The sequence below is a fragment of the Elephas maximus genome, chromosome 13 (genome assembly GCF_024166365.1).
Source record: "Elephas maximus indicus isolate mEleMax1 chromosome 13, mEleMax1 primary haplotype, whole genome shotgun sequence".
Classification (NCBI taxonomy): Eukaryota; Metazoa; Chordata; class Mammalia; order Proboscidea; family Elephantidae; genus Elephas; species Elephas maximus.
In genome coordinates this window covers 73,543,613-73,599,632 of record NC_064831.1, presented here as the reverse complement: position 1 = coordinate 73,599,632, position 56,020 = coordinate 73,543,613, and the positions used below count along the sequence as shown (strand labels likewise).

The window sequence follows — 56,020 nt, the reverse complement described above, 5'->3', positions numbered from 1 at the left end:
CAATTTGTTTGGTTAAAAAACAAACAATAACAAATGTGATGAACGAACTTGCTTCTCAGTTCAATCAACTACAGGAGACCAAATGGGCAACACCTGCCCAAAATCAAAGAGGAGAAGGCAGGAAGGGACAGGAAAACTGGATGAATGGACATGGGGAACCCGGGGTTTAAAGGGGTAGAGTGCTGACATATTGGGGGAATTGCGGCCAATGTCGCAAAACAATTTGTATATACATTTTGAATGAGAAACTAATTTGGGCTGTAAACCTTCACTTAAGCACAATAAAAAAAAAAACTGGTCAAGAAATGGACGGCAGCAGTAGTTGTTATTTCGGTAGTTTTTGTGACTTGCTGTGACTTGCTTTAAGGCAGCAGCAATAAGACATTCTTAATTTATGTTGTATTATTTCCATAAATTAAAAATAAAAGTTAAACCTCAATTAACTAAAACCACTGTTCCAAAGTGGTGCCTTACATTCAACTTTTAGAAGGGACAAATGACAAAAAAAGGATAACAGATGTTTATTTTTTTCAAAAAAATCCAGGGGATGTCCCACTGTCTGTAAACAGTTCCATTTTTTGTTCACCTTCTATGACTATATTCAGTTACAATCATTGTTGTTCATTACAACATCCTTGAGGCATCTGAAATACCCCAAACATCAAAAAACATAAACTTATCTCCAATAAACCATAGTTAAGGCAGAAGAATTTTCCATAATGGTTACTGCAGAGTGTTTGTGGTGAGTTAATTAATCAGAACCACACATTCCACAGATATTCCAGTTAACTGAGGTTTATGTCCAGAAGGTCACTGGTACCAGAGAGAGAAAATTTTCCCTTTTCTTCAGCAACTTCAAGAGATCTTTGCCACCAACACACCTCGCTCCTTCTTGAAAATATATAATTTAACACTATTTTGGATGAAAACATTTTAAATCCTAATTACTATTATTTAAGAAAAAAATTCTTTTTAAATTGGTACTTAAGAGAATTTTGATTTTTAACTATCTTCCACAACTATCTGATATACCTTCAACTTAATTACACTTAAGTTTTTTTAAAAGATACTCACTTTCAAGGGAAAAAAAAAATGAATGTTATTTCATTTATATAAAATAATTTGCTTTATAAAAAAAATATATAAATGTTAGTCTGCCAGTTACTTCCTATCCCTTCCTGCCCCGGCTGCACCAGTGATGTTAATGATGTCTTAGGTATTAAACATATTTTTCTTCTTAGATAAATCGTGTAGGTGACAGAAAGCATACTTTTCAGCGGGAGTGCTTCTGTTGGATATCTTTAAAATTTCACAAAGTAACTGTCAGAAATATGTTGGTATTTTATTCCACTTCTTTCTGTGTAGATTACCACCACAACGCTGAACTGGTGGTGTCTGTTTACCCAATCATCATCATCTCAGTCTTGGGGAGTTTCAGCAGCATCCCCCCCAGAGACAGACAGGGACAGTGGTGCAGTTTAACGATGAGGAATCCAGTCTTAGTCTATACTTTTAGAGCCTTTGTTTATATCACATTATGGTGAATTTACAAACTCCACTTATAGTTTAAAACATATAACACATTACTCACTATTACAAAATATCCTTTTCTGTAAATGCACTGAAATTTGCCTTAGGTATTTATTATTCCTATGTTTAGTACCTTTCCAAATGCTAACAACTAGGTATTTCTCCACAGTTTCTTGATATTTCAAAACCCCAAATATAAAGTCAAATTTCTTAATTTTCCAAAATTAGCTATTTGTGTTAATAGGAACTCTACAGGAATACCAACCCATCTCATTTCATCTAACCTTCAAAGCAGTTAAAACAAAAAACAAACCAGCTATATATAACAAGAATCTTTCAATTACAAAACTATTGAAAGACCATGAATCAGCTGATCTATGAAATTATACAACAGAAAGGTGAAACAGCGGCTGCTTTTTTTTTTTAAACAAACTTAGCTCTCTTTTCCCCTAAGGTTATAAGAAAATGGAAAATCTGCCTTTAAATCATGCAGAGTAAATCAACATTTTTCTATCTCCTCTAAGAAACGAAAGTGTTTTTTATCTTACAAATATTCGTAACACTCAAACTATTTTTTGTGGCCAGTTATTTATGCCTTTAAGACTAGACTATGTGGTACCATTTAGCCAAGATGTATTATAGTGCTAAATTATGTATAAAATATTATTTCTGGTATTTGTCCATCTTCTATTGATGTGCCATTATTATTGCCAGGAGAACTAAAAAAGAAAAAAACAGTCTTGCTAGCAGTAGGTGTTTCATGCACTACTTTCTTCAATCCTTTTGTGCCATAGTGGGAATCTGGACCCTAAGTGAGAACAAAAGATTCATTAGTAATTTTCATTTAATAAGCAATGTGGTGTTTTAATTACATTAATCTATTTCATTATAGCTCCCGTATAAAATTTTATGCTAAGGTGACTTGATACACCAAAACTCAATGACTCGGTCATTCCATGAAGAATGAAGATTTTGCTAAAAAGCTAAGCTAATTAATGATTACAAAGACTGAAAGTAAAACTTAGCTATTGGAGAACAGTGAAAAGGTTTTAATAATTATTTTATCTTCTGTAAAACATTCAATCTCTACTTAAACAAAAGGCTGCTTCTTCATAAAATTATTTCTTTCAAAACAGAGGTGGGCTAAGAGGCACCTCTCAAAGTAGCAGAATATTTTCCTTTCCAGCTTCCTTTTCTTCCCTCCCTAAAAGACTACTGTCGGTGACTTCTGTAAGAGGACACAATGGGCCCCGTGTGAGTTCCCCATCTGGAACATTCTAAATGACGCTTACTTTGAGTGTTGCACATGCTGTGTAGCACACGTTGGGCAGGATCTCTATAGGTTCTTTGAACATGACCCTGAATGTGTTAGAGGTCCCATCGCAACTAAATCCGGTGTCATTTTGTCCCAAGGTTTGTTTTTTTTCGTATTCAATGATCTGTAATTTTTAAAGAGGAAATGCATACAAGTTAAACCAACTGAAACAAGGTTTGATAGAAAAGAATACGGAGCTAAATCTCTGTGTTGCGGTTTTCCTCTCCTTATCTCTAACCAGCAAGGATGGCTTTAAGCATGCTGTCGGGGAATGGCTGTTTTCCATTCATCACAGTAATGATGGGGAGGACGCCAGGTAACTGGGGCTTGGCTGTAGGAGGAAGAGGAGCATCCATAAAAGACACAGCTTGGACCCTGACAGGGAATGCAACAAAGAATCCCTGATGGAGCAGGAGAACAGTGGGATGCAGATCTCAAATTCTTGTAAAAAGACCAGGCTTAATGGTCTGACTGAGACTAGAGGGACTCTGGAGGTCATGGTCACCAGACCCTCTGTTAGCCCAAGACTGGAACCATTTCCGAAGCCAACACTTCAGACAGGGATTGGACTGGACTGTAAGACAGATAATGATGCTGGTGAGGAGTGAGCTTCTCGGCTCAAGTAGACACAGGAGACTATGTGGGCAGCTCCTGTCTGGAGGTGAGATGACAAGGCGGGGGGGACAGGAGCTGGTTGAATGGACACATACAGAGAGGAGAGGAGGAATGTGCTGTCTCATTAGGGGGAGAGCAGCTAGGAGTACATAACAAGGTGTGTATAACTTTTTATATGGGAGACTGACTTGATTTGTAAACTCTCACTTAAAAGCACAATTAAAAAAAAAGGCAGCTTGGGAACTGGATTTTTAGAATGTGTGGCTTTTAGCTACCTGAGGGAAATGAGCCTTTACTCCTTGCTAGCTTTTGTCTTGTTGCTAGGAGACCCCCTTAGCATGTCCTATGTTTAAATGTTATTTACTGAAATTGAAATGACCTTAAATGCAGTCTTCAGTTATGTGAAGGTTCAAAATGTGAAGATTTTGTCTTTTCAATTTAGTTCCATGATCCAGGCCAGGCATGGTGCAGGGAGGCCCCAGTCACTGGAGAAGACATGTAATCAATGTTGGTTTGGTGCCGCAGAGCACATACAGTAGGGGGTGTGCACAAGACTGGGGACCTCCACAGAGGAAGAACTGATCTTGTCTGCAGGGGGAGGTTTTAAAAGCTAAAGTAAGTGTTTAGGAGGTTACAAGAGGAAGGTCTTCCAGGCTGAGGGAAGGACTCGTGCCTGCGTTTCTGCATACTAATAGTAGTAACAGTAAAAGACGCAAAACCAATCTGTGTGTTAGAAGTCATGACAGTGTCACCTCTGCAGGGACAGTGACTAGAAAAGAGCATGAGGGGGTCTGGGCTGCTGGTCAGGTCCCCCTGTTCCTTCTTCTGGCTGCTGGTTACACAAGTGTGTTCAGTTTGTGAAAATTAAGCTCTATGTACTACTTACAAATATGTGCAATTTTATGATGTATATCTTAGTTCAACAAAAAGTTAAAATTAAAAAAGAATGGCATGATGGTGGCCTGGGATAAAGTTAAGACACAGAATTTGGTTGTGACACTGTGACGTGGAGCAAATCACTTCAGTTCTCCCAGCCTCAGTTTTATTAACTTTTAATTTGGGAAAAATCCTTGTTTGCTTTCCTCCTGAAGGTTGTTGTGAGGATCAAATGAAAAAACTGCAACAACGACCGAACAGACCACGTTCCAAACACTTTACATGTGTCATCTCAGCCAGTCTTCAAACACTGTGAGGAGGTGCAACCATGTCACAGTAGACAAGGACACTGAGGCTTAGAGAGTCCCAGAAGTTGCCCGTGGTCACAGCTTCTAGGTAGTAGGGATCAAAATCAAGCACAGGTCAATCTGAATTTAAAGATCATTCACTTAGAAATTTCATTTTATCTCCAATAAAACATAGATGAAAGTTCCTTAAAAATGCCAACTCATTAAACAACTCTAACGTGGCATCGTTATTATTAAAGGGGCCCTGGTGGCCCAGTGGGTAAGTGCTCAGCTGCTAACAGAAAGGTTGGCAATTCCAACTTACCCATCGCTCTGTGGGAGAAAAGACTCGGTGATCTGCTTCAGTAAAGATTACAGCTTGGAAACCCTCTGTGGCAGCTCTACTCTATCACACAGCGTCGTTGTGAGGTGGAATTGACTCAATGGCAATGGGTTTGGTTTTTTTTTTTTAAAATCATTAACCAGCTTTACAGACTTGCTGTCCCTCAGTATTGCTATTCCATGGGGATATTAGAGAAGCTGAGACAGAATAAGCTCCTTACATAATACAGCCTGTTACAATCATCTTTTGTCTTAGCTCATTTTAGGAGCAGTTTCTCCAGTGATCTCACATTAACAGACCACGGATAAATGGCCACCTGCCCTGACAGAGTAGTTGGAAGAGCCAGCAATTCTCTTATCCTGGTGCAGCCACCAGCCTGCAGCCCTGCTCAAAACTAAACAGCCCAGGCAGCTATTGGTAGTCAATGTGGGTTGACTACTGCTGTCAGAATCTTCCATGCCAGCAACATGCCGTCTCTGCTATGTTATACAGTGCTTTGGAGCTAATACTCTTGAGTTGATCCAAAGCTGTGTTTTCAGAAGTCCATGGCTCTCCTTTGGGTATAGGGTGAAGAAGCTCTCTGCCAGCATATGAAAAGACTAATTTTCACAGCAAAATATCATCTCTATCATGCTCACACCCAGTACTTAAACAGTACAGATTTTTCCTTCTATACTCCGTATCTCTGGATTAAGGCTCCAGGGTGTACATTATGAAAAAGCCCTCAAGGTACTTCTAACATATACTCTTGTTTAAAACATGATGATTTAGAGGAATTGAAAAAAGCATTTTCAGGTTAACACTATTCTCACTTCCTACACCTACCTGTGTCTCTAACAGTTCAGTTGGAACTGCTTTTTCTCAGCAGCCACTATCAGAATAACTTATTTCTCATTCTAACAGTCTCTAGAATGTTCCTGATAGTTTTCAAGATTGAAGGGCATTCTAAGTTATAACAATCCTTAAATGCTCACATAAAACACAAGTATCACCACAGGTACTGGCAGAAAGGAAGGAGGTGAGTGAAGAAAACCTGGGTGTACATAGATGCACAGTAATATAACAAATACTGAGAAGTACATATCAGAAAGGTTTCCTACTCTCTGGCAACTCAAAGTACAACAGAATAAATTTAAGAGTACAGTATAATCAAATAAAACACATAAACAGAGTAAATTATAGGTTGTAATGGAAGGACTGAATCAGAGACCATACCTGCTAGCTGGTGTATATCTGATACTGTGGGAAGTTTCCTGAAGGAACTGGGCCTTTACTGAAGAGTTAAAGCACAGGTTGGAACCTGGTGACCATCGGGACTCAGCTTTAGACTCACTTTGTTTAGACCTCACAGAGCTGGTGTTTCTGAAGATTCTGAATTACTGGTCAACACTTAAAAATGGGAAATGGGGAGATTTCATGCAAAAATCCAGATTTCTGGCTTCTTATGAAAAATAAGAAGCTCTGACATCCATGGGCCCATACTGCCACACTGCAACTAATGACAGGAGCTTAGTCAAATAAATGCCCCTTTAAGTGTTCCACTTCCCACACTCAGCTCCTGCTGCTATCGTCTCCCACACTAGGACCACTTTCCCCGTTTAAAATCACCTGCCCAGTCCCTGGTAGGCATTGGAATTTGCCATCTGTCACAAAGGAATAGATGGTTATTAGTGTATCTGCAGCATGCCTGAGACTAGCCATTGGAGGAAGAAAATGAAAAGAACTTCTGTCTCTATTTTGCTTATAATATTTATATTTCATCACTTTAATATACCTATTAACCCTGATGCCTTCCCTCAGTTTGTACCCAAGGGAGCCTGGTGTCTCATGTAGACATGAAGTATACCGACGAAAGCAGGGTTCCCACAATTCAAAGTGGCTGAGAGTAAGGCTCTTGGTCCCTCCCAGGCCTGCTGATTATATAGTCTGCTTAAGTAGGTTCATGGACTCAACTGGATAGGATCTTCACAATACTTAATAAAGTATATAAAGTGCAGTGGACAGTGATCCCAAAAATCTTTCATACCACTCAGAAGTTTGCTGGGGTTTTTCTGAACTTAAAAACACGGGAACAAAATTTTCTAACCTATTTAAAAACCTTTCAAATAAACAATTTCAGTGGGCTTTGAACTTATTTGTTAAAAATATTAAAAACATAACACTTTCTAATTAGTTTGTAAGAGCAACAAACTAACATGAACAGTGATATAAATTCATCAGCTGAATATGCTGTATGGGGTTAAAAAATGAGCGTGATGATCTCATTAGCATAGCCAGTAATGCAACTCCTCAAGGAGTCTTTGTGATGTAGTACAGGGTCTTCACCGAGCCAGGTCTCTGAACAGTTGTATCACAAAGTATAAAACCACTATTTAGAAAACTAGTGATATATTTCAATCACAAGGTTCATGGAGATTTTTACTATTAAAAATAATATTTTAGAGAATGAAGTTTTTTTCTGTTGGTAAGTAAAAATTTGAAACATTGTCCACTTCCTTTTCCCATTTCTATTTTTGGGGTATGTTTTAATTTGTGCATAATATATAAGCATAGTACTGCATATATACAATTTAAAAATAAAAATGCAATGTAGATGTGCTTTCAAAACTAATTCCATTAATTTAGGTATGCAATCAAGAAGTATGGAGAACACTGGTTTACTGACAGGGAAGGAAAGAGGTATTTACTTTCTTCCAGGCTAGGTAATAGTGCCATATCCAAAACAACTAAGGTGGAACAGATCTAAAGAATGAGGTATGGTCAGACCAATGCAAGTCAGCAGGGCGTCTGTAGTTGTCACAAGAATCATATAGCTTCTAGGACCCTAGAGCTCAAAGGACTAGGAGAAAAAAAAGCAGGTGGTTATTTTAAGACAGTGTACAGCAGGAAGTACCAAGAAGGGGTTTCCTGGACAAAAGAGAGCTCCTTGTAAGCTAATGTGTCTGTCAAGAACCATTTTCTGAAACCTCTGATGGTGAGATAACTATCAGGCTGGAACTGCTCATGTAACACAGAACTCTCTAGGCTTAAAATACTACAACTGGGCTTTCTGGTTCCTTAGACAATTATATTCAAATATGGATTTTGTTGTAAAATTACATGTTTATTATATTTCAAGATGATATATAATGAAGAAAAAAAGTGTACCTGTATATTCACTTGATAATCCGTGGGGCCATGAATAGATCCATATAAGCCAAATCCGACTATAGAAATTCTTCTATTAACTGTGAACCTGAGAAAGAAGCCAAATATAAAATAAGTAATTCGGTAAGCACTCATATTCTGAAGAATTAAATTTTTCAGTGTTACCTAGAACATCTAAGTTTGCTTATTAAAAGGAAAACTCACAAATTAAGGTATCTTTGGAAATGTAAGTCTGTTTGCTTATAAAAACTTCCTTTTAAAGGTAGAGAAACTTAACTGGAATTTAATTAGAATTATTCTGTACTCTACAGTTTTGAGAGTCAAAGGAACTCATTTAGCTTAAATACCCACTTTTGTTATAATAATTTTAGTGATGAACTAGTCCAAGTAGGTTTGCATATCTTCTTCATGAACACAGAAGTTTCAGCCATTAGGCCTGAAGCTCAGCATTCCAAACTGACAATTCATTAGTTCAATAAATACTTTCTGAGGGCCCATCATATTTAGGTACTGGGCTTGGCACTTAGAAAATAATGGTCAAGACAGACATTTTCAATCCCTGTTGAGCCTATAGCTTAGTGGAGGACACTGATAACAAACAAGTAAACAAAAGAACAAATAAATAATCAAATTGTGATAACAGTTATGATGGAAGCAGACTTCTGCAACTGAGAATATTGTAGGGACAGGACCTAATTCATAACAGGTGGGACAGAATGAAGACTTCATACTAGAACATTTGGAAAGTCCACTTTGGCCATAACAGTTAAGATATATTGATTCACTGTAAGGATTTTGTAAATGTACAAAACAGACATTAAGTATGAATGGCACCAAAAGTCTATAAAATCTGAGATAATCTGTAATGTAAAGCAGTGACTGTCAACGTTTTCAACAACTGTGATTATTACTATTAGTACTACCATACCACCACTTAACGAGTACTTCCTTATGTTCCAGGCACTCAGCTTTGGTTCTGTAGATGAATTATTTCCTATAATCAATACAACGGTCCTAGAAACTACGTGACACAGAACTATTTTTATTATTCTGTTTGTGTAGTTGAAGAAATTGAGGCTTAGCGAAATTAAGCAACTTGTCCCTGATCAAAAAAAGTGACAGAGCTGTGATACCGCCCCAGGTCTGCCTGGATCAAAAACCACTAAGGGAAACTGCCAGCAGAGTATGAGGACCACCTTAAAAAGTTTCTATATACATAACGGTAGGTGCTACACATATATTTAGATAGGCAATACAGCACACAAAGGACACAGTCAGGACAACTCCTTAGACATAACTCAGTACCTCGAGGGAAGAAGTTCCTATGCTCAAAGGCGAGGGACCACAGATTTGGGGGTCATTTGCATCAATTGGCACAAAATAGTTCATATAGGTAAAGTTCTCTATCCTACTTTGATGAGTAGCATCTGGGGTCTTAAAAGCTTGTGAGCGGCCATCTAAGATACATCTATTGGTCTCTTACCATCCAGAACAAAGAAGAGTAAAGAAAACCAAAGACTCAAGGGAGCAAATAGTCCAAAGGACTAATAGACCTTATGAACCACAGCCTACACAACCCTGAGACCAGAGGAACTAGATGGTACCCGGCTATTACTACCTATAGCTCTGATTGGGACCACAACAGAGGGTCTCAGACAGAGTGGGAGAAAAATTGTAGAACAAAAAATCAAATTCGCAAAAAAGACCAGACTTACTGGTCTGACAGAGACTGGAGGAACCCCTGAGACTATGGCCCTAAGATACCCTTCTGAACTGGAACTGAAGCCATTCCAAGAGACCACCCTTCAGCCAAACCATGGGCCCATAGAACAAACAAGGAACGTGCTCCTTAGAACAATCAACTGTATGAGATCAAAAGGGCGACATTTGCCAAAAACCAAAGATGAGAATGCAGAAAGGACAGAAAATTAAGACAAAAGGAAAACAGGGAACACAGGACAGAAATGGGGAGAGTGCTGACACACTGTGTGGAGTAACACCAATGATACGAACACTTTATATACAAACTACCAAATAGGAAACTGATTTGCTCTGTAAAGTTTCATCTAATGCACAAAATTTTTTTTAAAAATTCAATATACCATTTATATCTTTTTCTTATTATAAAAAGTAATATATTTTCTGTAAAAAAAAAAATTAGAACACATAGAATAGATAAACAGGAAGAACATTTTAAAGCATCCATAAATCCATCATCCAGAGATAACCTCTGTTAACTCAGTCTGTATTTCCTTTTCAGGCCTCTTCTCTATGAACACATATGTATTATTTAAAAATCATATCAGAATACACATATTTTTGTAGCCTGTTGTTTTCACATAAAAAGGTAGTGAGTTACTACTGATTCACTATATTTAAATAACCCCTTCTTATGGATAATCTAGATTATTTCAGCTTCTATTGTTATAACAATCCCATGATAAACAACCTTATACCTAAATCATTTTACAGAACCTTAATTATTTCCTTAAAATAAATTCCTAAAAGTAGAATTGTGGAGGGAAATGAAAGGCACATTTTTCTTCTTTTTTTTTTATTGTGCTTTAAGTGAAAGTTTACCATTTAAGTTAGTTTCTCATACAAAAACTTATACACACATTGTTATGTGACCCTAATTGCTCTCCCTATCATGTGACAGCACACTCCTCCTCTCCACCCTGTATTTCCTATGTCCATTCAACCAGCTCCGGTCCCCCTCTGCCTTCTCATCTTACTTCTGGACAGGAGCTGCCCACGTAGTCTCATGTGTCTATTTGAGCTAAGAAGCACACTCTTCATTAGTATCATTTTATGTCTTATAGTCCAGTCTAATCTTTGTCTGAAGAATTGGCTTCAGGAATAGTTTTAGTTTTGGGCTAACAGAGAGCCCAGGGGCCATGTCTTCTGGGGTCCCTCCAGTCTTAGTCAGACCATTAAGTCTGGTCTTTTTACTAGAATTTGAGTTTTGCACCTCACTTTACTTCTGCTCCGTCAGGGACTCTCTGTTGTGTTCTCTGTCAGGACAGTCATTGGTGGTAGCTGGGCACTATCTAGATCTTCAGTCTCAGGCTGAGGGAGTCTCTGGTTTATGTGGCCCTTTCTATCTCTTGGGCTCTTATTTTCCTTGTGTCTTTGATGTTCTTCACTCTCTTTTGCTCCAGGTGGGTTGGGACCAATTGATGCATCTTAGATGGCCACTTGCTAGCTTTAAGACCCAAGATGCCATTCATCAAAAAAGACCAGACTTACTGGTCTGACAGAGACTGGAGGAACCCGAGACTACGGCCCTAAGATACCCTTCTGAACTGGAATACTTTCTTAATAAACTTTATTATGCCAGTTGACCTAGATGTCCCCTGAAACCATGGTCCCTAGACTCCCGCCCCTGCTGCTCTGTCCCTCGAAGTGTTTGGCTGTATTCAAGAAACTTCTTAGCTTTTGGTTTAGTCCAGTTGCGCTGACTTCCTCTGTATTGTGCATTGTCCTTCCCTTACCTAAGATAATTCTTGTTTACTTTATCTAGTTAGTAAATACCCTTCTCCTTCCCCACCCTCGTAACCATTAAAGGATGTTTTCTTCTGGAAAGGCACATTTTTAAGGCTTCTAATATTTATTATCAAATTGCTTTCTGGGAAGGTTATTACACTTTACACTCCAAAAGGAATAAGAATGGTTTGTACCTCACTCTCATCAACCACAGGTGTTTTAATTTCTTTTTGTCTTTGTGAAAATGATGGATGAAAAGCAGCATTTTGATTGCATTTGTATTTCTTTGATTACTAATGAGGTGAAACATTTGCTCATGGTGTGCTTACTGCCCCTGCAGTTTCTCTTTAGTGAAATGCCCACTCATGTTCTTTTCCCATCTTTCTCTGCTGGCAAGTTTGTCTTTTTCATGTGGATTTGAAAGTGCATGTTATAGATTTCAGTTATTTATACTGTGTTAATAACATCCATTTTAAAAGGTTTCTCATTTGTCATTTAGGTTTTAAACCTTTAGACTTGTGTCAAGTTTAGCCAGGCCTGCCTCATCCTCATAGCAAATAAACATTCACCTGTTCGAGGACTTTCATGTTTTTTTTGTGTGTGTTAAATTTTTAAAATTTATATGAAGATTATGAGAACAGAAAGGATCTAACTTTATTTCTCAGAAGTTAATCTTTTCCTCAGCTTCATCATATTCTAAATGCCTACCTATGTTCAGGTTGGAAACCCTAGTGGAAAAGTGGTTAAGTGCTACAGCTGCTAACCAAAAGGTCAGTAGTTGGAATCTACCAGGCGCTCCCTGGAAACTCTATGGGGCAGTTCTACTCTGTCCCATAGGGTCACTATGAGTCAGAATCGACTCGACGGCAAATGGGTAAACGGGTCATATTTAGGTTGGTTTCTGAACTCTATAGTCTGCTCCAGACAACACTAACTTACTATAACTTTATAATACTTTTTCATGGTTCACCTTTATCATTCTTTTTAAGAGAAACATTTACTCTTTCAGATGAACTTTGGAATAATTTTGCCAAGCCACTCCCCTCTATATAAAAAAAAGATTTTTGGAAAGACATGCATAAAATACATTTAAAAAGCCCTGTCCTTATTAAAGTTTGATTCCAGCCAAAATTCTCTAGTTCTTCGTAAAGGCACTATACTGTATATTTCTTACTGGGTTTAACCCTAGTATTTTATGCTATTTCTTATCACTGTGAATAGGATCTGCTTTTACTCAATATTGTAACTGCATTCTGATAACAAATAGGAACAGCACTGATTTCTGCATATACATTTTATAAGTGCCCACTATTCCCTCTTATTGCTTCTAACAGATTTTTTTTTTTTTCCCTTTTAAAACTGATTCTGAGGTAACACAGGTAGACTACTTGCTCTCAAAAGGAGTTTACCCTTTAGGATGCATGCTTTGTCATCACAAAGGTTTAGGGGCATACTGGCAGGGAGCTAGGGACACCTGATTTCCTGGGATGCTTATGACCAAAACCAAAACCACACCTGTTGCTGTCATGTCAATTCCGGCTCATAGCAACCTTATGTAGTAGTTATTAGGTGCCGTCGAGTCTGTATCAGTCCACAGCAACCCTATGCACAACAGAGCAAAACAGTGCCCAGTCCTGTGCCATCCTCACAATCGTTGCTATGCCTGAGCCCATTGTTGCAGCCACTGTGTCAGTTCATCTAATTGAGGGTCTTCCTACAGGAAAAAGGTTCCTCATAAGCACAATTAAGTGTTCTGGAATTCCCATTCTTCATGATGTTATCCGTAATTTGTTATGATCCACACAGTCAAATGCCTTTGCATAGTCAATAAAACACAGGTAAACACCCTTCTGGTATTCTCTGCTTTCAGCCAGGATCCATCTGACATCAGCAATGATATCCCTGGTTCCACGTCCTCTTCTGAAACTGGCCTGAATTTCTGGCAGTTCCCTGTTGATATACTGCTGCAGTCATTTTTGAATGATCTTCAGCAGAATTTTGCTTGCGTGTGATATTAATGATATTGTTCTATAATTTCCACATTCGGTTGGATCACCTTTCTTGGGAATAGGCATAAATATGGATCTCTTCCAGTCAGTTGGCCAGGAAGCTGTCTTCCATATTTCTTGGCATAGATGAGTGAGCACCTCCAGTGCTGCATCTGTTTGTGGAAACATCTCAACTGATATTCCATCAATTCCTGTAGCCTTGTTTTCCACCAATGCCTTCAGAGCAGCTTGGACTTCTTCCTTCAGTACCATCAGTTCCCTGATCATATGCCACCTCTTGAAATGGCTGAACATTGACTAATTCTTTTTGGTACAATGACGCTGTGTATTCCTTCCATCTTCTTTTGATGCTTCCTGTGTCGTTTAATATTTTCCCCATGGAATCCTTCACTACTGCAAACTCGAGGCTTGAATTTTTTCTTCAGTTCTTTCAGCTTGAGAAACGCCGAGCGTGTTCTTCCCTTTTGGTTTTCCATCTCCAGCTCTTTGCATGTCATTGTAATACTTTACTTTGTCTTCTTGAGATACCCTTTGAAATCTTCTGTTCAGCTCCAGACCACTTAATTGTGCTCGAGGAGCGTTTACATAGATCAAGAGGCAGTTGTTCAGACAGAACAAGGGGATACTGATTGGTTTACAGTCAGGAAAGGTGTGTGTCTGGGTTGTATTCTTTCACCATACCTATTTAATCTGTATAATGAGCAAAGAATACGAGAAGCTGGACTATATGAAGAAGAACGGGGCATCAGGATTGGAGGAAGACTCATTAACAATCGGAGTTATGCAGATGACACAACCTTGCTTGCTGAAAGTGCAGAGGACTCGAAGCACTTACTAATGAAGATCAAAGACCAAAGCCTTCAGTATGGATTGCATCTCAACATACAGAAAACAAAAATCCTCACAACTGGACCAAGGAGCAACATCATGATAAACGCAGAAAAGACTGAAGCTGTCGATGATTTCATTTTACTTGGATCCACAATCAACAGCCATGGAAGCAGCAGTCAAGAAATCAAAAGATGCACTGCACTGGGTAAATCTGCTGCAAAGGACTTCTTTAAAGTGTTGAAGAGCAAAGATGTCACCTTGAAGACTAAGGTGCGTCTGACCCAAGCCATGGTACTTCCAATCACATCATATGCGTGTGAAAACTGGACAATGAATAAGGAAGACTGAAGAACTGACACCTTTGAATTATGGTGCTGGTGAAGAATATTGAATATACCATGGACTGTCAAAAGAACGAACAAATCTGTCTTAGAAAAAGTGCGGCCAGAATGCTCCTTAGAGGCAAGGATGGCGAGACTGCGTCTTACATACTTCGACCATATTGTCAGGAGGGATCAGTCCCTGGACAAGGACATCATGCTTGGCAGAGTACAGGGTCAGCGGAAAAGAGGAAGACCCTCAACGAGGTGGACTGACACAGTGGCTGCAACAATGAGCTCAAGCGTAACAACGACTCTAAGGATGGCTCGGGACTGGGGAGTGTTTCATTCTGTTGTGCACAGGGTCACTATGAGTCGGAATCAACTCGATGGCACCTAACAACAACAACATAGGAAAGAGGAGAACTAACCATAGAGTTTCCTAGGCTGTAGTCTTTACGGAATCGGACTGCCTTTCAGTTGTCAGCCTAGTGCTTTAACCACTGCGCCACCAAGGCTGCTAGGCTTCTCAAAGTCCCCTACAAAAGAATTCCAAACAATTTTCAAGTGTACTGCCAGAATTCATGTAGGGGAAAAACTTGTTTATAATATGTGCCTTGAATCTAATTCCATTTAAAAAGGCAATTTTTAATTTTTCTAGTACAATTTTAATTTCACTGACTTTTCCAAGAGGCAACTCTTACACAAATAGAAGAAATATTACACATTGTTTTATTTTAGAACTTTACCAAGGGTTATTGACCATTTAAAGAAAAAGACATACTCAACAGCAATGCTGCTCCTGGTATTTGAGACATTACTTGGATACACCTGTAGCTTGCAATTGTAGCTGTCTATCATGTTGATATATATAGGTGCTGCATCTATTTCAGTTTGCCTCCTAATGTAATCCTGCCCAAGCACCTACATACTGAAGTTTCTATTATTTTATTATCAGTTACATTTAGTTCTCCTTTACAACTAGGTTATTATATTTTTAAAAAATAATGCAGAAAGCACATTATCATTAATCTCATTTCATGTCAGTAAACAGGGAATTACAAAATATTATGGAAAAAAAAGGAAAATTAGGCTTAATGGAGTTGAGAATTACTTAAGTAGATAATATCCTCTGCAAATAATGAAAAAGGCCCCTTTCCTTTCCAATATTCACGCTTCTAATTTCTTTATTAATCAGAATTATAAGAGCACTGCTGAAAAACAGCAAGGACAGCAGGGATTGCTATTTTGCGGCTGCCTATCATGTTAAAGAAGTAGTCTTCTAGAACTATTAATAGTTCTATCTGGAATGAAGGTAAAATGATCAAAAGCCTTTTTTGGCGTTTATTAAAAGTTTTTTTTTTTTTCCATTAATCTGCTATTGTGATGAGTTATATTAATACATTCCCTAATACTGCTCATCCAGTATTATTCTTCAAAAGTACTGTAGATTCAAAATGTGAAAACTTAGAATTTCTGCACCTACATAATAAGTGAGGTTGATGCACAATTTTTTTTTTGTCTTGTCAGATTTCTGTATAAGGATTATGCTTTCTTAAATAACTGAGAAGCATGTTCTTCTCTTAATGCTCAAGGAACTCCTTTATTCCCTGTAAGGTTGATAAAACTCACCTGTAAAAACCACCTTGTGAAGGGACAGTTCTTTGATAACCTTTAATCTCTTCCATGGTTATTGGTCTACTCAGGCTTTCTTCTTCAGTCAATTTTGATAATTTACATTTGCCTATAAAATGATCCATTCCATCAAAATGTTCAATTTATTATTACAGAGCAAACCCAGAACTCAAAAAAATTCTCCTCAGCCTATGACTGTACTCCCATTTTTATTTCTAAATGTGAATTTTTTTTTTTTTTATTACTTTTGCCAGAGGCTTGTTTTATTGGTCATCTTAAGTAACCAGCTTATGGAGTTATCAATTTTACTATTTTTGATCAATTAATATCTACATTTACCTATTTTCTTTCTCCTTATGTTTCTTTTGCAATTCATTTTTTAGCTACTTTGTTTGGGTGCAAGCTTAAGTCATTTATTTGTACTCTTAATTTTTTTTACTAAAAGCAGTTAAAGTTGTGTTTTCTTTGGATTCATCCCAATTTTTTTTTTTTTTACTTTCCGTTAAGTTTTTATGCATAGTATTCTCATTATGATTGATTTCTAAATATCCACAAATGCCTTTGCCATTTTAACCCAATATTTAGAAGTCTTACCCCAGAGAAGTTCTATTTTTTTAACAAACTTGTTATTAACTTCTAGTTTTATACTAAAGTGCTATTAATAGAAAATCCGAAAGGCATGTTTTATGAAACTGGCATTTGGATTCTATTTTGATATTTAACCTAAAGAAATACAGTAAAGCAAAGATAAATTCCTCAGTAACATATGCATACATTTTCAAGATTCTTGATTTTTGTCCCACTGAACAGCTTTTATAAATATACACCAAAGTATTTTTCATGCAATATTTATGCAAACAAAAAGCTCACACTAAACATAGTAAGGCTATTTAAGAAATCTTACTGCTAGCCCTGTGAAAACCAGTGTTTGATCAATTACGTTCTAATACTCAGCTGACTGGCAGTGGACATGCACACAGAATTCACTTCACAGAAGGTCTAACCCAACCCTTTCTTCTTTACTCATTTCCTAAGACGTCCTCTCACTCATGAGTCAGTGAGAGACCAGGATGCCTCACTGACTGCTTGACTGTTATATTAACCTGGAAATGTTAAAAAAAAAAAAAAAAAAGTACAAAATAAAATGCTGGTTTATTATCTCCCACAATACGAAGATAAAGGCCAAATACTACTGCTGTCCCTGCCCACCCTGGCCATCTGTCTACACTATGACGGATACCTGATTCGGTCACTCGTTCCGCTGTACCCCCAACGGCTCTCCACTTGCTGGAATCTATTGATGCTGCATTCCTTTCCTCGGAGGCAGCATCTCGGTCGGTCAATGTACTCAACTCGGGGTTTAGGATTGACAGTAAAATGAAGAAAGAGATTAACCACTTCACGATCTGACAAAATTCCAGATTGAGCAGGACCTGTAGAAATAAAAATATAAGCCTCAATTAAAGTAATTTGATTTCAATTCCTAAGATTCTAATACTCTACTTAATAATGTGAACTCAAACCTGGAAGATACAAAGTAAGAATGAGGTAGAAAAATCTCAGCATATATAATTTTAGGCTATAGTTAATTTTAAGGTTTCAGGAAATCCATTTGAGGTTAACAGAATAGAATGCAAGGGTCAGAATCATTAATAAATCAAAGCTTAGATGAAACCCCGAGATAAGAGAAAGATCTCTGGATTTTGATCTTTGGATTTACCTATCTATTTACCCCCTCTGAGTACCACAGGCTTTTGCTCACCAGAGAGGAAAGTCATTCCCTATGGTGGGGAAACACTTATAGCGGCAGCCAGAGTTTGGTGACCCATCCATTCCCCCACTCAGAATCTGTCTGAAGCCATGATTTCGAACTAAGGACTATATTTAGAGGTAGAAGTAGACAGAGGATAGTGCTTTACTTCTGGGGTTTAGAAATTAACAGAGGGCAGAAGCTAAGATTAGAAGAGCTGTGGAAGCAACATACTATATATGTCCTGGTTTTCCCATTCGCTGTTTCTGAGAAGAGAAAAATTCCAAATGGCTTAAACTTATCCAGGAGTAAATGCTGTTCTTCATAAAAGATGCCAGGAGACCCCTTCCAAGGCCCATTGAAAACAATCTAAGACACTGGAAAACACTAGAAACCTGGTTCAAGAAGCCATAATTTCCAGATTTTAAAGACCCCCTGGTGTTTTTTTTAAACATTAGATTAAAATGTAAAAAGTGTCACATAGGTCAAACAAAGTATGTCAAGCCTGCCAGACTTGGCCCAAAGTTTGTCATCTGCAACCTTGGGATAGGAAAGATTGTAAAAAAAGAAAAATATAGTTACAAACTTAAAATCCACATTTTAGTAAAAAAGAACAGTCAAAGGAGCGACTGCAATGGAAACTCATGTAACTTACTCAGAATGATCAGAAATAAGACCTTAATGATGAAAATGGGTGATAAAAAGCAGAGACCAACACACAGGTAACTAGTGCTCTTGAAGAACTGACATAAGAAATAAGATGATGCAATAATTCAAAAGTACAGTAAGCGAAAAACTACTGAGTTGAAAAACGATGTTTTCAGATCATGAAAACATCCTTATATATGTACCCATATACCTACCTAAAGAAAGTAATCAAAGATACAATCCAGTTAATGGAGGGGTGAATCAAAATAAAGATAACGTAATTCATGACCTTGGAGCAGGCAAAATTTTTTAAACACAAAAAGCCTTCACCTTAAAGGGAAAGATCGATAAATTGAACTTCGGTAAAATTGAGATCTCTGTTTATCCAAAGATAACACTAAGATGATAAAAAGGCAATTTACAGACCAGAAGATGATGTCAGCAATACATGTATCTGACAAGAGACTTGTACCTGGAATACATAAACACTCTTACAAATCAGTACACAAACATCACGGGCAAAGAACCTGAACAAGTTCAGATATCCAAATACTGGCATGCTCCACATCATTAAGCATCAGAAAAACAAATTAAAGCCACAATGAGATATGTCCTCCCAAATGGCTAAAACTACAAAAACTGACAACACCAAGTACTGAAGAGGATGTGGAGCAATCATTTCCCTTGAACTGTCTTCACACTGCTGTTGAGTGTGAACCGTCATGACCAATTTGAAACACTGTTCGGCAGGATCTACTAATCCTGAACATATGCATACTCTGTGACTTAGCAATTCTGCTCTGATACATCCAACAGAAATGTTTACATATGTACACCAAATGACATGTATAAGAATGTTCTTATTGGCCCCAAAATGGAAACAACACAAATGTCCAGTAACAGTAAAATGGATAAATAAAGCATGGCACATTCATACAATGACTATAATGGAATATTATACAGCAATTAAAAAGAATGCTACACACACAATCACAGGGATGAATCTAACAGACATAATGTTAAGAGAAAGAAGCTACATGCCAAAGCATACTGTAAGTATGATTTCATTTATATAAAGTTCAAAAACAGGCAAAACTAATTTATAGAAGCCAGAAAGTAGTCACCTTTGGGAGAGTGGGGTATTAACTAGGAGGGGCATGATGGAGGCTTCTGGCAGGTGGTTCTGGGGTGGTGGTAGTATACTGTAGATTGATGTAAAGTGTGGTTAAACAGGTGTGCTCATTTCATCTGCTCACTTTACTACATGGGTGTTATATTCAATAAAAAAAAGTTTACAAAAAGAAAAAACATTCATCAATTCTGACCAGCAAAAACAAAAACAATTTGGGAAAAATTACAACATATAATAAATCACTAAGAAAAATTTGAATATATGATAAATATACATCAATTTATGATAAATCAGTATGAAAAATCTGAATATCCCAAAAGAATGACAAAAGACATGAATGGTGTTAAGAAAAAAATACGTAAGTATAATGAAAAAGCCATCTAAGTACACAGTTTTTATTAGCACACGAAGAAATATAATTCAAAACATCCATGAGGTTATTTTCTTAAATCAATTTGGCCATGATTTAATTGTTAATATAGGTGATGACAACTTGTCACAGATGGTGAGTGGTGGAACTGAGATTCAAAACCAGGTCTGTCTGATTTTAATCAGTAGCATCAACCTTAAGGGTCAAAAGAATCTGTCATTATAACCTTGGGCAAGGCACTTAACCTCTCTTAGGTTCTTTTACCTAAAAAATGCAGATAATATTATCTTGAAGGCTTTTATGAGAACTAAGTGAAATTATACAAACATTCATAGATCATGTGACTAGAAGAACAACTGTTGCTGTATCCCGAGTCAATTCCAAGTCATAGCGACCCTACCAGACAGAGCAGAACTACCTCATTGAGTTTTCTAAACTGTATTTTTTTAAAGGAGCAGATCACAAGGTCTTCTGTCCCTCAGGACCTCTGGTGGGTTCCAAAGGCCAATCTTTTTGTTAGCAGTTGAGCGCTTAACCACTAAGCATCAGGACTCCTTGGAAGAGTGACTGATGTATTGCTATCTAGTCAATTCCGACACATCCTCGATAAACAAGTTTATTTTCCTCTTTGGCACAGACAGACTGACTGGCTGCCCATTAAAATACTCTCCAACAGATCTTGGCCTTACCTGCTGCAAACTCCTCAATTGTCATCAGTGGGAACCGAATTAAGGAAAGTGCTTTTCCCAGAACTTTCTGTTTGTTTCCAAAAGTCACAGGCAATTGTTGTCTCTGACATTCTGCTTCTGCCCAGCGTACAACAGCTCCAAAAAGTCGACTTTCTCGAATACTGAGCGTGTCTCTTTCTAGAACTGCACAGAGTGTGTCTACAGGTAAAATACAAAAATAAGTCAAACTGGGAGTACTTTGCTCTTTAACAAAGCAATACTGACATATAAGCTTACATTAAGTTTTCAAACCTCCAAAAAAAAAATAGGTTAGATACGTAAAACTAAAGTTTCTAAACTTACAAATATTTAAAAATTAAAGGAATTAAACTCCAAAGTTGCCTTTAAAGGTTAACATTCAGTTAGTACTTAAACGCAAGCTTAGATATACTATCTCCTTATATATTCCTTACAAAGCAAACTCAAATACTGAAAACAAGATTAATAATAAATAAGCCACAGAAAAAGGCTCCAAGCTAATAACATATATTCACAAAGCCCACAGATTACAGTTCATTCTTTCATTCAGCAAATATTTATTAGTAAGTACTATGTGCCAGGCACTATTCTACACACTGAGGATACATCAGAGAGCAGAGAGTTAAAAATCCTTGCATGGAGCTTATACTCTATTGCGGGGGGGGGGGGGGGGGAGGAAGGGAAGAACAGATTAAACATAACTAAATTATATAATACGTTAGATGATAAGTGTGAGAAAAAAATAGCAGAGTAAGGGGAATCAGGAATAAAAATAGCATGGCTTGGGTAGGCCTCACATGAGCAAAGACTTGCAACAGGCTGGAGAAGAACCCAAGTAGAAGCCTAAAAAAGGCACTGCAGAACTGCCAGTGTGAAAGCTCGAATCTGTGCGTCTGGAATATTCAAGAAACAGGAAGGAGGCCAGTGTGGCTAGAGTAGAGTGAGACAGAGGGAAGAGTAGTGGACGATGAGGCCAGAGCCATAGGGGGAGCTGGGGTACAATTATGTAGCATTCTGTAGACCATTTGGTTTTTATTTTGAGTGCAATGAGGAACTCCTGGAGGGTTTTCAGCAGAATAGTGGCATTTCATGTTCTAAAAGGATCACCCTGGCTGCTGTGTTGAGAAGAGACTGTAATAGGGGCAAGAGTAGAAACGAGAAAATCAGTTAGAATACTCTAGCACTGATCAAGATCAGAGATGATGGTGGCCTAGTGTGGCGAAATGAGTTCCTTTATGTGGCCTTTTGCCTTGGTTCTTTGGAAAAGCAGCTTGAGAGATTTTTCCCCTAGGCTCTGGGGAGTTACTTTTGCACTAGTTTTCTATCCCAGAGAGCTGCTTACTTTTGCCAGGCTGATGGACATTTCATGGGTAAGCTGTAAACAACTTGGATCTGATTCTCTGTCAGGTCCTGGGCTGCAGCCTGCCCTGTGATTGGTACACACCTTGCTTGGATTGGTTAACAAACCATGCAAATGAAGTGACTATGGACTATGCATACACCACTATGCAAATAAAGTATCTGTGGCCTACTGAGAGGGAACTGATTAGTTTTTGGCCCCTGGCAGGAGGGGCAATGCCTGGAAATTGACAAGGAATTGTATACATAAGCAGCCAAATCCACAGAGGTTTTTGAGACTGAAAGAAGCAGGAAGAGAAACAGCAGGAAGAAGTAAAAGGAAGAAACCAGAAAGAGGCAGAGATAGAAAGAGAGACAAGGCGAGGAACCTCCTAAAAGAGCTATAACTTGGGATAAGGGCTGTTTAACCCTGAAGACAGCAAAAGAGCTAGAAGGGGCCCAGCAGCACAGCCAGATGTGATAAGCCCAGAAAAGGCCCAGCAACAGAGCTGGTGTGACAGGCCTGAAGGGGCTCAGCAGCAAAGCTGGTAGCAACAGGCCCAAAAGCAGCCCTGCGGCAGAGTTGGTGGTGACAGATGGCAGGACCTGTCCTCAGCGGCCTGAGAGGAAGCCTGTATGGTTGAGAGATGAGAGTTGTCCTGCACCTAAGAAGTGAGACTTTGCCTACATGCTTCACGATTCTGATCACTGAGTTGTAGCTGCTGATCCAGACCCTGAGATGTACCTTCTTATTTCCCTAATAAATCACTTGGTATGATCTGTGAGTTCTGTGTGGCCACTGCAACAGATTATCTAACCCAGAAGGCAAGGTAGAAAGTGCTGTGGGAGGGACGGCTGGTGTCAGGATTGGTAAAAAGGTTGGTGAGTGGAGGGATCAGCCTTTGGCTGACCTTGATTCACATTATCCCCCCTGAGGTTAGATGAGCCCTGACACCACCGTTTTATACCTGGACCAGTACGGTAGCAGTGGGATTGAAGAAAAATGATTAGACTCAGGTTATATTCTGAAGGAAGATTCAATGAGATTTCCTAACAGATTGGATATTGGGTGTGACAGAAAGAGAAGAGTCAAGAATAATTCCAAGGTTTATAGTCTAAGCACTGGAGCGATGAGGGTGGCATCAACTGAGATGAGAAGGACTACAGAGGAGCAAGTTTGGGGTGGGGAAGAAGATGTGAAGTTTAATTTTGTACCATATTAAGTTTGAAATCCTTATATGATATCCAAGTACAAATGTCAAACCCATACCACAAGCCCTCTCAGAATCATTTTCCTCTTGTCGTAGGCAAAATTACCATCAGCTCAGTTACTTTTAAGCTACAGCAGATAAGAAGCAGTAAGCTCAGAGGAGAAAGGGGCTTTAGGAGCCGGCATACCAGAATGGGTGATAAGCTGGTCATCTAACAGGGAGAGAGAAGAGAGTTTATGAAAAGTAGATGTAAGTACTTGAAAAGCACAGCAGTTAGGAATATTATGCAAAGAGAAAGAGATTAAGAAGCAGCAATACCATGTCAGAGGCCTGAGTGCTTCACTGTGCAGTAACAGCATAGTATCTAATGCTCCTCCTGACGAACACCAGTAATCACAAGATCACCCAATTATACTCAATATATACTGTTTCCCCCACGTGTCGGTCAGTTTGTCCTACTGTGAGGGCTTGTGTGTTGCTGGGATGCTGGAAGCTATGCCACCAGTATTCAGGTACCAGCAGGGTCACCCACGGAGGACAGGTTTCAGCTGAGCTTCCAGACTAAGACAGACTAGGAAGAAGGACTTGGCAGGTCTACTTCTGAAAAGCATTAGCCAGTGAAAACCTTATGAATAGCAGTGGAACACTGTCTGCTACAGTGCTGGAAGATGAGCCCCCCAGGTTGGAAGGCCCTCAAAAGATGACTGGGGAAGAGCTGCCTCCTCAAAGTAGAGTCAACCTTAATGACGTGGATGGAGTAAAGCTTTCGGCACCTTCATTTGCTGATGTGGCACAACTCAAAATGAGAAGAAACAGCTGCAAACATCCATTAATGATTAGAACCTGGAATGTACGAAGTATGAATCTAGGAAAATTGGAAATTGTCAAAAATGAAATGGAACGCATAAACATCGATATCCTAGGCATCAGTGAGCTGAAATGGACTGGTATTGGCCATGTTGAATCGGACAATCATATAGTCTACTATGCTGGGAATGACAACTCGAAGAGGAATGGCGTTGCATTCTTCGTCAAAAAGAACGTTTCAAGATCTATCCTGAAGTACAACGCTATCAGTGACAGGATAATATCCATACACCTTCCTTGGAAACTTTATGGGGCAGTTCTACTCTGTTCTATAGGGTCGCTATGAGTCGGAATCAACTCAACGGCAATGGGTTTGGTTTTTGGTTTTTTTGTACATGGAAGACCAGTTAATACGACTATTATTCAAATTTACACACCAACCACTAGGACCAAAGATGAAGAAATAGAAGATTTTTATCAGCTGCTGCAGTCTGAAATTGATCGAACATGCAATCAAGATGCATTGATAATTACTGGTGATTGGAATGTGAAAGTTGGAAACAAAGAAGAAGGATCAGTAGTTGGAAAATATAGCCTTGGTGATAGAAACAATGCTGGAGATTGAATGACAGAATTTTGCAAGACCATGGTTTTCTTCATTGCAAATACCTTCTTTCACCAACATAAACGGCGACTATACACATGGGCCTCACCAGATGGAACACCCAGAAATCAAACTGACTACATCTGCGGAAAGAGACGATGGAAAAGCTCAAGATCATCAGTCAGAACAAGGACAAGGGCCGACTGTGGAACAGACCATCAATTGCTCATATGCAAGTTCAAGCTGAAACTGAAGAAAATCAGAGCAAGTCCACAAGAGCCAAAATACGACCTTGAGTATATCCCACCTGAATTTAGAGACCATCTCAAGAATAGATTTGACGCATTGAACACTAGTGACCGAAGACCAGACAAGTTGTGGAATGAGATCAAGGACATAATCCGTGAAGAAAGCAAGAGGTCACTGAAAAGACAGGAAAGAAAGAAAAGACCAGGATGGATGTCAGAGGAGATTCTGAAACTTGCTCTTGAGCGTCGAGCAGCTAAAGCAAAAGGAAGAATTCATGAAGTAAAAGAACTGAACAGAAGATTTCAAAGGGCCTCTCGAGAAGACAAAATAAAGTATTAGAATGACACGTGCAAAGAGCTGGAGATGGAAAACTAAAAGGGAAGCACACGCTCGGTGTTTCTCAAGCTGAAAGAACTGATGAAAAAATTCAAGCCTCGAGTTGCAACAGTGAAGGATTCCGAGGGGAAAATATTAAATGATGCAGGAAACATCAAAAGAAGATGGAAGGAATTCACAGAGTCATTATATCAAAAAGAATTAGTCGATATTCAACCATTTCAAGAGGTGGCATATGATCAGGAACTGATGGTACTGAAGGAAGAAGTCCAAGCTGCTTTGAAGGCACTGGCGAAAAACAAGGCTCCAGGAATTGATGGAATATCAATCGAGAGGTTTCAACAAACAGATGCAGCGCTGGAGGTGCTCACTCGTCTATGCCAAGAAATACAGAAGGCAGCTTCCTGGCCAACTGACTGGAAGAGATCCATATTTATGCCTATTCCCAAGAAAGGTGATCCAACCGAATGTGGAAAGTATAGAACAATACCATTAATATCACACACAAGCAAAATTCTGCTGAAGATCACTCAAAAACGGCTGCAGCAGTATATCGACAGGGAACTGCCAGAAATTCAGGTGGGTTTCAGAAGAGAACATGGAACCAGGGATATCATTGCTGATGTCAGATGGATCCTGGCTGAAAGCAGAGAATACCAGAAGGATGTTTACCTGTGTTTTATTGATTATGCAAAGGCATTTGACTGTGTGAATCATAATAAACTATGTATAACACTGTGAAGAATGGGAATTCCAGAACACTTAATTGTGCTCATGAGGAACCTTTACATAGATCAAGAGGCAGTTGTTCGGACAGAACAAGGGGATACTGATTGGTTTACAGTCAGGAAAGGTGTGCGTCAGGGTTGTATTCTTTCACCATACCTATTTAATCTGTATGATGAGGAAAGAATACGAGAAGCTGGACTATATGAAGAAGAACGGGGCATCAGGATTGGAGGAAGACTCATTAACAACCTGCGTTATGCAGATGACACAACCTTGCTTGCTGAAAGTGAAGAGGACTTGAAGCACTTACTAATGAAGATCAAAGACCATAGCCTTCAGTATGGATTGCACCTCAACATAAAGAAAACGAAAATCCTCACAACTGGACCAAGGAGCAACATCATGATAAACGCAGAAAAGATTGAAGTTGTCAAGGATTTCATTTTACTTGGATCCACAATCAACAGCCATGGAAGCAGCAGTCAAGAAATCAAAAGATGCACTGCATTGGGTAAATCTGCTGCAAACAACCTCTTCAAAGTGTTGAAGAGCAAAGATGTCACCCTGAAGACTAAGGTGCACCTGACCCAAGCCATGGTATTTTCAATCGCATCATATGCATGTGAAAGCTGGACAATGAATAAGGAAGACCAAAGAAGAGTTGACGCCTTTGAATTGTGGTGCTGGTGAAGAATATTGAATATACCATGGACTGCCTAAAGAATGAACAAATCTGTCTTAGAAGAAGTACAACCAGAATGCTCCTCAGAAGCAAGGATGGCGAGATAGCGTCTTACATACTTTGGACATGTTGTCAGGAGGGATCAGTCCCTGGAGAAGGACGTCATGCTTGGCAGAGTACAGGGTCAGCGGAAAAGAGAAAGACCCTCAACGAGGTGGACTGACACAGTGGCTGCAACAATGAGCTCAAGCATAACAACGATTGTAAGGATGGCGCAGGACCGGGCAGTGTTTCACTTTGTTGTGCACAGGGTTGCTATGAGTCGGAACCGACTCGACGGCACCTAACAACAACAACAACATATACTGTTTAAAGAAGGCAGGTAAAGTAAAATATGTTTTAGGTATCTTATTCTCATGGCCAAAATAAAATGTCTTCATTCTTTAAAAGTGTTGTTGTAGATACATGGGAAAATTACTTACATGGAACCTTATTCTCTAAAGAATCTAAATACAATAGACACTACTATAAAATATTTAATAGTTGTATTTTAAATTTAAATGGGTATGAGTATGACACAGATACATAGCAGAAATCAATTAAAACGTTAAATATGATTAAATCACCCAGAAACAAAGAGGAAGGGAAAAAAAAGAAAACTATGATGCAATGGTTTATCCACATATTCATACTAAGAGTCAAATAATTAATATCAAACATAGCTACCATTCTAGCAAAGTTATCACAGTCTGCAGAACATAGTAGGGGTTCCAAAAATGTTGTCAATGAATTGGTTAAATATGTGCCCACTCCTCATTTACTGACATGCTTAGGTTCCAAAGATCAGGTCCTTAGGCGAAAATCAGCATTATGCGAAAATGGCAGTTATCATTAGATAACTGCCAAGCTACATCATTACATAACTGCCAAACCATTGAGAATCATGGCCCAGCCATGCTGACATATAACCTTAACAATCTCTGCCAGCGTTATTCTTGCCTCGCTCCTCATTGTTCATTACTGCCAGATGTATGCTAATGTGCAAAATACCTGGAGAGTAGAATTTTCACTATTATCATAAATGCAAAACATAGGATGACGTGATGCCAATAAGTGAGTAATGGGTATAATTAAAAAAAAAAAAATCCCTTCTGTTGTAGCTGAGCAGATGAGTATAAACTAAGTATAAACTAGGTCTCCATTTAAGTTTTTGCACAGGTAAATTAAAGGTTATTAATCAATATACTTCAATCCTTGTTGGATTAGGAATATACAATGACCATAATATTTAATCATTCAATAGAAAAATAGAAGACTTCAGACCTACATGTCTACCTTGTGTGCTAATAACTTCAGTAAATATAAATATATAAACTTAAAGTATGACCAAAAAAAAAAAGCACATTATACTGCCCTTGGTACAGTGTAAATTCATTTTGCTTTATCAAGGTGATAAATTATTTTCTTCCTTTACCAAAAAGCTATAAAAGAGAAACAGTACTTCTCCACTTAGAAAATAGTAAACACATCCCTCCAGAACACATATTCAAATCCCAGTACAGAAAAACCATTCCCAGAATCTAAAACAGCTGTCGAAAGTCTCCTGACCCGGTCTGTCTTTCTTCCAGCTTCTAGACTTCTCTTTAATTCCCAATTTTTAACAAATACATTTGAGGTAAATTAGATTATGGGGTGGGAAGAGGTAGAGGGACATACAGGTCATCTATAGGCAGATGTGTTAAAAATAAGAAATTATAGCTGAGAGTCTAATGAAGATCATGACATAATAGATTATGTTTTAGAAACAGTACAATACAGGATTTTAATATGAACAATTATGAATCAAATCAACAAATATTTATGGGGCATCTAATCTGTGCAAGGCACTTACTTCAAAATCTCCAGGCTCCAATGGTATGTGTAATTTAGGAGCTATTTACAAAACAACTTCCAAGAGTAAGTCACCCAGATGCAGGCAGTATTGTTTCAAGTGAGAGTACATTGAGGAATAAATAGAGCACTCGACAGCTCTTCAATGGGAAGGAAATTAGGATTAAGCAATGTTTCATTAGCAATTTGGGCAGTGTTTAGAGCCCTCCAACACGCAGTAACTCAACAGCTGCAAGAACTCACTATGGGCAGGTGCAAGGGAAGAACCAGGCCAGGCCCAACAGCTGTTCAAGGGCTGACTATGTGCAGGTGCTAAGGAGGAACCAGACCTAGGCCCTGCCCTTTGGTATAATACAAGCAGAGTGCAAATTCTTCCTAAGGGATTCTGCAACAGACAATGGAATGTGTTATTATAACAGGAATACACTGTCATGGAAGAGGGAGAGTGTCAGTTCTCAAGAAAGGAGTCACTGCAGAGATATAATTTGAGCCCAGATGTTATGACTGAGTGAAAACTAGACAAGGGGGTAAGGAAAGGCAACATTCTAGAGACAGGCAGTCAGTCCAGATGGTCAACAAATATTAACTGAACATGCACTATGTTCTCTTTCTTTAGGTACTAGAGATGCAGTGTGAAACAAGACAAAGTCTCTGCCTTCCAGGAGTTGACGTTCTGGGAGGGGAAGGCAGACAAGCAACATATGCACACGTACACAAAAAGCCAGATTAGAATTTCAGACAGTGATATGTATAAGGAAAATAAACCAGAGTCATGGAACAGGGACTGTTTAGGGGAGTGTGGATACTTTAACTAAGCAGGGTCTGAGAAGGCCTCTCTCAGGTCTCATGTAACCTGAAATCTGAATGATAAAAAGGAAATACTCATAACAGAGATTCTGAAAAAGAGGATTCCGGTCAGAAGGAATCAAAACCCGTTACTGTTGAGTTGATTTCAACTCACAGTGACCCTACAAGATAGAGGACAATTGCCCCATAGGGTTTCCAATGAGCGGCTGGTAGATTTCAACTGCCGACCTTTTGGTTAGCATCAGGGCTGTTAACCACTGCAGGAATGCCAAATACAAAGGCCCTGAAATAGTGGAAGATAACGATTGCTAGCATTCCACCCAAAAATTTGTTTTCTCTTCTTCCTGGGATGTGACTAGTCCACATCTCTCGGTCTCCACTGAAGTTAGGTGGGACTGAATTCTGAACAAATGAAATGGGACCCAAAATGAGGGTGCTATTCAGGGCCAATGCTTTTAAGATGCAGGTGTTTTCCCTGCCTACACTTCCTCCTGTTCTGCCAACGAGATACACATAATGACTAGGCCCTAGGGAATGCAGGTGCTACTAACAAAGGGAAAAATTGGCAAAGGAACAGAGAGATCTGATGGGGGTGGGGAGAATCAACCGTTTTTGTTTTAGCTGTGTTGTCTGAAATAAAGTCTTCAACTGGAGATGTCAAGTAGACAGTCGGGTATATGAGCTTGGAATCCAGAAGATATGGTCAAAATATGTATTTTGGGTTAATCATCATAAGGATAATATTTACAGCCATGGACCTGGATTAGTTTTCTTTATTCTCCTATAGGAGTCCTTGGGTGGTGCAAACAGTTAAGTCCTTGACTACCAACTGAAAGGCTAATGATTCAAACCCACGCAAAGGTGCCTTGGAAGAAAGGCCTGGTCATCTGCTTCTGAAAGGTCACACCCATGAAAACCCTACAGAGCACAGTCCTACTCTGTGACACATGGGGTCTCCATGAGTCAGAATCAACTCAACAGTAACTGGTTTGGGTTTTTTGTTTGCTTGTTTTTACTCTCCTACAGGAGCAAAGTCAAACTCTCTGGCCTGTCATTAAACAGCCCTCTATAATCTGGCTTCACCTGCCTTGCACTTCCCTTCCTCTATACTTGTTCATGTGGTTCCACTAGCCTGTAACACCCTCTCCTCTTCACCTACCCAAGTACAGGGAAACCTGTGAGAGCCAGAACTTGATGGGATTGCCTTATTTTTCTGGGTCTCGCCAGTTTTCTCCCTTTTACAGGGTACAGTCTTATCGCTTTTCTATCACTCGTTTTAGTGGAAAATATTTGTGTTTTCCTTCTCTGACAGGTTTCCGCCTGATACAGGTTCTAGTTTTATTGTACTATCCATTCTTTAGGGCCCATATCAGACCCTGCCCTGTCAAGATTATTATCATACCCTAATTTGAAGTAATCTTGCCATTTTCTGGATTTACAAAGTAGTTCTCTTCTATATATCTAGTTCAGAAAATTGTAATATTCTGCCTTATGCCTTAGTGTTTTAATGTTATTTTTCACATATTTGTTCCCTGATTTTCCAATTCCCCTTCTTTATACGTTCTACCCTTGCCCAAGCCCATTGCTAACAAGTCCATTCTGACTCATAGTGACCCTAGAGGTCAGAGCAGAACTTCCTCATAGGAGTTCCAAGACTGCAAACCTTTACAGAAGCATCCTGCCACCTCTTCCTCCTGAGGAGTGGCTGGTGGGTACGAGCCGCTGACCTTTCAGTTAGCAGCCGAGTACTCATAACCACTGCGCCACCAGGGTTCCTTATTGTGTCCTACAGGACCTTACTATAGCGCCGCGCACATGGTGAGCATTCAATGAACATTTGTTAACTTGATTTGACATCTTTAAAACAGGCAATAGGTAGTTAAGGCTTTTAGGAATATTTTCCCCTAAATGAAACAAAGTAAAACTCTTCTTTTAAAGAGGTAGACTTCAATTATTTGGAAAAACAACCAGTTTAAAAACAGCTCATTCTCCAACAAGGCTGCCTAGTACAGCATTACTGTGCTTAAAATGTAAAAAAGGTAGTTCACAGTGAACTTACCTATATCAATATCAGTAAACCCTTCTGCACTTATTGCATCCATCGTGCTTTTGTCTATTGTGTCTAGACAAAGACTAGCAAGCTGAGGTTCATCAAACAGTCGAGCCTAAACATAAGAAAAGGTAGTTATTTTTCCTTCAGACTACAGATATTCAAATCTGAGACTAAAAACAGTAACAATCACGCTAACGCACATACTTAAAACGCAATTATAATGTCTATCCTTAAAACTTTTCATTCCACAATCAGAAATGAAAAGCCAAAAACACATCCGCCCTGCTGAGATAACAAATTTACATTTCCAACAACAATCCTGTTATTTGTATTTTCATATACATACATTGCCTATTTTCTTATACACTGCTTACTTTGGTTCTCAGAGAACCATCGGGGGTAGATAAGGCAGACATTATTATCCCTAGTTTCTAGATGGGAAACAGGCTCAGAAAGGTACACTAAGTTGCTTAAGGCCATCTAGCTAGTTATGTTTCAAAGCTAGTACTTACATCCAAGTCTTAGGATATTTTCACTAACATTAATTGTCAAGCACACAAGTACAAACAGATCAAATTTCTTTTTTTTTTTTTTTCATTTCCTGTTTTGATTGGGGGTCAGGGGGATGGAGTACACGAATTTTAAAGTATGAGAGCTATGGAAACCTAAAAAAGGACTCAGGAATAACTAGGCCTAACAACTAAAGAACAAATAAGTAAAATCATGTGATGGAATATCAAACAACACTGAGAATGAACAATCTACAACTGTGAACAACATTATGGATGAACCTCACAAATACAACGATGAGCAAAAGAAACCAGAGTCTATACTGAGCAAGAGTATACATTGCATGATTCCAGAAACGGGAATGTAGGCTTTAGGAGATCAGAAGTAGTGCTACACACTCGTGACATGTGCTTTATTCAGCATACATATAATTTAAAAAGTTAAAAAAAAAAAAAAAAAGAAGGGGCACTGAAGGCCAACCTCAAATGGGATTTAAAAACAAACAACACTGAAAAATTAGACGTGATGCTGGGCACACCAATGACCAACCTTTCATCTGGCCTTGGTCAGCTCTGTTTCCATTAAGTAGCATGGATAAACACACATGAGGATAAGCACTAAACGCACAGAGGTATTCATTCTGGGTCATCTAGATAACTGCTAAGAATATCGTCAATTAATTAACCACACCATAAATGACAATATTATTTGGCACGACTGATGATTCTTCCTTTAATTTGAAAGGAAAACCCATTTTCAAATGACTCACTCAGTCACTACCGAACTGATAACAATCCCTTAGCTAAGCAGTTACCGTGTGTTTTATGGCAGAGAGAGGCAGCAACAAACACACTAGATTTAATTTTAAAATGTACATTAAAAAAAAAATTTATTTATTGTGCTTTAGGTGAAAGTTTACAAATCCAGTCAGTCTCTCATACAAAAAGCCATACACACCCTGCCGTGCACTCCCCGCTGCTTTCCCCTTACCAGCTCCTGTACCTCTCTTCCTTCTCCTCTTGCCACCAGACAGGGGTCACCTGCATAGTCTCATGTGTCTACCTGAGCCACGAAGTTCACTCCTCACCAGCATCACTGTCTATCTTTAGTCCAGTCCAATCCTTGTCTATAGAGTTGGTTTCGAGAATGGTTCCAATCTTGGGCTATCAAAGGGTTCAGGGACTATGACCGTCAGGGTCCCGGGACTATGACCATCAGGGTCCCTCCGGTTTCAGTCAGACCATTAAGCCTGGTCTTTTTTGGACAATTTAAGACCTGCATCCCACTGTTCTCCTGCTCCATCACAGATTCACTGTTGTGTTCCCTGTCAGGGCAGTCATCAGTGATAGCTGGGCACCATCTAGTTCTTCACGTCTCAGGCTGATGGAGTCTCTGGTTTATGCGGCCGTTTCTGTCTCTTGGGCTCATATTTACCTTGTGTCTTTGGTGTTCTTCATCCTCCTTTGTTCCAGGTGAGTTGAGACCAATTGATGCATCTTAGATGGCCACTTGCTAGTGTTTAAGACCCCAGACGCCTCTCACCAAAGTGGAATGCAGACTGTTTTCTTAAATGTACGTATTTTTTTAATCAGTAGGACATTTTAATTATAGAGTACTTCAGATATGTTTGGAAATGCTCTTCTTAGATTATACATCAAGCCGGTTTATAATATTTGCTTAGTCAAGTTTTTAAGTTCAGCCCTAAATAATACAACAATCTGTATTACAAGAATAAATAGTAACTCTATTTCATAAACTTTTCCTTTACAAATTTTTTTAAATTTAGAAATAATTTTAAATTTACAGAAAAGTTGCCAAAGGGCAAAAGGACCATACGGACCACAGCCTCCACCAGCCTGCATCCAAATGAACTAGATAGTACCTGGCTACCGCCACTGACCACTCTGACAGGGAACACAATAGAGTGTTCCAGACAGAGCAGGAGAAAAATATAGAACAAAATTCAATTTCACAAAAAAAGACCAGACTTACTGGTCTGACAGAGACTGGAGGAACCCTAAAGACTACGGCCCCCTGATATCCTGCTATATCAGAACTGAAGCCTTTCCCAAAGTCCAGTTTTCAGACAAAGATTAGAGGGGCCTAGAAAACAAACGACGAATGGGAGTAACGTGCTTCTCAGTTCAATTAAATAAATGAGACCAAATGGACAACTCCTGTTCAAAAGCAAGACAAGAAGGCAGGAAGGGACAGGAAAACTGGACCAATGGACATGGAGTTCCCGGGTGGAAAGGGGGAGAGTGCTGTCACGTTGCGGAGATTGTAATCGATGTCACAAAACAATATGTGTATAAATTTTTAAATGAGAAACTAACTTGAGCTGTAAACTTCCACCTAAAGCACAACAAAATTGAAAAAAAAAAAGTTGTAAGGACAGTACAAAGAACACCCATATACCTTTTATCTGGACTTATCTATCTAAACGTTATTTGTCTAACATTTTACCCATTTGCACTATCATTTGCTCTTTCTCTTATATATGTGTGCATATGATATATACATATTATACACATATATATATATTTGCCCCCTCTCTCTTGAACCATTTAGAGAAAGATGGATACATCATGGCTCTTTACCCTTAAATCCTCCAATGTGTATTACCCAAGAATAAGGATATTCTCTTACATACCCACAGTAATTGACTTTGGTAAATTTAACAATGATAACAATATTTGTATCTAATCTACTGTCCAGATTTCGAATTTGTCAACTGACCCAATAATTTTTTTTTTTTTTAAATAGCATTTGTTTTCCTCTAGTATAGGATCTAGTCTAGGATCATAGTTCACTCATTTTTTTTTTTTTAAATAATATTTTATTATGTCTTCAGTGAAAGTTTACAGAGCAGACTAGGTTCCCATTCAACAACTTTTACACAAATTTTTCAGTGACATTGGTTACATTCTTCACAACGCGTGAACATTCTCACTGTTTCCGTTCTTGGTCATTTTCCAGTAATCTAGTTTCCCTGCCACCGTACCTTATCATCTTTTTTAAAAAAGTAATTGTTGACCGTTTGGTCCCCTACAGATGACTTTTTAAGGGAGCGCAGTACTCAATGGTGATATTCTTTATTTTGTGAGCCAATCTGTTATTTAGCTAAAAGGTGACCTCAAGGGATAGTTTCGGTTCAAGGTTTAAAGAATATCTCAGGGCAAGAGTCTCAAGGAGTCCTCTGATCTCAACTGATCCAGTAATTATGGATTTTTTTTTTTTTTTTTTGAGAATTTAAGGTTCTGTTTCACCTTCTTCTCCCATTCTGTCAGGATCTATCTATTGTGGCCCTGATCAGGATAATCGGTAGTACTAGCCAGCCAAGCACCATCTTGTTCTTCTGGTTTCAGGGTAGATGAGGCCATGGTTCATGTGAACAGTTCTGTAGACTAATTTCTTCTCTGTGTCTTGGGTTTCCTTCTATCTCTTTTGCTCCAGACCAGTACAGACTAATAGTTGTCTCTTAAATTGCCACTCACAAGCTTTTAAAACCCCAGACACTACTCATCAGACTAAGATGTAAACATAAACTTTATGACCTATATTATGCTAGATGACTGAGTTGTCCCATGAAACTATGGTCCTAAGCCTTCAAACTCAGAAAACTCATCTCATGAGGTCTTTGGTTATGTCTAAGAACTGCCTGTAACTGGGCTCCCTATGTGCTTTATTATATAAATGAACATATATGTATGTATACACATAAACATACACCTACACATACACACATATACATACCTATACACATATCTGCATATACACATACATATATACCTGCACATATATTTTCTAATTGTAGTTGCTGCATTTTTAAAATATGAAAAATAGCATGTTGTTAATAAGTGAAATTTTAATATCAACAGAAATTTTAATTGGCCAACTCAATTACATTTTAGTTAGTATCCATGCAAACACTGATATTTCACTCTAGGAAAAACAAGTTTTAGAAAAAATTATTTTATTTAGGATAGTAATTTTTAAGTCACTCCTTATCACACAAGGGCAGTATCAAGTCTCCTATGGAATTTAACACTGCTTTTTTTTTTCTTTTTACTTACTTAGGCTAAGATAAATTTTCTCAAAATTTACTTTGCCTCTGGCATTATCTGGGATAAACTAGCACTGATTGTATTACTTTATGAACAGTGTTTTCCTCTGTATAAATCATACTGGTACAGTATACTAACACTCTTGTTTTAGAGTGAAGCTGGCATAGGTCCTCTCAAATAAATGAATATGTTTAGCTCAGATGACTCACTTGTCAGGAACGAGAAGTTCACATGACAGCACGTGGGCTAATTCATATGATCTCACCAATGGAAAATCTGGAGTAATATTGAGTACTCAAACCAACAAAAGACTGAAAAGTTTGTTTTCTCATGGTGACATAGGTTAGCCCTTGTTATTATTCAAAATGTGGTCCAGAAGCACCAGCATCATCTGAAAGCCTGTTAGCAATTAATATTGCCAGGCCCCACCCTGGACCTAATGAACCAGATGTGCATTTTAACAAGATCCTCAGGTGACTCCTTTGCACACGAGAGTTTGAGAAACATTGTGCTAACCCACCACTGGCATTCCTGCATGGAGAATACTAAGAAATATCACATGATATTGGCCAAGGAAACAGGTAGGTGTGAGAGTTCGTCGGAAATAGCTGGCTGTCTTCTCAACCAACATGGAAGGATCAATTTTGCATTTTTTGTTCAAAGTTTTGCATCTCGAAAGTCATACACGTTATTGACGTCTAAAAATGTTAAATATTTTGACTGTATATTTTAGAATTTTTATATATTAATGTTACAGAATGCGTTAGTAGTTTCTGAAACCACCTACTTTAAGAAAAAGTAGTGTGTAGCAACGTGTATATTAAACTGGAAAAATAAATGTGAATTCATTACCTTTAAATGAAATACCTTTCCCAAGGCTATCACTAAATGTGTCCAAGCAGCAGCAGCATCAGACTTTTCCTCCTACTAACATTTATGCACAAACCCTAGTGCCTAGATTTTAGTCTCTATTACTATTCTCCACTGAAAGAAAACAAGGCTCCTTACAATGTAACAGATATAAAGTCTTGATGTAGAGAAAATCCAGGATGGATCTAGAATATCCTACTGCCAGAAAGTAAGGATGTTAGAGGTGGTGCTAAAATAACATGAAAAATAATGATCATTATGTTATTACAGTTAATGAAAATAAATGTGAATAAGGCCATGAGTGTGTAACAATACTCAATATTAAAGAGTTAATACAAAATTTCAAACAAGTAGTTTTAATGAGAATAATATAAAATTAAGTTTCAATTTTTTATTAATTTTAATTTTAAAATGTTTATATGCATATTTGGCTTCTTTAAGAATATGCATAGATAAGCCCTTTTATCTATTTATACAGGAAGACAAAGATAAATACAGAAAACATACAGTCCTAGGACAAAAAGGGCTGATCAGCACTGGTGATTTTACTTTTAACCAAGCAAAAAGAGAGTTTAACAGCGTGGTTCCAAGAGGATGAATTAGCTAAACACACTAACTGGGAGAAATCTGATTCCTTACCACCTAGGAGATGAACTCTCCAAATGGTTCTACTACTTATAATAAAATATGAATAAAGCAGACTTAAGTTTTAATAATGCAACAGACCAGGTCATATATCATATATATGAATCATAATGGATTATTCCATCTGATTAAGCAAGTCTTAAAGAGAACATTTCAGGGAAGACTCCTGGTTAAAAACATACACACAAACACAAACAAAAATCTATGTAGAAAATATAAGCTTAAAAAATCTTCACATAATAAGAATTTAGCTATAAAGGGAAATCTTGACTTAATGACTCCTGGCTGGGACTTAACATCCATCATAGAGAAGCTACCAGGTCCTATGTCATATCCAAGGTTCATCTGGTTGATAATCGGATCCTGTAATCCACAAATCTGAGATATTTTCTTTCAGATGTGACAAAGTTAACATAACCTGGAAAAGGTATATTATAAGAAGAGTGAAGGAATAATAAAGAAAACAAACATATGGTATTGATACTTCTGAATAGGGTAAATGCAAATGCTCTCCTAAGTTTTAACAGTATACATGTTATGATTTTTCTGTTGTGAAAGGTGTCTGAAGTGTTCAAAAGGATCGGTTACTAAATTTGTAGTACATACTCTCTAGGCACGTAAGTGTGATTATTTTTCATGAACACGTCATTTTGAAAGTTTTGTTTGCAGGTTTATGTATTTAACAATTAAACATTTAAGAAGTGGTCAAGTGAGCCTCTTCAAACACATTAAAGCCCCTTGGACAATAAAGAATCTCGTGAATATCAACTTCTTTATTAGATTCTTCTCACAAGTTCAAAAGAGAGAAAATATATAGAAAGATATTGCTTTCTAGTTATATGACTTTGGTTATTTCACCTCTGTCTCTGTGCCTCAATCTCTTTATCTATAAATTGGGGATAATAAGAAACATTTATCTTGAACACCTAAACCTCCTGAAGTTATTGTGATGATTAAATGAATTAAGGCACACAAAGTACTTGGAATGCTGCCTGGTCCACAGCATCACTCAATATATTTTGCTTTTGTTACTATCATCAACATCACCATACCTTGAAAACTGTTCATTTAAGGTAGAGGTCCTAGTTTTACCACTTGTTAATTGTCTAACATTAAAGAAGATATTTAACCTCTCTAAGCTTTCATTTCTTCATCGTTACAGTGGGGATAACAACAGTAATCTACATCACAGAGTTGTTATGAAGAGTAAACTGATAACACATATGTAAAGAGGACAATTTGGTGCCTGGCACACTACAGACATGAAGTTCAGTGATTATATCCAAGAAGGGAATGTCTTTTCTTCTAAAGTACAAATAGTTGATGAAGGAATATTAAAAGAAAAAGATACCTTTAAACATTTTCTATGTGATGGAATGAGCACTGAACTAGAAAACATGAGCTCTGAGCTCTGGCCTGCCTATCCTGTTGAGAGACTTTGAGCAGGGAGTTAATTAGCCCATGTTGTAGTTTTTCCACTGGTGAAATGAGAGGACTGAGCTAGTGGACATCCATGATTATTTTCAATACTAATATTCAATAGGGTTACATTTTATCAACTTAGAATTTTAAAATAATTCATACAAAGGTATTACAACATTGCCCAAAAAGAAAAACAGCAATTTATATCTAAAGTATGAAGCTCAGTTTATAGGCATTTAACAAATGCTGAATAAAATACATCAGAGAGTGGTTAATGGTTCCTTCAGTGTGTTGTTTGCGAAAATTCTTCAGAATGTATACTTCTGATACGCACACTTTTCTGTATGTATATTGTACTTAACGAAAACTTTAAAAGTATGTTTTTTCCAGAGAAATAGTAGTTTGTAAAAACCTTAAAAAGTGATTACTCCAGGAGCAGGTCAGCAAGCTTCCAGATACAGGTCCGAAGAAAATGAATCTTAGAACTTTTCTAGACTTGAAATACTCAATCTTTATTCCAGATCTAACAAAAATTGAGAACTAAGATGTCCAGAAAATTTCATGCTGTGCTGTCAAACACTCAAGCATAGCAGGAACAACACTGAACCTTAATCCAATTCCAATCTAGTTTCTTTATACCTATGATTCAGGATTGCATTAAGAAAACTCTAGTTTGCTTTTCTATTTTAAAATCTTACAAATTTGATATTATTTCCCTGAATGGTATTAGAGAAATAATTACATGTGCTTGAATATACTCATCTATAATTATCCAGGAAATATTAAAAGTTCATATATAGTTACGGTTATACTCCATTTCTTAAGTTCCGGCAATACATACCTTAGCTACATTTACTTACCTGAGTAAGAAGCATAAAGGCATTATCTGCCCTAAGATGTTTGGTGAGAAATTCCACACAGTGTGCTTCCAAGGCTGGAACTGCATATTTCTTAGCAGTATAAAGAGTGGTCATAACTGTTTCTGGGCCAATCTGAACTTCATCTGAATACAGAAATCTGGAAAGCAATTGAGAAATTACAGAGATGGTTAGTAACGTTCTACATAAGCAATTCATCGGAGTTAAACCTCTGAGGAATATTTTCAAAGGTAATAAACAAACAGAAAATAACCTGAAAACTGCAACAGACTTTCCAGCCTATGGGGTATTTGCACGTCCATCATCTCTTTTTATTTGTACTCAATCCTGAGAGGTAGGTTGTCTCTCCATTTGACAAAGGACACTGAGGTTAAGCCAAGATCACATAGCAGACTCATGTCTCCAAGTCAAGTCTTTGGAGTTCTTTTTACCACTCATAGTTGCTGAAATCAACAGTGGTTCACTTTTCCCTCCCTCATGCCCACTTACTAAATCTACAGAGAACTGACATCCACACCTCAATGTTAGAACACTCATTTCCTGATAAGGGTGCCTTCTTATGCTGGGCATTTTTAACTTTTCATTGTTATTTCAGAATTATCATAATAACCGAAGATTAGAGAGTACTCTGCGGCTTTGGAGGAATAAAGCAATTTAGTAATATGTTAAATGACCCCACAATGCTATGTGCTTTGAGCTTTCAGGTCCAATTTTCTCTCAAAATATTATCAGCCCAAGGCTGCTTTCCTCCTAGTTGACTGCTTCTAACTGCTAGGTCACTAATTAATCAGCTTCACAGGACTATAGATAAAGCATAGATTCTCAATGAAGGCAGAGGCAGTTCTTGTTGAACTACACTTGAACTTCTGTATATCAACTTTGGGCTCCCTTTGTGGCTCCTCATAGACCCTTTGGGCTTACTGCTCAGATCTCAGCTACTTTTAGAACAGCTGAGGGTCTTGGAGAGGTATAACATTAGGAAGAAGTGAATATTTCTTTTTAGTGATACTACAGACACACATACACACACTTATTTCCCTAGGACTCAAGTCGTAAATTAAGTATTCAAGAAAATCCATTAGCTCTTCCAGAATCCTCTACCATACTGAAGTGAGCAAGGAAAGTAAGTTCTATGTCATGTCCCTACTCTCTTTCAACTCCCTCCCTCTTTCATTCCTAGAGCCCATTAATCGCCACCCAAGACGAAGCCCTGGCCCAATACACCTCCAACATCCGTTGAGCATATTACTACCCTTACAACTATCTCATTTTCATATCTCAGTTTCAAAAGTGAGGCCTGCTGTTTTTCTGAATTACACTATTTTAAAGTATTTTTTCCAAAAACTCCTTTTGTAGACTCAAGTCAGTCAACTGTATCGCCCTCGTAATACTTAACATTATATGCCACACTTTGTGATGAGTATAAGGAATTAAAAACCAAGTACCCTCAGAGATCTCATAGTTGGAAGGAGGAGGATAAAAAGATAGGAGAGAAAATCATCATTCGCTGAGTGTCTACCATGTGATAGACACCATCTCATTTAATCCTCCCATAAAGAACGTTGGCACTGTTACCTCCATTTTAAAGATTAGAAAATCAGGCTGAGGAAACATGAGAGCTGTCTACCATGTCATACCACTTCTGGGCTTCTGTACGCATCCAGTGCTACGCTATAAGGCCAACTGGGAGGGGACTTTTAATTTGTGTGGACTCTGTAAGAGATTTGGAGTTGAACCTCTCCCATTACTTGCTAGCTCTGTGACTTTAAGGAAGTTATTATCACTGTGTGCCCATCTGAAAACAGATAAGAATAACCAAAAACCAAACCCCTGCCATCGAATTGATTCCGACTCATAGTGACCCTATAGGATAGAGGAGAACTGCCCCACAGAGTTTCCAAGGAGCGCCTGGTGAATTCGAACTGCCGACCTTCTGGTTAGCAGCCATAGCACTTAACCACTATGGTACCAGAGTTTCCGATGAGAATAATAGTACCTATTTAATAATGCTGTGGTGAGGGATTAACACAAGTTAAAACACTGTTTACAACAGCATCTGACAAATAATTAGCCTCAGTAATTGTTAGCTATTTATTTTTAGATTGTCTCGTATTTGTTATCTCTACTATTTTCCTCTGCATTTTGGAAGACTTCCATGGCATTATCTTATAGCCTTCCTACATAACAGTGGTGGGGAAACAACTTTCATTTCTAATAAGAAAAAAAGGTACCTAAAAATTCAAGAATCATCTTGGTTCACATTTCAGTCACACATTTATCTCAATTTTATTTAATTGTTAAAACTGCTATTCAAAAAAAAAAAAAACTAAGTAAGCCAAGGTTTTTAAAAACGTAAATAAAAACTAAACATGACATAACCACAATCCTTTGTATTTTAAAGTGAACATTTCTGTTCTCATATACAATCTCTAAGGACAGGACCATGAAGAAACGGTTATGTCATGAAATCACTTCTGTTTTCTCCTGAAAGATTAATGGTTTTCCAAAAAGACTAAAAAGACAAAAATTTAAATCTAATTTTAAAAAGACTAAAGTGAAAGTTTATTTTATACTTAAAATTATATAAGATTTTATACTTAACCATTGTCCCACCAGGCTCCTTAGAAAGAAACCATGTATCGCTACTGATTCATTTATTTTACTCAAAAATATTTATTGAGGGGCTATATAATGCCAGAGGAGCCCTGGTGGCACAGTGGTTAAACACTTGGCTGCTAACCGAAAGTTCGATGGTTCGAACCCAACAGTCACTCCACAGGAGAAAGATATGGCAGTCAGCTTCTGTCATGATTTACAGCCTTGGAAGCCCTATGGGGCAGTTCTACTCTGTCCTATAGGGTCGCTGTTGAGTTGGAATTGGCTTGACAGCAATGAGTTTTTGGTATATAACTTAAGTCACTGTGACAAGGTCTAGAGATACAAATATGAATAAGATAGTTTTGCCCATAAAAAGCTTAGTTCGATAATAAAATTGATTAAAAAGTAATGTCACATTAGGTAAAAACTAAGCAAACATGAGTAAACTATGGACTTCAGTAAATTCATCAGTACCAGTTCATTAATTTTAACAAAAAATATCACAGGAATGCATATTAATAATAGTAGAAAGTGGGTGCCTGGTATATGGAAACCCTATGTACTATCGTTTCAATTTTTCTGTAAGTCTGAATCCATTCTAAAAAATATTCTATTTTTAAAAAAAGTAATACCATAATGATAAAAATGTACACATTAAGCACTGTTATAGCTAATCTCTATAGATGGCTCCCAGTAAATCACACCTCCCAGAATTCACACCCCTGTATAGATTGATCCTGCAGTGAATCTAGGCTGGCCCTGTGTGACTCCTGTGTGACCAAAAAAAAAAAAAAAAGTAGCAGAAGTGACATTGTGCCAGTTTGTGGCCTAAACCTTAAGGAAGCCTAGCAGCTCCTGCTTTTGTGCTCTTGCGCTGCCTGCTGGAGGGACCTACTGGAGAAGCTACGTGGAGAGAATCTGAGGCTTTACATGGAGAGGGAAGAAGGCTCAGTCATCCCAGCATCTAAGTCAGACCTCTAAAAGACTCCAATTACATGACAGATTTCAAGGAGAAATCTTAAGAACCACTCAGCTGGTCCCAACAACTGACACAACCGTGAGAGATAATAAGATGGTTGTTTAAGCCACTAAGTGTTAGGGTGGTTTGTTACACTGCAATAGACAACCAAGACACACTGTGGAGTAGATGAAGCAGTGCTCAATTCTGTCTGGGGGTGGAATTAAGTGATGTATATAGAAGAGGTAAAGCCTGATGTATATCTGAAGTATAGTAATTAACTGCAGATCTTCTGGGCAGTTAAGACTAAGAAGTACAAAGGCAAGGAGGCCTTGGAAGGAAGGCAGTTTAAAAAAAAAAAAGTTATTAGGAAACCTCAATGGTGTAGTGGTTAAGAGCCTGGCTGCTAACCAAAAGGTCAGCTGTTCAAATCCACCAGGCACTCCTTGGAAACCCTCTGGAGCAGTTCTACTCCGTTCTATAGGGTTGCTATGAGTCAGAATTGAATCAACAGCAAGGGGTTTGGTTTTGTTTTGGTATCAGTAATTAGGCTTGAAGCACTGAGCAAATGGAGAGGAGTGGGAAGAAATAGAAATTGAATCACAAAGGTCTCATGTACCTGCTAAAGTGTTTACACCTCATCCTATACACAAAAAGAAGTCATTACAAGATTCAAGGGAATCACATGACAATATTTGGATATGAGAGAGATAACTCTTTTGACAGTATGAAAAATGGAGAGAGTTAAATCTAAAGGTTACCTGACTACAGTTGTAATTCAGTTGAGGCAATGCAGAGAAAAAAAACAAAAATAAAGAAAAAGGGATAGAATCTTCAGGAATGGTCCAAAAAGGATGAGAAAGATGTGGAATACACTGGAACAAAACTATAGCTTGGGGTCAAGTCCAGCTGATTCCATATCCAGCTGACCCACAGACTCATGAGCGAGAATAAATCATTGTTTTTTAAGTCCCTGACTTTTGGGGTACTTTGTTAGAAAGCATTATTGTGGCAAAAGCTAGAACGGTATAGTAATAATCGTCTCTGCCTCAAAGGACTGCTCTGAAGTTTAAGTGAAGTCACATAACGTGCTTAGGAAGAGTAAATGGCACACAGTAAGCACTCAGTAAATGTTAGTTATTTTTATTATTGACACATTCATCTGCATGGGTACTACACACTTGTGAGTGTCCCACTGGCAACTGGAGTCTGGAGCTGAGTGAGGCCTGGAGCTATACACGGAGGAATATAAAATGCCGTGGGTTAATTGGAGAAGAGAAGAAAGCTGAAGACAATCCTGAGGAATAGTTACCTCATATCCACTTCCAGCCACCACTCCTTTTGTTTCCCTTTCCAGCAAAACTCCTTACTCGAGGACGGTTTACACTGCTTGTCTCCAGTTTCTCACCTCCCATTTTCTCCTCAATCTACTCTAATCAGTTTGCCGAAATCAGTCTTCAGGGTTACTAACAGCCTCCATATTGTCAAAACCAATAATGAATTCAATGTCCTCATTTTACCCAACTCCCAGCAGCATTTAACATAGCTGACTATTCCCTCTTCCTTAAATTTTTTATTTTGGTCCTTCTTCTTGAAATGCATTCTTCGACGTGACATCCAGCATACCATTCTCCTTTCTTCTTACACCGACAGCTCCTTCTCCGTCTCATTTTATGTATGCTCCTTCTCCTCTGTTATATCTCTGCATGTTGGAGGATCCCAGGGCTTATCCTTGTTCTCTTTACCTACATTCACTTCCCAGGCAATCTCATTTGGCCTCATGCTTTCAAATTTATATTCAGTGAGAAGCTCTTCCCTAAACTCTGGGTTCATGTATGTCTATTCTACAGCCCTATTTGGACTTCCTCTTGGTTCTACCTTCAAAATATACCCACATTTGACCACTTCTCATCATGTTCATTGTTACCACCCTGGTATAATCCATTATCATCTCTTGCCTGGACTACTGCAAAAGCTTCTTAATCCACCACCCTGCTGCCTATCATACTCTCCAGACAGTCTAATCACCAAACAACTGCTGGAAAAAAAAAATTTTAAACATAAATCAGATCATGTCACTCTACTGTTCCAAAACTTTATCATCACACACCCAAGGAAGCTCAAAGTCCTTCCATGGGCTCTAAAGCCCTGCACAATCTTGCCTGGCCTATCTCTTTGACCTCATCTTCTACTTTCTTTCACCCACTCTGATAAATCACACTGGTCTACTCTTGCAGTCCCTCCAAAAGGAGAAACTTGGGACCTTAGCTCATGCTTTTTCCTGCTTAGAGGGATACTTCCAACACGGCTTTATCATTTTCTTCAAAATACTTATCAGTGCTTGACATTAAACTCAAACCAAACCTGTTGCCACTGAGTCAATTCCAACTCATAGTAACCTTATGGGACAAGGCCAAACTGCCCCATAGGGTTCTGAAGGCTGTAATCTTTACAGAAGCAGATTGCCACATCTTTCTCTCCAAGAGCAGCTGTTGGGTTCGATCTGCTGACCTCTGGGTTACCAGCCGAAAGCTGAACCATTGCACCACCCAGGCTCCTTTACTTGACATTAAAAAAACATTTTTTTTTTTTGACATTACACTGCATTAAATCTTTGTTTCCCTTCACTAGATTATAATTTCCATGAGGGCAGGGACTTTGTTCTTGTTGCTCAGTGTTGTATTCCCAACACCTAAAACAGTGACTGGCACAAGGGAAGCACACAGTAAGTATTTGTCAAAAAAACAACAGAAAAATATCACTCAAGGGCCAGGCTGATCAAAACGAGCAGTTTCTTAAAGGGCTTCAAACCCAAGCTCAAAGTCCTTTTAAGAAATGACAATTAAAGTTGTATAATAAAAGTATGCCCAACCTGCTTTTCCAACTCAGCAAGTACTATCAGACGTCTTTATGTCACACAATATTAGGTAAGTACGCTATGTTTCACAGTCAGCCATTGCCTAAGGTTAAAAACAGCCCAGCCATCAATTTTAGAATAGAACAATGCCTGGAACCCGAAGGACAAATACCATGACTACCTGAGAAATTAAAGTACACTGTGCTTCAAGGATTCTAAAGTTAGTTCACTTATTTTCTATTGACAAGAAGGGACTGACTGAAATGGAGCAGTTTTCCATTCTATCAAGTGGACCTCTACATTTTTATCCTAGCTATTTATACATTTTTTCCAAAGGAAAAGGCTACTCAACAATATTTTTTGATCAGTGGCTCTCAAACTTTAACAGGTATAAATATCACTTAAAACCCGCTGCCTTCAAGTCAATTCTGACTCATAGCGACTCTATACTTATGGAGAGTATTAAATATGCTCACAAGGTCCCACATCCAAATACTGTGATAGTGTAATGGCGGAGAAGGGAATCTACAAATTTAACAAGTGCCTCAGGAGATTATAATGCAGGTGGCCGACAGACCACTTTGAAAATACCTCTAGTTTAGAAAATCTAATTGAGCTACATATACCCAACCCTCCTGGGTCAACTTCAAATCAAAAACCAAAATGGCCTAGATCCTAGCTTTTGAGATTTTTTCCCCCTTATAGGTGTAACTGAACGAAATTACAGAAAATATGGAAAACAAAGAGGAAATTAGAAAAAAAAGACATCCATCCTCTCCCCACCTTGATACAACCTTGGTTAGCATTTTGGTAAGTTTCCTGCTATCTTTGTCTCTAGGCATACAATGCTTGTGCCTTTTCTTTTCACAGCTGTAATCGTAGCCTAGTTTCAAATGTCATTTTGTTAAAAATTTTCCATGTTATAACCTAGTCTTCATAAATATCACATTTAGTGGCTGCATTACATTCTATCAAGTGGACCTATCGTAGTTTACCTAACCATTTCCCTACAGTTGAACACCTCCTCATTACTGTAAATATTTCTGTGTAGACCGTCTTTTTCAGTATCAGAATATTTCCTAAATGTGGGGTAGGGTGGGGTGTGTATAGCTCCAAACTCTTTTCTGAAGGGTTTTACCAATACCTTTACAGTAAAACCTCAGCATCAGATACTATCTTTAAAAAATAACACGTTAACATCAGACAATATATTTTAATATTGACATTATCTTTTAATATTTTAAAAATACTATCTTAAAAATTTTTTGTTAATAAAAGCGGGAAAGCACTTCACTTTAAAAATGCACACTTCTTTAATTACTAATAAGGTTAAACATTCTCTTTGCTGACTAGTGGTGTTTTTTCCTTTTCCTAAATTATCTATCCTGTCCTTTATCCATTTATTAATGGAATCTTAGTATTGTGTAAACTGAGTTGTGAGTCTTTGTGGAACTATCTGTTCTGTTCCACTGACATGTCTGTTTTTGTAGCAGTACCACCGAAGACTCTGCTACTTCAACAGGGACACACTCTATTCAGGCAGCTAAAAAACATACTAATATAATGAAAAACACCTTGTTGTCAGTGAAAAAGCCCTGCGTTGGCTCAGTTACCTTGGGCAAGTTACCTGACCTTTCTGGGCTTCGGTGTTATTTGCAAAATCAGGGGAAATACTATCTACACCTCCCCAACAGGTCTGTCGTGATTAAAAGCTAGTAATGCCAAACTATTCTCTTGACCTGGCAACGTTTCGTTGTTATACATAAGGTCGCCATGAGTTGGAGCCGACTCCCCAGCGACTGACAACTAAATAAATTAATCTAAGTCCAGCTACTATCCTCAAAAAAAAAAAAAAAAAAGCCTCTCTAACACTAACGGTGGGACTCGTTTTTTTACGCAAATGGGAGCTTGTCTGCAGGAACACAAGGCAGGTTTAGCCACAGTACTTGCTTTGGTATTCACTTTCGTAGGGGCAAGACCTTTGCAATAAATAGGCTAAAGAAAAAGGAATCAGAGATTTTTAATTAAAAAAAAAAAAAAGACACCAGTCCTGCAAAGCTTTTCAACTACTACTCTCCCAACAAAATCTCTGCAAAGGTTGTGCTCTTCCAGATTTGATGGGCATCAGGATAACCCGATCCGCACCCTATGCTGCCACTTCTCTAATTCAGAAGCCTGGGCGACAATCCACTATTGGGATGTGAAAGCGCCTTTTAACGGCAAAATGCTCGCTATGTGGGTGCTGACATTTACATTTGTTTTGACAGCAGGCAGCCAACCGTCCACCTTACGGATTTTGGTTTAGACCTTCCGGAGCATCACTGGCTCGAGAGGAAACTGAGGCCGGAGCGGTAAGGAGAGCCTGGCCAAGGTCACCGGGGAGTCCCGCCGCTCCGCTCACCTCAGCAGCGCCAGGAAGGCTGCGGGCTCCACGTCCGGCAGTTCGATCTCGGCCGACGTGGTGGCCATGCCGCCGTTGAACATGGCGTCGAAGACGGCACTGCCCGCGGCCAGCACGAAGCGGTGGGCGGGGATGCGCTGCGGGCCCCCGGCGGCCGCAGCGCCGCGGCCCTTGCCCAACACGAAGCGCACATCGCTCAGCAGCTCGGAGTTGAAGAGAAAGGCGAAGCGCTCCTTCAGCGACGCCTTGGTCGCCTGCCAGTTGTACAGAGGCTCCCGCTGCAGGGGGAGCAGGGGCCCCAGTGGCGACGGCGATGGCGGCGACCCTGCGGGGCCCGGCTCCGCCTCAGCCCCCGGGGCCTGCTCCCCCGGCGCGGCCGGCCCGACCGAAGCCATTCTCTAGCGGCGCGGCGCCCGCTGCTGAGGAGAGCGCCCCCGCGGCCCCGCAGCCATCTCCCAGGCCGCCTCCGCAGGCCGGCGCCGCCTCCCTGCCTTCCGGGAAAGGCGCTTCCGGAGGCCGCGCGCCGCCGTCCCTCCCGGCCCCACCCTCCCGGAACCGCTCGGCGCGCGACCCGGCGCCAGGCGCGCCCCGCCAGGTGGGGGTTCCGGGGCGCTCGCGAGGCCGCCAGGAGGGGCCTGGTGCGGTGGGCTGCCCCTACGCCTCGCGCCGAGCGCTCCGAAGAGCTGTACTCCAGGAGTGCGAGCTTCTGCAGGCCTCACAACCGGACGACCTCCAGGAGCCTCCTCAGATCTGCGGCTCGGTTGGCATATTCCGTCTCTTCCTACCTTCAGGCCCCTCATCACCAGCTCCGGTAGCCTCATATGTTCCTAGGACAGGTCCCCAAGCCTAGTCCTTCGAGGGGTTTCCCACAAGAAAGTGGAAGGGGACAGAGGGCATGGCCAAGGGAGCATGTGGGTAGGGGATGATATAATTCCTGACAGCCCTCATCCCAAGCATGGCGAAGTCATTACTCCAGATGGCCACCCTCCTGTGTCAATTCCAGACCAGAGCTGGGAGGCTTGGAAACCCAGTGACCTCTTCCCAGGTCTGCAGGTCCCTTCCCTTTCCGGCTGTCTGCTGCTCATGTCCTCCCAGGCTAATGGACGCTTCCTCCTGGCCACAGGGCCCCGCTGCTCCATCTAGGCCTGCTGTTCCATCCCTGCTGTTAAAGCCCCCTTGCCTACCTCCTCTGCCTTTCTAGCACTTGTTTTCAGTCCCTGACCCTGAAAGAACCACCGCCTAAGCCTAAAGTAAAGAATAAATGGAAAAGGCTGTGTAGACTGTGTTATCCCCTCATGGGCACTATTTATAATGTGGCTCTTCAGGATTGGGGGAGAGAGGCCTTCCTTGCCCCAGTGCAGTATGGCAGGCCCCGAGTCAAGTCAGCTGTTAAAGGCAGAGGGTAAGAAACCAGGAAATAGTTCTTGGACAGGCAAGTATAGTCAGAAACATCTTTTTCTTTGTAGGAAAAGCTGTATAGATTACAATTTTTAAGTTATTATTGTTTGTAGGAAAAGCCTTATAGATTACAAAAAATGCCTTAACCTAGGTGTCTCCTGTAAAACCACTCCATCTGTCTTGTCTTCCAAAGGGACTTCCAGAGCCGTTAGGCCTTTCGAATGACTCTTTCTTTGGAAAAGGAACACACTCAGGAAGAAATTCAAATTGGAACTGAAGTAGTGAATGAGCAACCCCTTCCCCAAGCCCAGGTTAGATGGAATAAATGTCCACGGTTTACCTAAAAATGCAAGTGAGTAGATTTTGTTTAAAATGCATATAGTAGAATATAGTAGAATGGCAGTCTCAAAGCCCAAGTGCTGGAAGCCCTAACAAGCCACAGCTAGCTGTACACTCAAAAAGAAGATCAAGGCAGCCATCATTCATTTCATATTTATATGTTTGTATAGTGAGATTTGAGGCAGAGCAGCTCCCTGTGATGTAGGTCCAGGGTGGGTGCTGAGAAAATGGGTGAGTAAAGTAGAAGGGAGCAGGGAGGGAGCTAGGGGTTAGGCCTCATCCACACAGATATTGAGATACCATGGAATCATGGGAAGAGCTATGATTCCAAAGTCTTTAAGGAATGTAGAGGGTGGACTAGAGACAAAAAGGGTAGTGTGTGCATGTGGTTGGGATTTCAGTGGAGGAGGGCTGCTGACTGAAGGAAGTAGAACACTGCCAAACCACTGCCGTTGAGTCGATTCCCAGTCATAGCAACCCTATAGGACAGAGTAGAACTGCCCCATAGAGTTTCCAAGGAGCGCCTGGTGGACTTGAACTGCCGACCTTTTGGTTAGCAGCCGTACCTCTTAACCACTATGCCACCAGGGTTTCCAGTATGGAAACAGCAGTGGGTAATAAGAAAAATGCTATCTACTACCTGACTCTAAACTACATGGATGGTTATAGGGGAAATAAGATCCCTGGGAAAGCCAGTTTTGGCTTAAAATTGGGGCATTTTGTCCTAAATTGCCTCATCTCAGGAGCTGAACACTGAAATTGCCTCCTCACACCAAAACTTCTTTCTAATCCTGTCCTTCCCTTTTCTCCAAACTTCCCTTCTCTCACCTCCAAGCGATAAAAGTCTGGCCTCTTGTTCAGTGGTGACTTGAAGAGTTAAGAAGGGGAACTGGCACCCACATAAGGGGTGTTACAGCATGGAGAAAAGACAATAGCCACAGGAGGCAAGATGGTGAACAAGAGCCAAGAACCCAGAGCAAGATGTAATCAGAAGATTGTAAGCCCCCTGTTTCTTCTCTCTTGGGAATCCTTGGAAATATTCAGTAAAGTCCTAGACTTTATATGGAAAGGAGGTTGAACCCTTTTATTTGTATACTAAGGAAACTAACCTCAGAAGACTAGAAATTTGGAGATATTTTTTGTAACTATAAAAAGCATGTATTTCCTTTTTACCGTTGGAGTCCCTGGATGGTGGAAATAGTTAATGTGCTTGTCGCTAACTGAAGGGTTGGAGGTTGAGTCCACCAGAGGCACCTCATAAGAAAGACCTGATGATCTACTTCTGAAAAACCAGTCATTGAAAACCCTGTGGAACACAGTTTTACTCTTAACACACACAGCTTGTCATGAATCATAATCAACTCCACAGCAATTAAGGAAAAAAAGAAAAAAAAATTTTTTTACCACATAGATTATAAAAATTGACCATTTTCCGCCAACTTTTTATCATGAAAATTTTCAAGTATAACAAAAAAGCTGAAAGAATAGTACAGCGAATACTTGCAGCTTCAATAGATTTACCTGTTAACATTTTGCCACATTTTTTTCTGAACTATTTCAAAGCAAGCTGCAGACCTCATAACACTTGAACCCTAAATGCTTCGGCAGGTGTCTTCTAAAGACAAGGGCATTCTCCTATAACCACCATACCATTATCACACTAATGCAATTAACTATAATGTCATAATAGCTTCTAATATATATCTAATATTATTTCATATACAGTCCATATTTCAAAAAACAAAACCATTGCCGTCGAGATGATTTTGACTCATAGTGACCTGACAGGACAGAGTAGAACTGTTCTGTAGGGCTTCCAAGGCTGTTATCTTTACAGAAGCAGACTGCCATGTTTTTCTCCCACAGAGCAGCTGGTAGATTCAAACCACCTACCTTTCAATTAGCAGTTGAGCACTTAACTGCTGTACCACCAGTTTCTCCGATTGTCCAAAAAATGTCTTTCATAAATGATTTTTTTAAAAATCCAGGATCAAATTAAAGTTCACATGTTGCCATTGGTTATATATCTCCTTAGCCTATTTTAATTTAAAATAGTTCCTCTACATGTTTTTGTTTTTTATAATATTGACTTCTTTAAAGGGCCCAGGATTATGAAGCAGAATGCTCAGCAGTCTAGATTTGCATAGTTATTTCTTCATGATTTTGTAATTAGCTTTGAGGTTAAACATTCTTGGCAAGAATACTATGCAGATGATATTATGTACTTCTTATTGCATCGCTTCAGAAGGCACGTGATATGCTACTGTTGATATGCTAAACTTAATTCCTTGGTTAAGGCTGCCAGATCGCTCCATACTAAAGGAGTATGTTTCCTATGTAATTAATTTTCAGTTGGCTGCTAACCTAAAGGTTGGCCATTTGAATCCACCTTGTGGTGCTGCATAAGAAAGGCCTGGTAATCTGCTCCCATAAAAATTACAGCCAAGAAAACCCTATGGAGCAGTTCTATTCTGTAACACGTAGGGTTGCCATGAAATCAGAATCGACTCAACACCAACAGGTTTCCATGGGGTGGTACTTTGATACCTTTTGATTATCCTGTTTCCCAAAAAACTTTTCACCTCATGGTTTTAGCATCCGTTGATGATTTAAAAAATCCAAATCAGTATTACACTGGATGTTGCAAAATGGTGATTTCTAATTCTGTAATTCTGTCTACATCTAACAGTGGCATTATTCTGTAAAGAAGAACCTTCTCTTCTCCTCTTCACTACCCACCCCTCTCTGTATTGTTCTGGACTCATGGATTCTTTTTTTAATGTGTTATAATCCATTACCACAAATTGACCATATTTTAAATCCCAAAGAAAATCTCAAGTGCATCAAAGCAAAAATAGTACTGGCTGAGATTTCCTTTTTCCTGTTCCACATGTAGAGATCTTGGGACTCATCATTCCCACCCTTGCAACAAGAAAATGCTGAAAAACTGAAAATCGGAGAATTGAGGTCACAGTGCAAACCACATCCCTGAAAAATTGGAGATACAGGCAGATACAGAAAATCACAGCCTACTAGGAGCTGAAACTGCCACTGGATCCAACATCTGATAGGAATATTGTCCTGTGGGGATTAATTTTGAAATAAAGAAATGCTCAAGTTTATCATGCATAAACTCAGTTTATTGCAGGGTAGTCATGGCAAGGCTCACAGGTAAGACCACAAGATGTTCAATTATGACTGGAGAATAAGGACAATGTAAGGTTTGTCCAGTGGCTAGAGTCCACATCTTTAGACTTCAAGCATTCACCTTTAATGAGTGGTCTCAGGATGAAGTCTTGACCTACTGAGGAAATTCTCTGGAAGCAAATCTGCACTACAGTGTTCTTCAGACTGAAGGAAAATGATCCCAGAAAGAAGCTGCAGGACGGAATGAAGAGCAGCAGAAAGGGTAAATTTGTGGGTAAATATAAGTGACTGTTGACGGTTTAAAACAACAACAATAATGTCTTATGGGTTTGAAACATATATAGGAGTAAAACATACGATGACAATGGGCCTCTCTAGGGACCTGGGTTTCCTCACAGCATGGGTGATTCAGAGGGAGAGAGCCAGGAGGGGGGTACTATCTATCACTTTTTATCACCTAGCCTTGAAAGTCACACAGCGTATTCATACTTAATATGTTGAGGCAGTCACAAAGGCCTGCCCAGGTTGAAGGGGAGGGAACTTAGACTCCACCTCTTGACGAGAGGGTGGCCAGGTCACATCGTAAGAAGTCCTCATGAGACTGGACAAATTATTTAGACGTATTTAGAAATATCATCTGCTACAGGTGTTTTACATATGTAAATATTTTTTAGGTTTGTACTTATGTCCTTTACAATATGTAAGTTGTAGCTCAGTAAAAAATTAAATAACTAGATGGTGGCTGGCTATCATTACCAACGACACTGACTGGGACCACAATAGTAGGTCATGGACAGAGTGGGAGAGAAATGTAGAACAAAATTCAAACTCATAAATCAGACCAGACTTACAAGTCTGATAGAGACTGGTGGAACCACTGAGACTATGGCCCTTAGACACCCTTCAAGCTTGGAACTGAAATCACTCTGGGAGATTACATTATAGCCATATAATAGACAGGCCTATAAAATGAACAGAAACCAGTGAGGAATGTATATCTCAGAACAATCAACTATATGAGACCTAAAGGGCAGCATTCGCCCAAAAGCAAAGTTCAGAAAGAAGGAAGGGGCAGAAAAGCTGGACGAATGGAAATGGGGAACCCAGGGAGGTAGAAGAGAGAATGCTGACACATTCAGGGGTTTGTAACCAATGTCATAAAGCAAGCTGTGTGTAAATTGTCGACTGGGAAACTAATTTGCTCTGTAAAACTTTCACCTAAACCACAATAAAATGTTCAAAAAAAGTAAATAAAATGAGAAATTGTTTAAAAAAAAAAAGAGAAATGTGTAAAGAGCAATAATTCTCGCCTATACACCCATTCTCAAGGGTGACCAGTGTTATCACTTTGGTATATATGCTTCTAAACTTTTTCTTACGTACAACACATACTTTTATTTATATATATATATATATATATATAAATATATAAGCACATATACGCCTAGATATAATCTTTTAATTAAAATGTGCCCCACACCATACACAAAAACCAATTCTGAATGGAGTAAGAACCTAAATGTGAAAGTTAAAACCATAAAATTCTTAGAAGAAAATACAGGAGCATAGATACAGGACCTAGTTTTTAATAATAAAGTATCAGATATGACAAGAAAAGCACAAGCATAAAAAGACTAAGTAGATAAATGGACCCTCGTAGAAATTAAATACTTTTATTCATCAAAGGACTTTATTTTAAAAAGTGAAAAGACAACCTACAGATTAGGAGAAAATTTTCAGAAACCATATCTGATAAGAGTCTAATATCCAAAATATATTTTTTAAAAAAGTTTCTACAAGTTAACAAAAAGATAACCCAATCAAAACAATGGGAAAGGACTTGGCCAGACACTTCACAAAAGAGGATATTCAGATGGCCAACAAGCACATGAAAAGATGCTCAGCATCATCAGCCGTTAGAGAGATGCAAATGAAAACTACAATGAGATGCCACCTCACCCCTGTTAGAATGGCAATGATAAAAACAAAAACAAAAAAATGAAAATGACAAGTGTTGGTAAGGTTGTGGAGAAACTGGAAACCTCATCCATTGCTGGTGGGAATATAAGATGGTATAGTCGCTGTGGAAAACAATTTGGTGACTCCTCAAAAAGTTGAACATAGAATTACTGTAGACCAAATCAAACCCATTGCCATTGAGTCAATTCTGACTCATAGCAACCCTACAGAACCAACTCGACTGCAGCAAGTTTGGTTTTTTTA

General features: G+C 39.0%; 1 protein-coding gene and 1 long non-coding RNA gene across 3 annotated transcripts; one reads left to right on the top strand and one right to left on the bottom strand.

Moving 5' to 3' along the window:
• Positions 1-508: 508 nt before the first annotated feature.
• On the bottom strand, positions 509-49,420 carry BTBD1 (BTB domain containing 1). The gene is made up of 8 exons (XM_049905726.1): positions 48,914-49,420; positions 40,082-40,238; positions 31,714-31,819; positions 20,984-21,181; positions 17,635-17,827; positions 8,114-8,201; positions 2,823-2,969; positions 509-2,338 (listed from the first exon to the last, which is right to left on the bottom strand). Exons 1-8 carry the CDS (start codon positions 49,306-49,308, stop codon positions 2,180-2,182), a joined length of 1,443 nt encoding a protein of 480 aa, XP_049761683.1. The 5' UTR covers positions 49,309-49,420; the 3' UTR covers positions 509-2,179.
• Positions 49,421-49,464: 44 nt separating this feature from the next.
• Positions 49,465-53,772, top strand: LOC126087879 (uncharacterized). Of its 2 annotated transcripts, none has more exons than XR_007519895.1 (4): positions 49,465-49,673; positions 50,505-50,663; positions 51,486-51,647; positions 53,547-53,772. It is a non-coding gene; the product is annotated as an uncharacterized LOC126087879 (long non-coding RNA). The 2 variants fall into 2 exon arrangements; XR_007519894.1 differs by having other exon boundaries at positions 49,465-49,724.
• Positions 53,773-56,020: the final 2,248 nt, after the last annotated feature.

Excerpts from the sequence above, each read along its gene's own strand:
- BTBD1 (XM_049905726.1), bottom strand. The coding sequence starts at position 49,308 with ATGGCTTCGGTCGGGCCGGCCGCGCCGGGGGAGCAGGCCCCGGGGGCT. Across the intron at positions 8,202-17,634 it reads GGAACGAGTGACCGAATCAG|GTTCACAGTTAATAGAAGAA; the intron begins GTATCCGTCATA and ends CTTCTTTCTCAG. Across the intron at positions 2,970-8,113 it reads ATTATCAAGTGAATATACAG|ATCATTGAATACGAAAAAAA; the intron begins GTACACTTTTTT and ends TAAAAATTACAG.